Source organism: Sinocyclocheilus grahami, unplaced genomic scaffold, assembly GCF_001515645.1.
Source record: "Sinocyclocheilus grahami isolate Dianchi unplaced genomic scaffold, SAMN03320097.WGS_v1.1 scaffold161.1, whole genome shotgun sequence".
Taxonomy (NCBI): Eukaryota; Metazoa; Chordata; class Actinopteri; order Cypriniformes; family Cyprinidae; genus Sinocyclocheilus; species Sinocyclocheilus grahami.
The window spans coordinates 773,045-825,505 of record NW_015505340.1 but is presented as its reverse complement, the minus strand read 5'-3'; the positions used below and the strand labels follow the sequence as shown (position 1 = coordinate 825,505).

The 52,461-nt window shown below is 37.8% G+C and overlaps 3 protein-coding genes across 3 annotated transcripts; 2 read left to right on the top strand and 1 right to left on the bottom strand.

Moving 5' to 3' along the window:
* Nucleotides 1–6,340: 6,340 nt before the first annotated feature.
* On the bottom strand, nt 6,341–9,429 carry LOC107592923 (oligodendrocyte-myelin glycoprotein). The gene is made up of 2 exons (XM_016282505.1): nt 9,045–9,429; nt 6,341–7,807 (listed from the first exon to the last, which is right to left on the bottom strand). Exons 1-2 carry the CDS (start codon nt 9,050–9,052, stop codon nt 6,628–6,630), a joined length of 1,188 nt encoding a protein of 395 aa, XP_016137991.1. The 5' UTR covers nt 9,053–9,429; the 3' UTR covers nt 6,341–6,627.
* Nucleotides 9,430–11,482: 2,053 nt separating this feature from the next.
* Nucleotides 11,483–33,768, top strand: LOC107592959 (neurofibromin-like). The gene is made up of 27 exons (XM_016282547.1): nt 11,483–11,487; nt 12,917–12,977; nt 13,790–14,130; nt 14,475–14,677; nt 15,328–15,521; nt 15,727–15,867; nt 17,155–17,367; nt 17,462–17,465; nt 17,522–17,713; nt 18,507–18,721; nt 18,920–18,981; nt 19,090–19,231; nt 20,266–20,367; nt 20,596–20,736; nt 20,890–21,016; nt 22,132–22,263; nt 22,361–22,496; nt 22,610–22,776; nt 22,867–22,989; nt 23,118–23,236; nt 23,447–23,547; nt 24,928–25,070; nt 25,400–25,446; nt 27,483–27,699; nt 28,127–28,204; nt 28,693–28,746; nt 31,075–33,768. The coding sequence occupies exons 1-27, from the start codon at nt 11,483–11,485 to the stop codon at nt 31,215–31,217; spliced, it is 3,603 nt and encodes a 1,200-aa protein (XP_016138033.1). The 3' UTR covers nt 31,218–33,768.
* A 1,117-nt stretch (nt 33,769–34,885) lies between these two features.
* LOC107592918 (A-kinase anchor protein 1, mitochondrial-like) lies at nt 34,886–48,001 on the top strand. Its single transcript, XM_016282500.1, has 11 exons — nt 34,886–35,104; nt 39,379–40,937; nt 44,430–44,563; nt 44,798–44,924; nt 45,003–45,130; nt 45,305–45,482; nt 45,560–45,710; nt 45,909–45,976; nt 46,060–46,133; nt 46,225–46,290; nt 46,609–48,001. Exons 2-11 carry the CDS (start codon nt 39,404–39,406, stop codon nt 46,669–46,671), a joined length of 2,523 nt encoding a protein of 840 aa, XP_016137986.1. The 5' UTR covers nt 34,886–35,104; nt 39,379–39,403; the 3' UTR covers nt 46,672–48,001.
* Nucleotides 48,002–52,461: the final 4,460 nt, after the last annotated feature.

The following is a 52,461-nucleotide window of genomic DNA, read 5'->3' as shown; positions in this document are numbered from 1 at the left end:
AACTTCAAAAGGCTATGATTTCATTAAATAAACATGAGTGCTGCAGGTTCAAAGTCCGGCTGTGCTGTGCTGCTTTGTGTTCTGCTGTTACCGGGGAAACAGTTATATTTCTACCAAACGCTCCACCTACTGGCAGAGAATGAATGAGCATTTTCAATAAAACTGTTGTTTTGTTCAGAGTTCAGACCAATGCAAAAATTGACCCATGTTTTTACCCTGCAAACACGCAGAGCTTTAAATGTGAACTGGTGGATCGATAAGAAGACAATGCATTATAAAAATCTAAACAGTATAGGGGTGTTCGATATATATGGTCTGCGATAATATCATAATTGTTGTTTTAACGATGTGCGATTTGATATCATCGAGTATATCGCGAAAAGCAAACAAAACACCTACAGAGTGCGCGCATACATTACGTGATGAAGTCTAGCAGGTTAGACAAGTGTGCATGCGCATTTATAGTGCTTTTTTCACTGCATTAATCAGTCTATTAAAATGCATTTAGAGTTATCACATAATTCAAGATATGGGGCAGAAAATGTATATATTTATATAATTTCATGTAGTTAATATCACACGAAGAGTGCCGTTTTTTTCTTCAAAAGTCAGCATGATTACAAATGTGATTTTGATTTTATACAACAGTTCAATAAACATGAAGTTAATATTAAGAGACTTGCGTTTTAGACACCATATTTCCTGTTTTTGCTCTATTTCTCCTACAAAAATCATTCCAAACACAGCCACAGCACTGTTTTGCGTCTCTGAGCAACACGATGGTGTTTTGTTCCTGATGAACAATGAATCAACCGTGTAAATGATTCGGTTCAGTTGCAATGACTCGCTTATTAACAGTGACTTGCTGCCACCTACTGGCAGTTTTAATTTCACATTTAAGGTACCTTTTCATTTTTTAAATAATTTCAAACATCAGTTTTCAATGTTTTATGTTTAAAATATCAAAACATTATTTATGCATTTGTAACTGCAGGTTAAAGTATTCTATGTCCCTCAGAGCTGCATTAAACGGTGTGTAAATGCATCTAAATGCCACTTCAGATACAGCTTCTGTGTTTCCTCTGCATTGCAAAGATACATTTTGTTGATACTGATTTCATTTGCTTGGTAACAGCCCAAATGCAAGAATTTGACTCAAAAGATGGTGCACACTTTTCAAAAAAATGGCTTAGTTAAAAATGCCCATAAAACTTATTGGAAATTATTAATTTATATCACTGCTGTGAACTGACCACACAGAATATGAAGAATATAACAAAAATTCAGGAGTCAGCTGTTAGCACAATTAGAGATAAGATATCAGCAAAATAACACACTCTATAGCAAAATATTGTCTAATTATCGTTATCAATAAAAATCCCAGAAAATTATCGAGATATAATTTTTTGTCAATATCGCACACCCCTAATTTGTCATTTAATTGAGAATTTATTGATAATTGTTTAAATTAATATAATAATTAATACTTTTGACTCATCCATTTTCTTAAAAATGGTTTAAAGGCTGAAATGTAAAGTAAATGTTTTGTTTTTGTGAAAACTTGTATCTGAACTGTAAATTATGCTTTTTACAGTAATTTTACAGTTTAATATGGTATTATAGACATTGCCCTACCCCACTCATATGGTATTAATTTTGTTTGTGCAGGTCTTAAAAAGGTCTTAAATTTGAGCTTAAAAATCCTGCAGAAACCCTGTGTAATAAATAAAGAACACGGTAGCATAGACAAATTATTATTAGGCTGAGCTACTGTAAGTTTTTTATGACTGCCGTATTCGCAAATATTTTCCAAGCAAATTAAGTGCACGTTTTTATCATGTGTAAAATGACTGATTAACATGGCGGATAAAAGCAGTTCGTTTTTTTTCACCAAAAATATACTATAGGTCTACTATTTACAGAACTCGGGTGATTTTTCAAACTTGATGGGCTGTTGTGGTTGGCCAGTTCCAAATCGCATTTTTGGCACACTGCCTTTGTCTTGTCCTCACTCAATTTAAAGTGCTCCCACACAGCTGAGGTCTTTGGCTTTTTTGTCTTCTCTTCCAGATGAAAAGAATCATGACGTTCACTCATGGGCGATTCATATTCAAGTGTAGGGCTGGGCAAAAAAAAAAAGATTTTCCGATTAATCATTTTTTAATCTTTATTTTTAAAGGAATAATCACATCTGTTTTCTTTTTCATTTTAACATTAAACCTCTGTTGTGCAGCACTTTGTTTGCCAAAAAAAAAATAGGGTTTAATTTTCATTTGATTAGGATAAATTAAATTAATGTTTTTTGCCTTTATCTGATTACCAGAAAAATTAAGAACATTTTATAGGCCCCTATTATTGTTTAAAAATGGACCCTATACAAAGAAAAGAATAGGTTTAAAATACAGGCATGTGGTTCTTAATTTCTTTTTATTAATTCACCATTTGTAAACTGATGTTTACTGTTCATTTTTTAGAAATATCAATAGCATTTGTATTAAAACTATATTCACTGAATGTAATCAAAAAAATCGAGAATCGAATCGAGAGCTTGTGAATCGAAATCGAATCGAATCGGGACATCTGAATCGACACCCAGCCCTATTCAAGTGCGAATGAGAACCGTTTCGCGGAGGATGCCAGGTGTTGAAAAAAGAATATTCGAATCTCAAAATTGAAAATCGAATGCCAATCCACCAAACGAATATTCGAATAATCTAATATTCTGGTCCAGCCCTACTTTTTAATAGGGGTCCGATATTCAGTATCGGTATCGCTCCGATACTGGCATTTTCTGCAGGATCGGGTCTCGGTCAGACGAGGCCGATCCAAATCCGATACTGTGCGTATACTATTCTGTTATTGTTAAGCGCCACAAACACATAATAAAGCACCATAAAGTTTCCGTGCACTATATTTCACTATATTTTAAGTGTTCTGAATCCGTTCCACAGTTTAATGTGAGGTACATGTGAATATTTAAGTCAAGTTCACGTAAACTCTTGTCTCCGCTGCAGCTGTCTGTCATCCTCCATTCAGAATTCAAACTGCGCGTTAGGGCTGTGAAATATATCGAAATATCGCAAATGTACATATCGCAATATGCATATCGCTATGGTTTGCAATATTTGGGGCCATGAACAAAAGACAAAGAGAAAATCATTCACTGCTCTTACCTAAATAACTTTTGTAGCTTAAATAAGAATCAGTGCATATTGAATTCGTAGAGTAAATACTAAGCAGTGTTGTGTTTTTCCTTTTTATTATTCAGTTCCTAAACTCATGTTAAAATGATTACACTAATGTTAAAATGACATTTTTATGTAATGCTAGAGTAAAACACTACCGTTCACTTTCAGAAGTTGTTGTAGGGGTGCTTTCTTCTCACAAAATTAATGAGTTATTGCATATCGCATTTTTCTTCAATATCGCACAGCCCTACTGCGCGTCATGTTTGGTTACGACAGTCAACCAAAGGTTGCAGGTTTTGCTTAAAAGGACTTTATCTTGCTGGAGTTTCGTGCTGTTTCTAAATCGTGTTACTTTCTACCTGGTGTCTGTTAGATCACAACACTGTTGTAGCACTATGATCTTCACAAGCACCATGAAGAAAAGGCTCAATAAACTATCACACAGATATAATACACTACGCATCAATATCTCTTCCCTTTGTGCTTTGAAATTTTCTATGGGGAGTGCTGCACACTGTGACTCCGTGTTGCTTCAAGTGCATTCTGCGCATGGGATGCGCATAAGCGCTTTGTGCTGTTCTGTATTTGGAGCCTTTCGTATAATAATATATTTGTGCAATGAAAGATTATTAATAGCCTTACTTGTTAGTCTCATCTGTCATATAGTGCTGACTCATTACTGTGCTATAAATTTAAAAGAAATTACCTTTAATTTGACAGTATATTTATTTATATATAAATATATTACTTGTTTTTCATTAATGAATTTTACAACAATACAGAGCAATGTGTATCATTTTACTAGATTTAGTCCTACACATATTCACTTTTATTTGTTCCCCACTAAATGTTTTTTTCCCGTTAATTTTTGATTTTATAAAATTGTTGTGCACTCATGTTGTGCACTCATGAATTTTTTTTCTTTATAATGAAGTTGTCTGTGTTTAGTATTGTGTGTAACACACAACAGAGTGATGATCATGTCAACACACATTGAGGTATATAAATTCAACACTGATTTAAAACAAACTGCGCTGGTATCGGATCGGTATCGGCAGATACTCAGAATTTTTGGCATCGGATCGGGATCGGTTCTGGAAAAAGTGGTATCGAGCCAGCCCTACTTTTTAAGGTACAATTACTTAAAGGGGTCATAGGATGCCCATTTTCAACAAGTTGATATGATTCTTTAGGTGTCATAATGAAAAGTCTGTAACATAGTTTGGTTATAATTTCTCAATGGTAGTGTAAAATACACCTTTTTTACCCTGTCAAAAACGGCTCTTTTCAAATCAAGCCGTTTTTGTAGCATTTTCCTTTAAATGTTAATGAGCTCTGCTGACCCTGCCCCTCTCTTCCGAGCTGCTCTCAGAGAGACTGTTTACTTTGTTTACTTTAGCCGCATTCATCGTGAAACTTGCTAATTAGCACATTATTAGGAAAGGCGATTTGCAAAGATTCATTACAAAACATTACACTCACTTCTTCTGTAGATGAGGTTGGATCATGAATGATTCGCGCGAACATAGACACATTTATGAAGATCGGTGGTGCATTCCCTTCAGAAACAATGTAATCCACTGCGAGTTCAGCGGCTCAGATGTCGGGAGTAAATGACGACTGCTATGTTCATTGTTACATCCATTTACATTTAGTCATTTAGCAGACGCTTTTATCCAAAGTGACTTACAAATGAGGACAATAAAAGCAGTCAAAACGAACAAAAGAGCAACCTCCAACAACAGAACACCTCAATCGCTTAGGAGTCATTCTTGTCTACATCTGCTCCAGCGGTGAAACAATGGCGGACTGATGACCGCTCACTCAGGGCGGCTCTAAGATAAGGCGCCATTGCTGAAACGCCACTGTCAATCAAACTATCGTGGGAGGGGCCGGTCTGTGTGACGTCACACAGACAGGCATCTGAGATCGGCTCGATTTGAGAAAGGGGAAAACATTTAACCAGATTTTTTTTTTAAAAACCACTGGGTGGATTTTTATCATTATAGGGTGGTTGTGTACACACACTGCCAACACACATTTCAGTTCAAACAACTTGTAAAAGTGCATGTAGCATCCTATGACCCCTTTAAGGTATAAAGGTTTACATCAGCTTTAAGAGGTATCGGGTAGTCATAGGTTGAAAGTTTAAATAATTGAAAGTTTGCAAATCAGTTGAATGATCATACTCGTACAATTTTTAGCAAAGGTTAACACAGTGTCATGTTGTTCTTTGGTTGTTCATTAATTCTGTTAAAATACAAAACTGATGGCTCAGTTTTTTCATCTCTCTCATTGTGGTTACATTTACCCATTAACTTGGATAATATTGGAAGACATTAGGTCAAGAAGTCTGCTAAGCAGTCAGTGATCATAATATACAATATATTTGTAGACACATTGTTTAAAAGCAGCATAACAAAGAATGGTGCTTTATAACGTCTTTAGTGAGCAAGCCAAAGGAGAGAGTGGCAAATAAAAGCCAATAAGATGTAGAGGTAGATGAGAAAGTTCCAAGACTAATCCCCTCTTCCTTGGACTGGCACATATTTAAATAAACTGCTGGGGAAACATTTGAACTTGTCACCAAATACATCAAGGATATTATTGACTTTTTAAAGCAAGCTCTGCTGTATTTTCAAAGAGTGCTGGTGCCGACTGTTTTCTGTTACCACCAGCTTTGTGTGTATTTCCCGCTGTTTTTGTTGTAAGCAGAAGGAAACCCCTCTTTATGGAGAGCTGGCATTCATTTGATCAATTTACCATCCTGTGCAGGAATGTAAAATGGCTGGCCAAGCTTGATGATTCCCATATAGCAAAGAGCGGTACCATGGGATTGCTCTGACATCTGGGGAAACCAGTATATATGTGTGTATGTATATATTTATATTTGTTTTCAGAGACTATCAGCTCTGCTTTGCTGTTTTTAAGTATTTGGCATTTTCCAGTCTCGCTGCATGGCCTGTTGACTTTATTTTATGTAGTTGTAGTAAAACACCATGGGTTTTCCAATTGTATTCTTATTTCAGCAGTTAAAGTCATGTCTGTACTCATAGAACACATCAGCTTTACACTGTAAGTGTTTAGTTTAATACATAATATAAACAATGAAATGCACAAATCTCTGTCAATGCTCAAGCATAACACTGGAAAGAACATTCAATTTTCCACATTAAGAAACTGCTAATTGTGGTGTACTTGTATACGTGTCTAGATGTTGATATGTGTAGCCATACAGTACTCAGTCACATTATGTTGAAGATGGTAAGTTTATTGGAAGCAGGCAGAGATTGCATATGTTGAAAAATTCTCAAGAAGGTAGACAGAACAATGTGAAAATAGAAACCTAAGAGGTAAGTCTCTCGTTTTGCATTCTTTGTGGATTTTTTGTTTTCAGGCTCAAGACAGCAGGTCTAGTTCAAGAGATTGTTATGCAGAATCACCAAGTACTGAAGATGACAACTGTACATAAAAGGCTCAAAATGGTGGTTTCAAAGCTGCATATGTGGATTTGATGGCTTGTGCTGCGAGCTCTGCCTGGAAGGACCTTCTTGGTGCTGCGTGTTCGAATTGTTGTGCTTGACTGTGTGGACAGGCTATGTGGAGTTGATGTGAGAAATCCCCCACCCATAATCAGTACCTGCTCGCCTGGCTCAGAGGTATTAACAGCGCTTGGAAATTGACCCACGTTCAACTGGGCTGACTTGGACAGGTACCCAGATGTAACTGCCTGCATTGGTGCTCGGTGGCCAGGATGACGAGCGTCGGCACCCAGCGGCAGCTCTGTGAATGCGGCTGAGTGCCAGGTTCTCCTAGTGGCCAGGTGAGCTTCTCCACATGTGGGTCTGGTGTAGCATGGACAGCCCAAGATTTTTGCAGGGGTCTGTTGCATCCAAGTCAGCAGATGGTTTATATTCTCCTCTTCCTCACAAGCCCAAGGGTTGTCTCCAAGTGTGAGGAGCTGCAGTCCATCCAGTCGACCGAAGACACCATCGCTCAACGAGGTAAAGTGATTAGCATGCAGGTAGAATATCGACAGTTTGGGAAGGCGATCCAGTGAGCCAGGCAAGATCTGCAGCAAGTAGTTGTGAGAGAGGTCCACCATCTCCAAATTGTGGGGCATGTTCGTTGGGACAGTCCAGAATGTGTTATGACTAAGGTTGAGAGCTTGGAGATTGGACAACGTATTGTTAATGAAGACCACACGTTCCAGCAAGTTGAGTGACAAGTCCAGTTTCTGAAGGTTCCAGTGGTAGGCCGTATTGTTCTTCTCCAATTGACGGATGTAGTTTCCAGAGGCACGTATATCCCAAAGCGCTCTTGGCAGACCAACAGGAAGATGGTGCAGATGGTTATAGGAGATGTCCAGAGTTCTTAAGTGGTCAAAATGGTTGAGGAGTCCATCGAGATCTTGGAGTCGGTTATGCGACAAGTTGAGGAAATGAATGTTGTGCTGCAGGCTGTCAGGAAGTATAGCTAACCCTCGTGCAGAGCAGTCCACCACTCTATGGCCTCTGCTACAGGTGCACATTGGCGGGCAAATGGCCAGCACACGCACCCCGAACAGAAGAAGGAGCAACAGGTTAGTCGGCATGGAGGCAGGTGTGGTGTGGGCTTTCCTGTAAAAAGGAAAACTTGTCATAAACTTGTTCTTTAGATTTTGCTTTTATCCAAGGGAAATTTATTAGCATCCAAGCTATTTAGATACACCAAAGCTTTATCATGGAGATTAGTAGAAGGATAGACTCCCAGTAGGAGTTGGCACTCTGCCCTTCTACTAATGACTGTATAAAACAAGTCAGTTCATCTTCCAGGGAATTTTTACAAATCTTAAACATGATTATCATTTACCATTTTGCAGTGTATCTTACTAAGTATTAGTGTACACTAAGTATTGTTCTTATGTTTCTGTCAACCTTGTCTTTATAGCTAGGTCTTATAAAGTTTCTCAGAGAGATGTAGCAATCATTTGAACTCTTTAGAAGAAAGACCACCCTTACCTCACCCCTCACCCCACCCCACTTTTGGAGGACATACCCATTACACCTTATTTTTTGGGAAATAAGCAGCCGTTTCAAAAACTCTTGCCTTAATGTCTCCCTTTATTTTGGTGATTCTTCCCACACTCCTGATTCACACAGTATATCGCATCAACAAGGTACGGACAGCATGACACAAGGACATTTTCATTTATTGAGCATTGTCTCTCCATTGCACGGTTAACAACAGGTCTCACTGTTACCACCCATACTGAGCCGCTCAGTTCTCTCTCTCAGTGGCTCTGTGCTAATAGTTTGAGCCTCTGCCAGGAGCTACCCTGCCATACTGCAGCAGTGAGATGTTAGCATTTAGCCTTGGTAGCAGTGGCTACATCCTGAACCCCCACCCTCATTTGTGGGGCAGTTGGGGACAGCTTTGCACAGTACCTTTGTGCTTGTGCACATCATATCACACTCGGTTCTAGAAAGTTTCATGTGTGCTGGGTTGCCACGTCAGTATGCAGGAAATATTAAATATGATATTAAAGCCAAATCATTAGTATTACCTCAGTAAATCAATTAGTAAGTCCATTAGAGCAATCTGAAGTTCAGTGTTTGCAGGAACAGTCTAAAACCTAATGTTTGCCTTAGGAAAAAGTGTGCGCACATGCCAGAAATGTATATAAGGGAAAGTATCTTCTGCTCTGATTGAGGTGTCCCTGTTTTTATAATAAAAAAAAAAACGAGTAAAAACGCTCTACTGCAGACTCGCTGGGATCTAACATCTCTCTGGATTTTATGATTGAGCATATTTAATAAACCTATTTGTGTGAGTTAAACGCTCCTTATTCTTGTCTGAATGCCATGTATTGCTTACCTTTCCATTACTTTGTGAACATGTCGTTGTCCGTTCTGACCTCTCTTTTCCTGTTCCCCCTTTTTCTAGAGCAGCAGAAAGTGATTTAGGTTGCTTTGTGTTTTATATGTTTTCCCAGTCTTGTGTGACAGCAGGGTCCACGTTTTGTCTTCACTGTCTTCTCTTCTGTCCGTGTTTGCTCTTGCTCTCGCTCCCCTTCTTCTACCCACCCCCTCCTTTTCCTCTCATTGGCAGCTGAGAGTTACTTTGGTTTAGAGCCTCTCTTAGCCGTTTCCCTGCCTTTCCGTTCTGCCAGGCATGGTTATCCGGAGCGTTTGCACCCCTGGATAGCCTCCGCTGCTGCTGGCTGCCTGCTTACAGCACTTGCATCAGGGATGTCTGTGAGAGGAGGTCGAGAGAGAAAGGAGGGACCAATGGAGGGAGATGAATGATCATCGGATGGTGGGGAAGGGGGAGGTGGCAAATTGCAGCACAGAGTCGACCCATGCTGCTGATGATTTGGGGGCGGGGGGTGGATGCTGACTTCACTGTTTTATATTCCGGATCTGCACACGCCAACGAATCATCTCCCTGATTTTTCTCTCTCAATCTCTCTCATACTCACACATTTTGTTCTCCTGTAGCATGTCATGATCTGTGTACATGCTATATTTAAATATCCCATTACTGAGACAGCCCAGTGCTTTGATGAATGAACCCCGGCTCCATTTCGACGGTAACGTTTGGTGCTGAATTAATATGTGTGTGACGCAGCTAAATGCAGAAGACAGGGCGACGTGGTTTAAAGTGCCTCTACGGCCATGTCCTCATTTAGGTGACAGCTGTTTTTGTTGTTGTGCTCTAGATTGAGGTTTTTAAATTTCATTCCTGAAGATTTTAGTATTGGTCTTTGAGTAAATTCTCAGATTAATTTAATTCATCTTGTTGATGTATCCCCTTTAGTTTAGTTAGTTTAGAGTATTTTGTATGAAATTTACTCTGTTTGATGTATTAATATTTCAACTCTTTATATGTATGTAACTATACATCTATACATATAAATATGGGATGGTTTGTGTTACTGTGGTCTGTCATGTTCCATTAGGCTCCCACCTCTTTTCCCCTTGTGTTCTCAATGTGCAAGTGCACAAAACCAATGAGGTGTGAATGTAGCCGTGGAGCGAAGCAGCATAGCAACACCAATCAAATGTGTGAACACCTGCATAGCAGCACAGTGAAGTTTTGTGAGGGTTTGAGCTATTCAGTCAGAAAGCCTGCAGCAGTGAATAGTACCAAGTAGAACTGGATGTTGTCAGGAAATTAAAACCTTATAACTAGTGGTTGACCGATATATCGTCAAGGCCGATATTTGGCATTTTTCAAATATCGGCATTGGCCGATACGTTTTTCTGTTTGGTCGATGTGTTCAAGGCGGGACTTTTATTTTGACGGCGCTGAGAACGGCAGCCGCAGTGCCCGAGCGCACACTGCTCACATTCTCCCTCTTGTTCGCCGTCGTCATTCAGTTCTGTCTAATATGGGTATAAGTCTATCTAATAATCAGATACAACTGTTAAACAAATGAATTAAAATGTATACAAATAAAGTATTATTACGATTGCTTTAATATTATTAGTAATAGAAAGGCAAACATTATAATACTTTCTCATTTGCCGTCAGCATTCAGCAAACATGCATTTATATCTAATGACTAATGACTAATGAACATTTAATTTCACAAACCTTGCAGACTTAGTCAGATCTAGTTGAGATCTTGTGAAGTGTGCATTCGTATCCTGCATGATCGCGTGTTCTTTGGGTGACGGTCGATTCGTGCAAATTGAAAGCAGACAGGAGGAGAGTTCAGCTTCACTGGAGACGAGTAATCGACAAACTTTAAACTAGTGATTTCAAATTATGCTGTGCTTTATGCAGTTGCCCACTGTCATATTCATGTCATTTTCATTGCGTGCTGTATGTAAAATGAGTGTTACCTTGGCTTTATTTGAAAAAAAAAGAAATGATTCACACAAACTTCCCAGAATACCGAGTGCCCTGTTGGTTACCATGTTTACTTCCTTTTTAATTAGATTTTTAATAAAAATTAATTTATTTGTGAAAAATGCTTTGTCTTCTAAAGTATAAGTATGTTTATTTTACACAATTATTTTTAATCCATTTTCAAATGATTTAAAATTTCTTAAATATAAATTAAAATAAAAAAAATTATATCGGCTTTATATCAGCCATCAGCCACCCTGCTTTCCAAGATATCGGTATCGGCTGATATTGGTCGACCACTAATCATAACCCTAACAAAAAAGGACTATAGCTTTACCAATGTATGGTGTCTGAATTGGATGATGATAATAATAATGTTGTTGTTGGCGTCCCACAAACTAGTAGTTTAAAGGTAATGGCATTCATGTAACCACCGAACTCTGGATCAATCTCAACGGATGAAGTGAGTTTTGTTGAAAATATATCAAAAGGCAGAAAATAGTCTTGTGGTCTGTTTCCCAATTTGACTCAGCTATGACATTTCCTCTCTCACTTCTGCTGCAGGTGGTGTACAGGCCCTGCATTAATCATTCTGCTGAAGACACACAGTATACTACTTGTACTAACTTCATACCTTTCTCAGTAGTAGTACTTCAGTTTTCTGATCCCTAGGCAGAGCGGGTTAGGGTTGGAAACCGAGAACCGGCTGTATAATGATTTTCATGATGTTTGTTTCAGTTAAAGGTTCTTGAATCGCTTAATTTTTCTCTCAATGCTGACTAAATATAATTTTAATGTAGTCTGACAGTGTTTAAACAGCATCTTTCCACTGAAGTTTGTGAATCATTAATTTTGGAGTGTAAATGTATAATAAGTGTCTGTTGTTTCACTAGTCGTAGTATTTACATTTTCTTTTTGGGATAAAGCAGCTTTGATTAGAGATTATATTAACAGTTAATTAATATTAAGGCTACATATTAGCATGCAGTCCTGCAACTCGCATTTACCCTTTTTGTTTTATAGCTGAAGGAAGAAGGACACAAGACCGTGTTGTTGCAACACTTTGTATTTTTAGAGTGAGCTGCAATTGGGTCTGTTCGTCTGACAGTTCCTCTCAGTTTGAAGCTCAGACATGCTCCCAGTGGCAATGCAGTAATTCATTCACAAACTGGGTATTGTGGTTACATTCCCTCTTTCTCATAAACACATTTAAGTGCATAAGAATAAAGACTGGACATTCTGTGGCTTTTATGCCTGAGCTAGCCATACGTTAGCTTGTAGACGTTGCTTTTTAAAGGACTAATATGACAAAAGCATTGACATTTTAGTTATTAGCTTCGAAGCAGCTATATGCTGGTGCACTTAAACTAACCTTAAGCAGATGTGCAATTTTAAAATTATACAGGCTCTGTCTTCTGTGAAAATTGACCAAAAAGTGGGGTGTCCAAACTTGTTCCTGGAGGGCCACTGTCCTGTAGAATTTAGCTCCAACCCTAAGTAAACACACCTGAAGCAGTTGATCAAGGTCTTCAGACTCACTAGGAACTTCCAGGAAAGTGTGTTGGAGCCACTGGACATTCTGTGGCTTTTATGCCTGAGCTAGCCATACGTTAGCTTGTAGACGTTGCTTTTTAAAGTACTAATATGACAAAAGCATTGACATTTTAGTTATTAGCTTCGAAGCAGCTATATGCTGGTGCACTTAAACTAACCTTAAGCAGATATGCAATTTTAAAATTATACAGGCTCTATCTTCTGTGAAAATTGACCAAAAAGTGGGGTGTCCAAATTTGTTCCTGGAGGGCCACTGTCCTGTAGAATTTAGCTCCAACCCTAAGTAAACACACCTGAAGCAGTTGATCAAGGTCTTCAGACTCACTAGGAACTTCCAGGAAAGTGTGCTGGAGCTATGCCCTGAAACTGGCGCACAAGGACACAAAGGTGTCGATCAAGGTAAGAGCTTATGGATATGTGCAAAACTCAACCCAAGTGTTATTTTGAGCTCAGTTTAGGTACCAATATTTTCTACATTAGTCGGTTTCTTAACTTGAATGCTGGACTTTATTAGTAGGGATGCTCCCATATTAAAGCCTATAGGAATTTTCATGTCATTCTATACTTTTCTAAATAAATGTATATAGTAAATAAAATAAATAATACGGAGCCTTGCACATGACTTTTGGACAAAAATATATTTATCTTGACCAAGAATTAAGAATTTATTACCACAAATTAAGTTTTATTAATTCAATCTCCCTTTTTAGTTAAATAGTGGCCACAAATTAGGAATTTGTTCCCAAGTTGTATTAATTAGTGGCTAGGTTGTACTAAGTTAATATTTAATATTTTGTTAAAATGAGGGAACAAATTCTTAATTTGTTTTCACGATAGAGATACACGCATGCGCGCACACACAAAAACACACACACGTGTATATATATAATTTTTTATTTATATTTTTTCCCACATGTCTTATGCGAGGCTCTGTAAAATAATGTAATAATAAAAATAAATAAATATAAAAAATAGAAATATATACATTTAAAAATCATTATCTTTCAATGATACAAATTAATTTAGGCATCACAACATTGAATTGTACAATATAAAAATGGATATTCATTTTGAGATTTGCTAAAGATTTAACAGTGTTTTAAATTAGTAGTCTTTTTAAATATTAACTTTTATTATATGGTACTATAACCCAGAGTGTAAATCCCAGAGTTTTAGACTTTTTTTTTTCTTTTTTGGCCCATTCAACCTAGGTGGGATCAACAGCTGTTCAGGTGACCTCTGCTGAGCGAACGCGTGTACTGGGACAGCCCGTTTTCCTGAATGACATATACTATGCTTCAGAGATCGAGGAGATATGCCTGGTGGATGAGAACCAGTTCACATTGACCATCGCTAACCAGGGCACCCCTCTCACGTTCATGCACCAGGAGTGCGAAGCCATCGTTCAGTCCATCATCCACATCCGCACACGCTGGGAGCTCTCCCAACCGGACTCCATTCCCCAGCACACCAAGATCAGGCCTAAAGATGTTCCTGGCACCCTGCTCAACATCGCCCTCCTCAACCTGGGAAGCTCTGACCCCAGTCTGAGGTGAGAATCATTGCACTTTGCCTGGCATCTTGGAGGATTGTGTTTTAGGCCATGCTCAGGCTGTTTTTCAGCCTAACAACTTGATAGATTTGGGTGAATGGCCCAATGCGTCCCGCTGTTGTTGTTATGACAATGAGCCTTTTCTTTGCAGGATTCTGTCTTTGTTTTGGTGAACTGATTAGAACTGCTAATACTGCTCCTTTGTGTCTTTAGTTCAACACAGTTAGAACCAGGCAGAACCTGTCATGTAAAAATGAAATATCTCTTCAATTTCTGATGTATTTGTTGAAGTAAATTAGTGCTTCTGAAAATGACTTGCTCTTAACTAAAATCTCCTTCAACAGGTCAGCTGCGTACAATCTCCTTTGTGCCTTAACCTGCACCTTCAACCTGAAGATTGAAGGCCAACTCCTGGAAACATCTGGCTTGTGCATTCCAGCCAACAACACCCTTTTTATTGTGTCCATTAGCAAAACGCTAGCAGCTAACGAGCCCCACCTCACTCTGGAGTTCCTGGAAGAGTGCATCTCTGGCTTCAGCAAGTCAAGTCAGTTTCACATGCAAACAAACAATCATCATTCTCCACATATGTGCTATTGTTCAAGGTTGTTGTCAGTAGGATTTTTTTTTAATTATTTTAAAAGAAATGTATACTTTTATGTAGCAAGGATGCATTAAATTGATTTAAATTGACCGTGAAAACTTTTATAATGTTCTTTTGAACTTTGTTCATCAAAGAATCCTGAATTTTTTTTATCACTGTTTCTACAAAAACATTAAGCAGCACAACTTTGGTAATAATAAAAAATGTTTCTTGAGCACCAAATCAGCATATCAGATTGATTTCTTAAGGATCGTGTGACACTCGATACTGGAGTAATGATGATGAAAATTCAGCTTTGTCATCACCGGAATAAATTACATTTTAAAATGCTAAAATAGAAAACAGTTATTTTACAGTATAATAAATTAATATTTCACAATATTAATTAATAAGGCAATAAATGAGGCCTTGGTGAGCATGAGTCTTCTTTCAAAAACAATAAAAAAATATAAATCTTACTGACCCCAAACTTTTGAACAGTAGTGTAATACAAAATAAGTGTTGTTGTTTTTTCAGTAAGATAATGGTCATTGCAAAGCACCATTTTTGTGTCATTTGTTACAAAAATGTGTCTCTCTTGTTGGGTGCTTTAGGTATTGAGCTGAAGCATCTGTGCCTGGAGTATATGACTCCTTGGCTGCGTAATTTGGTGCGCTTTTGTAAACACAATGACGATGCCAAACGGCAGCGTGTCACGGCTATCCTGGACAAACTCATTACTATGACCATCAATGAGAAGCAGATGTACCCCTCCATACAGGCGAAGATATGGGGCAGCTTGGGTCAGGTAGGCCTTTCAAACTATTGTAGAGTTTCTCCCAATTTCATTGAAGGAATTTGATTTTGTGAGCTTATTCCATCCAAAAAGTTTCAAACAGGCATTACAATGACAAATGCCTTCAAACTCCCCTTCATATTTCTATAGTAATTCGTGCCATGTCCTTAGAAACTCAAAGTCAGCACTTACAGAATGCACCATTTTACGTTTATAGATCACAGACCTGCTTGATGTGGTGTTGGATAGCTTCATAAAGACTAGTGCTACTGGGGGTTTGGGATCCATCAAGGCTGAAGTGATGGCTGACACAGCTGTAGCTCTGGCTTCAGGAAACGTCAAGCTGGTGTCCAGCAAGGTAAGCACTTACTGGTCACCATATTATAGGAATTTATGTTTTTAATATATTATTTAATATGATGCTGTTCTTAAGATAACAGTAACAGAGCATCTCAGTTAGGTTGTACAAAAATATTAAATCTTGTTGCATTGCTGACGTGCATTGAATGATTTAGAGCATGGAAAATGCAACAGAACCAAAACCAAAAAACCTTTTTGCTTTTTGTAATAACAGAATATGCAGTAATTTTGTAAGCGCAGATGCTATTGCAGCTAATTGCTACTTTTAATTAGTTGTGATATTTTAAAGTTTTAACATTTTAAAGTTTAATTCTTTTGCATTTTTATATATATAAAAAAAAAATTATAGTTTTTTTTTGTTTATATTAAAATATTTTATTTATTTATAAATAATTTTGAATCCCAAGATGATCACAAGAAATTTATAATTTCATCCAATTTATCTCAGTTGAAACGTATACCTCTTATTTAATATCATAGAATATTAAATTATAATATTACAGTGTTAATATATTCAATTATCCATCAAACCAGTTTTATTTCTTGTTAACATGTCTGTAAATGTCCTATAGGTGTTTTAGGTTAAATTATAGCCATTTCATTGGAACAGATTTGGCGAAATTTAGCGATACATTACTTGCTCACCATAGGCCAGTGAATGGGTGCCGTCAGAATGAGAGTCCAAACAGCTGATAAAATCACAATAATCCACGAGTAATCCACATGACTCCGGTCCATCAATTAACGCTGTGTGAAGGGAAAAGCTGCGTGTTTGTAACAAATTCATCATTAAGATGTTTTAACCATTGTTTCCAGGCTAAAATGCTAGTCCTCTATCCATAATATTGCTTTTATAATATTGTTATCTCCATATAAAAATGTAGCAATGTTTTAACAAGTAAATAATTTTTTTAAAACTCATGCTTAAGGACTGCTTATGCCAAATATGATATATCTACATGATATCAAAGTTACACCTAAGATACACCTGCATTTTTAACCATTTAAAACCTGAATAATAAATAAATAAACAAAAATATGTATTGTCCATAATATCTATACATAAAAAATCTGTACTGTATCTGTAAATCTGTAAAAGGGGCATTTTTGTGCAAATTTTTTTTTGATTGAATGAATATGCTTTATACATGTATGTGCTACATGGGAATGTGCTCCTTACATTGTTATGCAGCAGTGCTGATTTATTGTTTGCTAGACATTAGGTTGTTTTGACGTGAGATGATCTGTCTGATTTTCTGCTGTTCTGGTTTTTGTTTCTACAGAGGAGACTAAACAGGTGCTGCGTCTGAGTCTGACTGAGTTCTCCCTGCCCAAGTTCTACCTGCTGTTCGGCATCAGTAAAGTCAAATCTGCGGCGGTCATCGCCTTCCGCTCCAGCTACAGAGACCGCTCGTTCTCCCCCGGCTCTTATGAGAGAGAGACCTTTGCTCTGTCTTCCCTGGAAACGGTTACAGAGGCTCTTTTGGAGATCATGGAGGTTAGTTACCTGCATTATGTATTATGAAAGTGAGCCGAATAGCCACAGTGTTCATTTTAAAGTATTGGTAATCTTTTATTTTATGTCTCTCCAGCACTGTGCTGATCTTTTTAAAGAATCATTGATGTGTTCCATAACTACTTATGTCTTGAAGTCTTTTATGCCCGTTACATGCTCATGCTTTCCTTCAACAACTCTCTGGATGTGGCCGCTCATCTGCCCTACCTGTTCCATGTCGTCACCCTGCTGGTGGCCACCGGCCCGCTGTCACTCCGAGCGTCAACGCATGGCCTCGTTATCAACATCATTCACTCGCTCTGCACCTGCTCACAGCTCAACTTCAGCGGTGAGAAATAACTCACAGAAACTTTAAAGGAATTGTTGACCTAAAAATGAAAATTTGCTGAAAATGTAGTCATCCTCAGGCCATCCAAGATTATGTTATGCTGTTTCTTCATTGGAACAGATTTGGCGAAATTTAGCGATACATTACTTGCTCACCATAGGCCAGTGAATGGGTGCCGTCAGAATGAGAGTCCAAACAGCTGATAAAATCACAATAATCCACGAGTAATCCACATGACTCCGGTCCATCAATTAACGCTGTGTGAAGGGAAAAGCTGCGTGTTTGTAACAAATTCATCATTAAGATGTTTTAACCATTGTTTCCAGGCTAAAATGCTAGTCCTCTATCCATAATATTGCTTTTATAATATTGTTATCTCCATATAAAAATGTAGCAATGTTTTAACAAGTAAATAATTTTTTAAAAACTCATGCTTAAGGACTGCTTATGCCAAATATGATATATCTACATGATATCAAAGTTACACCTAAGATACACCTGCATTTTTAACCATTTAAAACCTGAATAATAAATAAATAAACAAAAATATGTATTGTCCATAATATCTATACATAAAAAATCTGTACTGTATCTGTAAATCTGTAAAAGGGGCATTTTTGTGCAAATTTTTTTTTGATTGAATGAATATGCTTTATACATGTATGTGCTACATGGGAATGTGCTCCTTACATTGTTATGCAGCAGTGCTGATTTATTGTTTGCTAGACATTAGGTTGTTTTGACGTGAGATGATCTGTCTGATTTTCTGCTGTTCTGGTTTTTGTTTCTACAGAGGAGACTAAACAGGTGCTGCGTCTGAGTCTGACTGAGTTCTCCCTGCCCAAGTTCTACCTGCTGTTCGGCATCAGTAAAGTCAAATCTGCGGCGGTCATCGCCTTCCGCTCCAGCTACAGAGACCGCTCGTTCTCCCCCGGCTCTTATGAGAGAGAGACCTTTGCTCTGTCTTCCCTGGAAACGGTTACAGAGGCTCTTTTGGAGATCATGGAGGTTAGTTACCTGCATTATGTATTATGAAAGTGAGCCGAATAGCCACAGTGTTCATTTTAAAGTATTGGTGATCTTTTATTTTATGTCTCTCCAGCACTGTGCTGATCTTTTTAAAGAATCATTGATGTGTTCCATAACTACTTATGTCTTGAAGTCTTTTATGTACATGTTATTTAACCAATTACTGTTTTTCCCCAGGCCTGTATGAGGGACATTCCCGGATGCAAATGGTTGGATCAGTGGACTGAATTGGCACAAAAGTGTGTTGAAAACATTACATTTCATAAGAGTTTTGTGAAGCAGTTACAACTGAAAATCACAGTGCATTCACATGTAAATAATTAATTGTACTTTCTTGTCTTGGATAGGTTTGCATTCCAGTATAACCCATCTCTTCAACCTCGGGCGCTGGTGGTGTTCGGTTGCATCAGTAAACGTGTGACTCATGGACAGCTCAAACAGATCATTCGTATTCTCAGTAAAGCCAGTCCTCTGCTCAGCATTGATCGGGTTAGCTCTGTCTGTTTTTCTCTCTCAGACTACCTAATTTTAGTTTTGATTTTAGTTGCCTGGAATTGTTTTTTTTTGGAGTGTTGATATAATGTGGTCTTCTCTGACATTTTTGATAACGTTCATTAAATACCATAGCTGTGCACCATTTAGAACACAATAAGAGTCCAGTTCAATTTTTTTATTTAATTTGAGGTTGTCAGCAGGAAGCAGAATTCTTTAAATTAATTGAGGTAGAATTAAAGTTCATATACATTTTTGTTTTTTGAGTTATTGCCCAGGACAATCTTATCATATACCAAGCACATGGAGGTATGTCCACACTCCACACACATTAAATGCTATTATTAATCAATGTTTAAAATGCCACCTATAAAAATTAGCATGTAATTTATGTATATTTAATAAATTAGGTCACATTAATACGTTACATTTGAAAATAAGTGAAAAGTAATACTGTAATTGTTAAATAATATTTAAAAATATTTTTCAAATAATTTTTTGTTATATTAGTATTTCACAATATTACTGTTTTGTTGTGTTTTTGATCAACTAAATGCAATGCTGGCGAGACTTCTTTTAGAAACTTAAAAAAAACAGACCAACCTCTAACTTTTGAATTGTAGTGTATTATGTAGTCTATAAATTAAAATGCCCATGTATTTTATAAAATTATCTAAAAACATTCTGTTTGGACACCTTTAAATCTATTTTGATAACTGTGGAAATGTATACAATATTGAGCAAAGTTTAGAGAAATGCATTTAATCGGTTAATGGGAAAGTCAAAAGGCAGTTCTTAAAAAAATTGCCTAATGTTTAAATACATCAAGATTATGGACATCCTTTGTAGTATTGTGACTATATTTTGCCTGGAAATTTTAAATATTTGGGTCGCGTGCAGTGTGTTTGTGTGATTCAGGTCTGTGCAGAATGCAGTGCAGTGCTAGTCTAACTGCTGTAGTGTCATTCGCTCAGACTATTTGCTGGCGTCATGCTCCGCCGCTCTGTCTGATTAATGCTGTTCCTGCACAGGGGCTGGAGAGCTGCTTAAAGGGGCCGGATAATTACAACAGCCAGGTTCTCATTGAGGCCACCGTCATCGCTCTCACAAAACTACAGCCTCTCCTCGATCAGGTGCAGTCATGTTGTATGCTGGATTCAGTTATTAAAACATCAGCAGTTAGTACCTCTGATGTAACACTACTGTCAAATTGTTTTCGTTTACTTCTCTGTGTATACGTGTATGAGATATTTTAGGTAAACCTGTTTGAAAACATCTTTGCAATTCAGTTTGGTGGTGGTGCAGAAATTACACACTTGACTTATTAATAGCTTTGTATGTGCGTGTCTAATGATCTGCAGGACTCTCCCATGCATAAAGCTCTGTTCTGGGTGGCTGTGGCTGTACTTCAGTTGGATGAAGTGAATCTTTATTCTGCTGGTACCGCCCTTCTGGAGCAGAACCTGCACACACTGGACAGCCTCCGGGTGTTTAATGATAAGGTGCACGACTAAAATCCACATTTAGACAACCACAGACTCAAAACATGTTTTGATACTCTTGATATTATTATTATTAGTGATAGCTAAAATATCAAGGTAGAATGTAAAACTCTAAGCAGTTATCTTCATAAAAACATTTTCACCCCTTTATAGAGTCCTGAGGAGGTCTTCATGGAGATCCGGAAGCCTCTGGAATGGCATTGTAAACAAATGGACCATTTTGTGGGACTCAACTTTGCCTCCAACTTTAACTTTGCATTAGTGGGGCACTTACTCAAAGGTAATGATGAAAAGATCAGTCGATCACACTATAGGATAAATATTTGCATTCAGAATATCTACTGGCTGCTTTGTACAAATAAATAATAAATTTAAAAAATCAGGGTCAACATGCATTTTATTGTTGTTTATTTTGACTTAAAACTAATCTGGCTCACTGTTTCTGATGGAGGATGATAATAAATAAATAATTACAATAATAAAATCGGTTTCAACGTTTATTTTATTTCATTTCATTTCATATCATTTTATGTCATAATCTTACTTAAATATTTGACTCAAAACTAATCTGGGCCAATGTTTCAGCTGGATAATAATAAATCAGGTTCAAAATGCAAATTTTATTTTGTTTTCTTTTTTTTTATATGTCATAATCTGACTTAAATTTCTGACTCAACTAATCTGGACCAGTGTTTTCAGAGACTGTTTCTGATGGAGGATGATAATAAATAAATAATTACAATAATAAAATCGGTTTCAACGTTTATTTATTTTATTTCATTTCATATCATTTTATGTCATAATCTTACTTAAATATTTGACTCAAAACTAATCTGGGCCAATGTTTCAGCTGGATAATAATAAATCAGGTTCAAAATGCAAATTTTATTTTGTTTTCTTTTTTTTTATATGTCATAATCTGACTTAAATTTCTGACTCAACTAATCTGGACCAGTGTTTTCAGAGGGTTATTAATAATAATAATAATCAAGTAAATCAATAAATAAAATATCCATGTTGAACCTGATTTATTAATAATAAGAGTAATAATAATAATAATAATAATTCACTATTCTAGGTTGACAAATTTATGTATTACTGTTGTATAAACAGACGTATTGAGCGGTTAAAAATATTTACATTTACATTTAGTCATTTAGCAGATGCTTTTATCCATAGCGACTTACAAATGAGGACAATAGAAGCAATCAAACCAACAAAAGAGCAATGATATGAAAGTGCCGTGACGAGTCCCGGTTAGCTTAACGCAGTGCACATAGCAAGGCTTTTTTTTAAATAAAAAGAAAAGAGAACACTAGTAAATAATTGTTCACATTGAGCATTTGCTGGTTATCAGTGTGTCTGGTTCCTCATATTTGTCTTTTCTTCTTGTAGGATACAGGCATCCCTCTTCCACCACTGTGGCGAGGACAGTCCGTATTCTTCATACGCTCCTGGGCCTTGTGGGAAAACACCGCAGCTGTGACAAGTTTGAGGTGAACACGCAGAGTGTGGCCTATCTGGCAGGTAAGTTAAAGTCAGCACAACCTTAAGCAAACAGTCATAAAGTAGATTTGTATTTAAATTCAGATGGAAATATCTAAAGTGTATGTTTGTGTTGCAGCTTTGCTCACAGTATCTGAGGAGGTGAGGAGCCGCTGCAGCCTAAAGCACAGGAAGTCATTGCTGCTCTCAGACGTTACCATGGAGAACTTTCCCATGGATGCATACTCCGTGTACGACACAGAGCCTGGATGCAGGTGAGAATTTTTCATTAAACAAGTTTGAATTTCCTGTTTTTTTTGTATTTCCAACCACACGGTATTGATTTTTTTTTTTTGCTTGTTGATTCTCACACTCTTTTATGTGTCAGGCTGCTGCGTGAAAACCAGCCCTGGGCTTCTCCAAAAGTGTCAGAGCGCAGTCTTGCACCTCCGTACTCTGCCATGGGGCAGACCAGCCTTCGCCCACGCAAATCCATGAGTGTAGACATGGGCCAGCCGTCGCAGGCCAATGCGAAGAAACTTCTGGGTATAAGCGGTCTGATGACTTCATTCTTTCAAAGTGGCTCTTAAACATGCTGTAGCTTTACTTTAACCTTATACTTAAGTGATTTTATTTTTATTCTAGGTACTAGAAAGAGTTTTGATCACCTAATTTCGGACTCAAAAGCCCCGAAGAGACCAGACATGGAGTCGGGCATCACCACGCCTCCAAAGATGAGACGGGTTTCTGAAAATGACTATGAGATAGGTGAGTTTTTCTACACTTATGAATCAAATGTGTTATGCTGCAGGCCAGTACTAATCTATGTGCAATAAATGAAAATTAGACTTAGAAATGAGAGCGGTTGAATCGCCAACACCTCTTCTTTATTCCAGAAACTCAGAGAATAGCCAACTCCCATTTACGCAAAGTTTCTGTGTCTGAGTCCAATGTCCTCCTGGACGAGAACGTTCTCACAGACCCGAAGATCCAGACGCTGCTCCTCACTGTACTGGTGTGTGCTCCACACCACTTTCCTTAGCACTTGAACCTGCAGGAGGAATTACCTTTGAAATAGTTTTTATGTATTATTTATGTTGCAATTTCTTTATGTATAGCACAAAAATGTTAAATAAAAGATGATTCATTTTCTTTCTCCAACTATGACGGTTTTTATACTGTATGTACCGTTGTATAGCAAAGTATTGTTTTTTTTTGATTGCAGGCAACACTGGTGAAGTACACTACAGATGAGTTTCATCAGCGGATCCTGTACGAGTATTTGGCTGAGGCCAGTGTGGTGTTCCCCAAGGTCTTTCCAGTAGTGTGAGTGTCTACAACATTACATACCAACAGTCAGTCAAAATCCTTTAGTCTCCCATAGTTTCTCATGCTAAAAATATTTCATGAGATTCAGGTTTAAATGTTGACCTGAATGGAAAGATTCTGAAATGAGGTGTTAACATTATTTTTTTTTTGTTGGTAAAATTATCCAACAGGATTGAATGTTTAAAATAGTTAAGGGGTTCACCCCAAAATGAAATTCTGTCGTCATTAACTCACACTCATGTCATTCTAAATCCATAAGAGATTTGTCATCTTCGAAACACAAATGAAGATATTTTGAATGAAATCTGAGAGATTTCTGTCCCTCCACTAAAAGTCTGTTCACCCAAAACGCTGATGCTTCAAAAATATTCATTCCAAAACGTTTGCAAAATGTTTAATCCAAGTCTTCTGAAGAGACACGATCACTTTATATGATGAGTGGGTTTAATTTAGGCTTTTATTCACATATAAACACGGATTGGCGAACATTAACAGAACCATAGTTGCCTGACACACGAGAACAAGCCTCACTGGTTCTTGTGGAAGCTCAGACGTGTCGGTGTGACATGTGAGAATGAACCTCATTGGTTATCGTGTCAAGCAAGCATGCTTGAGCTTCTGTGACCAAATTTGAATGCTGTAAGTGTTAGCTGATCAATGTTTATATCTGAATAAAAGCCTAAAATAAATATATAAAGCAATCGTGTCTTGAAAACAATTGTGCTGCTTAATATTTTTTAGAAACCATTTTGTTTAGGATTATTTCATGAATAAAAAGTTCAAAACAACACCATTTGACATTTGGAAATCTTTTGTAACACTACAAATGACTGTCACCTTTGATGAATTGAATGCGTCCTTGCTGAATAAAACTATTCATTTCTTTAAATAATCTTACTGAGCCCAAACCTTTGAATGGTGGTGCATGTTTGTGCGTAATTGAAGTGTTTTTGCATACACTAGATATGGAAACAATGTCACGCCCCTGTTTTTATTAATTCCTAAGATTCATTCTTGATGAAATATAAGGAAAGTGTCATTACTGTAATGTACAGCTACAGATTCATACTACTCCCTAATCACTAATCATCATAGTGACGCATACCTATTGAGTGTATTTGGCCAGAGTAATACATATTAAGCCACATTTTCAAACAGTAATCCACTAGCAAATAGAGTTCCATGAGAAAATATTTGAAGATTGTGGTGTTTTGTACTACACCTACCTACCAACAAGCTTTTCAGATCCACTTAGATAATCTATACACTAATTTGTTTTTGCAACATGTATGAAAATGATCTTTTGTTTGTTGTATATTTAGTTGTGGCCTTGTAGTTTGACATTAATTTTGCTGGTGTCATTTTTATCCATTAAAGCCACAACCTGCTGGACTCCAAGTTAAGCACCGTCCTTTCCATGTGCCAGGACCCCAACCTCCTGAACCCCGTCCACGGCATCATTCAGAATGTGGTCTATCATGAGGAGTCTCCTCCTCAATACCAGCCATCCTGCTTGCAGAGTAAAGCCAATCTCTCCAGTCATTTCTTAACAGATTTCTTGGCAGATGCTTTCTTAATTGTCTAAAAATAAAATTTTTAAAGTGGTGCTGTCAACTTATCGTATTAATTTAGTGCTACTATTTTTTTATTTAAAAAAAGAGCTCTTTTTTGCATATATTGATAAGATGTTAGTTATTATTAAATTGATTATGCATATAATTAAAATTTTTCATCGATTGCGTTACTTCGACTTCGGATGTCTTACTGATTTCCTTTTTTTCTGTTGACTCTCCATCTCTCTCTTGCTCTGTCATCCGTCTCTGCTGTCACCTCTCTCTCCGTCTCACAGGTTTCGGTTTCAACGGCCTTTGGAGGTTTGCCGGGCCCTTCTCAAAGGTATGATTAGCTGCTCCCATAAACACTTTTCATTGTCCAACACAGTGCAGTGAATAAATTGTGTGCTGCGGTCTCTCTGCAGCTTCCTAGATTTATTGACCAGAACGGCTTCCCCAAACATCTCCCACACTCATCCTGTGTCTCTGCCCTGCTTCTCTCCCACAGTTCTGCTGTGTGTTTTAAATAGGTGTAAATGACAGGGATGTACTGCCTATGCATCCCTTGCTGAAGGAACTATTTTACTACTTTTATATCTCAGCAATAATGATTTGTTTCTTCCTGCCTTGTCGGACCAGTATTTCAGGTTTTTACTTGCCCTGCCAATATTTTTTATCAGATTTAAATTATTTTATTAATTACTTTTAAATTCTATTTTAACTGTATCTTTTTCAAAAATATTCTAATTTAATTATATTCTTATGAAATACATGTTGGGGGGAAAAAAATGTCTTTAGTTTTCTTCACAAAAAAGTTTTGTCACACCACTACAACAATTTCTATAATACATCTTATGTAATAAAAACCTGAAGTTTCTTGGTGAAGCCAGTTGAAATATTGGCAGGGCATGTAAAAATACTTGATTCACCACAACATGTCAGGTTTTATTATATAAAATGAATGATCTAAATAGAAATTATTGTATTATTATTTATTATTACTGTTATTTTTTAGAACAAATTTTATACGTGCTGGGAAAATTTGTTTTCATTTAAGTTTTCAAAAACTTAAATTTGCTAACTTTTTTTGCAAAAAAAAAAAAAAAAATATATATATATATATATATATATATAAGGGGTATAATCATTACTGCTTATTTTGACCACAGCAAATCCTTAAGATCTAGGTTATTCCAGTCATTGCTATGGAAGAAAAAATAATGACAAATGTCTTAAAAATGAATAAAAATAACTTGTTGAATTGACCTGAAAAAATTATGCATTGCATTAACAGTATTTTTATTTTAATGCCTTGTATTTTCAGGGCTTGCATTTTTAGGGGCTGAAATTAAGCATATTTGTGAATAATTAGATTAAAAAAATTTCACACACATTTTCATAATTAAAAATTCAATAATCCATAATCATTTCCCGGAGTTTACTTTCAAAATATTCAGTCTGTTTAAAAATACAATGTATATTATTCGACAAGGCAATTTTCAGTCCATTTCACTTTACAAAGTCGCTTCCACAAATTCAGTGGTTCAAATTTGGCAGAATATTCATCATTGCATATCCGGAAACTGCAGGAATAGCAGTAGAGTGCCGATGCATGATCTCCATCTGCTGTTAGTCGCTCACCGGCATGTAGAGCAAGTCATTCATTCACAAAAACTGATTTGCAGAAATGGAGCAAGCGGCAAGTAGAAGTTATGATTATTAGGGCCAGTATGTATATGTGGAAAAGCTGATTAATACATAAAAGCTGTTTACACATTTAATTCAACATCTTCGTTGTTACGCCTTTCCCTGTGTAGGTGTGCACTGAATTTATTTAATACACGAGTTTCACAATTTGAGTTGAATTACTGAAATGAACTTATTCCACGACATTCTAATTTATTGAGATGCACCTGTACATGTAACCAGCTTTCTTTACCGCAAAGGAGATTATAATGCTGTTTTACCCGACGCTGATGGTTACAGCATCTTCATCAGGTGGTGCAAGTGGCTGTTGATGCTTTGGTCTTCATCAACAGCCGCTTGCACCAACTGCTGGTGAGCGACTAACAGCAGATGGAGATCATGCATCCGTACTCTACTGCTATTCGAAAGTGAAAAATTAAAGAGATGTGACGTGTAGCCAAGTATGGTGTCCCATACTTGGAATTTGTGCTCTGAATTTAACCCATCCAAGTGCACACACACACACCCTGAACAAGTAGCATGCACGGGGGCGGCCTTTAATTGTGATGTTAAAGTGCCCTTTCGGTCCGATCTAGGTGCCCCCGGACCGAGATTTCTGCAATTCAACATGCCGAATGTGTTAAATAAAGCTAAATCATTAATAATAGCTGCTGCTTTTATTCTCTCCAACAGCAAACCCAAATTCCAGACTATGCCGAGCTCGTGGTTAAATTCCTAGATGCTTTGATCGACACTTACCTTCCTGGTATTGAAGAAGAAGGAGGGGAGGAGTCACTGCGCACGCCCACCTCTCCGTATCCACCCACGGTTCAGAGCCAGCTCAGCATCACGGCCAACCTCAACCTGTCCAACTCCATGACATCTCTCGCCACCTCACAGCACTCACCAGGTCAGTGCTCACTTCCTGCATCATACACACACACACACGTAGACGCAAATTAGTTATTAGTCACTCACTTAACTTCACACGTCACATTTTTCCTAAGCTACTCACACTTGCTCACGTAAATGTGATTACGTGAGTAATTATAATGCTAACACATATAATGTCATTGCGACATACTCTAGCGGGAAAAAAATAACGCCGCATTTGCGGTTGTCAGTGCTTTTCTGTCTGCTTTCATATCTCGAGACCTCTAAAAGTGTCACCAGTTCACAGTTTCATGGACTTCGCTAGATGTGCAAGATTTAGACTAGACCGTACAGGGCTTTGACAGTGGTTGTGTGTGCATTTGACACCTTTGCTTTGCGTTTGTATCTTCATTAACTTCACTGCATTCTGTCTCCTTTTCATTGGGAATGTGCTGTCGGTTCAGAGGGCCCTATAGTTTATAGACGGTCCCCAACTCTCTCCCATCCACGAACCACAGAGGAGGTGCCACCGAAAACAGCTGGTACAAACCTAAACTATAGAGCTGTGTTGGGCAATTAATGTCCAGTTCTATAGTTTGCGAACTGTGGTAACTTATTTAAGTGCCTATTTCTTGTCTTTACTTTTTTTCAGTGGTAGCAGTGTGATACTATTCAGTTTAAATTGGCCATTAAAGGGTCTATATTCATAACGGAGGTATTTCTATATGCATATATGTGTAACAAGTCATTAGGTGATCCAGCAAGCACTTAAGTGAATGTCTAAATCACGTTCCTTCTCATTAATTTCTCCTTTGGATATCAGTTTAAGCTGCATTTTGAGCTAATACCAACTACTGCTTAGCTTCACTGTTCAGCAGAACTCTGTTAGATATATCTGTAAGCTGCCATTTTTATTATGATTTCCTGTTTCTTTCATTCATCTGTCCTTCCTGTCCTCTTTTGAGTTGTGAATGTGTCACTCATGTCTTTGTCTTTTTTTTTTGTTCTTTTCTACTCTGTCTGTGTGAAGCCTGTCTGCCTTGCTCTAAGTCGGCCGTATTCCCACCTCACCTCGTCCTCCCAGGTACTCATCGACCTCCGTTGTGTGGAAATAGCAGTTGTTGCCATTGGCAGAGTGTTTGAATTGTAAATCTGCTGCTGGAGTCGGTAGTAGATGCTACTGTCGTATCAAAGCAAGAGGGGCTACTTTAACAGGAAGTGTGAAGAGAGATCACAAGGGCCTGGTTACAAACACTTACAAACGCAGCTGAGGACTGAACATTTTCAGTTTTAAATGCGTTGATTAAGGCTTTTTACGCTTGAAATTGTGAGGCCATTGTAATTTTTAACCCTTAGTAATGCTGTTACTTACCTCTCTTAATTTGTCATTTTAAAAAAAAATTTAATGTATATTTTTAAATTATAATTAATAGGTTTATTTATATATATAGATATATGATATATATATATATGTAGATATATATATATATGTATATATGTATATGTATATATATGTATATATATATATATATATGTATATATGTAGATATATATATATATGTATATATGTATATATATATATATATATATATATATGTATATGTATATATATGTATATATATATATATATACATAGATATACATACATACACACACAGTGCTGGGTATGAATGAATGACCAAACTTGTTTGTCACTTATTCATTGTTATTAAAAACATGAAGTGCATTAAACATTACGTCAACGTTTCCCAAACTGGGATTTATGAAGGAACTGCAGGGGGTTCATGAGATTAATGAAAAGCGAATAAATTAAATCATAAAAATGCTCAATTAAAATAAATATTTAAAAAATATCAACAATCAAAATAAAACACTTAATAAAAATATTAAATAGTATACCTGTTTACCTGCATTTCATGTGACCATGTGAATAATATGTAATCATGTAATTAATAAAGTAATTTTAGTCTGATTACGAGTATTTTAAAATGTAATGTAATCTAATTACAAGTACTTAATTTTTGGAACCTGATTACGTAATCCATATTATATGTAATCGGCTACTACCCAGCACTGTTTATATATATATATATATATATACAGTATCTCACAGAAGTGAGTACACCCCTCACATTTTTGTGAATATTTTATATATTTTCATGTGACATCACTGAAGAAATGTCACTTTGCTACAATGTAAAGTAGTGAGTGTACAGCTTGTGTAACAGTGTAAATTTGCTGTCCCGTCAAAATAACTCAACACACAGCCATTAATGTCTAAACCGCTGGCCACAAAAGTGAGTACACCCCTAAGTGAAAATGTCCAAATTGGGCCCAAAGTGTCTGTTTTGTGTGGCCACCATTATTTTCCAGCACTGCCTTAACCCTCCATTACATTGTAGCAAAGTGTCATTTCTTCAGTGTTGTCACATGAAAAGATATAATAAAATATTTACAAAAATGTGAGGGGTGTACTCACTTCTGTGAGATACTGTATATATATATATATATATATATATATATGACAAAATTAATATTTATTATATATAATCTTTATTTTTGTATGATAAAAATCATACAATTATAAATTATATGTTAATTTTATTTTAAAATTTTATAATATATTTTTATATTAAATATGTAACATTTTTGACTTCATATAGATATTATTAATTTATTTTTGTTTATGTATTATCTATAATTTTAAGTGTTATTTTTTATATAAATGCAATTAATAATTTTTTATTAATAATGCATATATAATGTAATTAGTATATATATATTTTTTTACATTTTTAATTTTATATTTAATTTGATACATACTAAGGCAGTTTATGATTGGGTGTCTGTTGCTAAATAACTTTATATTTTTTACAGAACCACATTGTTTCTTTGTTGTATATTTTGGCACCACAGTTTAGATTTAGCACCCAGCTAAAGGCATCATAACCCAAAGTTTGAAGCAGCGTTGCTTTAAAAATTACAAGTGTGAAATCTTATAAAAGACATTAATCCAGTGTCCTTCGGTTTATTATAGTGAGGAAATTTGAACCTAGGAGAATAGTAATGCTGATATATACCTTCTAATAATTTACACAAGACCAACAGGCACATTTTAAAAGCACATGTATGTCTCATATCATGAATGTTCACAGGATCCCTGCATGAGACTTTCTCCTCTGTTATAATGTAGTGCACTGAGACACCTACTGTGCAATATTTGTATTTACAGCCAGACTCTATGTTAAAGCATCCGTTTGTGAAACCTTACCAAATGCTTTAGTTAATGTTTGAAAATATTTTTTACATTTGCTGAATGTAAATTCAGATTAAAATGTGATTGGGAAGGTAATTTATTGAATGTAAGGTTTTAAGTAAGTAATAGGTGTTACATCACATCTCTATCCTGCAGGAATTGACAAGGAGAACGTTGAGATTTCTCCCACCTCGAGTCTCTCCACCAGTGGGCGAACGCGACACGGGTCAGCCAGCCAGGTGCAGAAGCAGCGCAGTGCAGGCAGCTTCAAACGGCCAAGCATCAAAAAGATCGTCTGAGAAGATTTGAAGCATTTCTACCTACTCCGTGGCCATCGTTCTTCTCCACGAATCCTTTTTGCTTTCCGTCGTCCAGTTAACAAGGTTCCTGCATTGAAGAACCGCTTAAGTGTTTGTTTTTTAATACCAGTTGAAGCTTGCCACACACTTGCCTAAATGAACTACTTCAGGAGAATGCACTGAACTCTCCGTGTTGCACTCAACATCGAAAATGTCTTGGGACTGACCACATTGAAATGCTAAATCTGACCATGTTGAGGCGTCCACTCTTCGATTTTGCACAAACTTGAGATTATGTCCTCATCGATTTCTGAAAGAAACACATGAATGAGAAACTGATCTGATCAGCCACTACAACAAACAGATGACCAACCCTGTGGAGACTCGCAGGATCTTTATCCTGCCCTGGTATCCGTCCTTTTTCCATTTAGTCCCGGACCTGCTTCGGGATGGACGCGCGGCCTGTTCTGTTCTGATATCCACAGGCTTGAAATCTTGATCACGATCCAAGATTATCTGTGTACTATACTATTGACGATAATAACGATCACATGTTTTGGGTTCTTATTTTATCCATTGTGTGCCTTTGTCAGGGTTTTCAGCTGTGTATAGTTTGTAAAATAGGAAGGGAAAACAGGTACTAATTATGAAAACGTGTTGCGGCTTTAACATTTACCATATTGTCCATTCGTCGCTACAGTGTAAACAGTACCATGTGACCATCAAATATGAGAATATCATATTGCAGCATCTAAATATTTATTCTTAAAATGTAGATAATCCTTCCGGAGATCACATGAAGGTTTGCTTTGGGATCGTTATCATCAGTCGTCGCAAAAATTATTCTAGAAGAGCAGCGGATGAGTATGTATCCGTATGTAGTTTTTTTTTTTTTTGGTCCCAAAATGCACAAATCAAACATGTCAAATTGGCATTAATATTCATGTTTTAGCATTGTCTCACTGTGGTGCAATATGTTTTTTTTAATTTGTTTCGTTGAACACTATGTGTGTATACAAGTTACACACGATTAAACTGTGTGTTCAGGAAATATCTGCACACTTTTACCTTTCCCTGTTCCCATCTCACTAACAGCTCTCAAATACGGAACAGGAATCCCATCACAAGCTGACATAGTAACACTGCACCAAAGACAAGTTTGCAATATTGTGAGGGGAAACTGTTGTGAACTCCATTTTGTATATTTTTATGTCTGTCTTGTCTATGTTGTATGCCTTAACTAATTATTTCTTCCATACAGTTCTCACTAACTTTGTAACCATGTTTTTGGTGTTTCATTTCATTTTCTCACTCGCCGCCTGACCAGTGAATTGCAAAATTAACCACAATTGTGCCATTTAAGTTTGAATTAACATGCCATTATCAGGGCTTCAGTGTATTAAACGTACAATGGCCGTCAAAACTGAAGTGGGCGATTTTTGTGTGCAATATGTTCTCTGCATTACTTTTTTTTGTTTTTTTGTTATTACTTAGATCGGCAAATCTACAAGGCGAAAACGGTAGTGTACCTAGTAACAGACTCAAAGTACATGATGTGTTTGCTCTCTTTGAAATGCTTATTAAAGGGAAACTTGTATTACTAAAGAAGGGTACCTGCCAAATGTTTTGAGGATGGGATATTTATGCATAATTTTATGTTTCTGAAAAGATTGCATTGAAATACACATGAGCACCAGATGTTTCACACTTAAAATTGGGACCAAATCGATGTCATTCTTCCATTTCATTTGTAGATTTATTTTACATTTCCGATGGTTTTACCACATACTATCCAGCAGATCCAAAAATGTACTTTCATACTGACTTTTGGTCATTTTTTAAGTATTTACTGTGAAATATCATCCCAACAGCAGATTTCAGATGACTGTTTTATGATCAAAAATGAAACCTGAAATGTTTATTCCTGCTCTATATGTCGTAATGACGAATTTCACATCAGTCCATGTCAAATTTACAGTTTTTAATATAAATTGAAAATATAAAGGAACATAAATGACCCAATCAAGTGTTTGAAGTGTAAGATTTGTCTTTTTTTTTTTTGCATCCATTACGCTAACCAGAATATAACTCCTTTTTCTTGAATCTTATATGTTGTTGCATTGCTACTACCAATCTAGAACTGACCTAATCCAATGTCAAAACTTTAAGACAATAATGAAGGCACAGTCTTGACTGCCATGATGGCGAATAGGACACATGACATGCCCCTAAGCCTTTTAAATTGAGTATGTAATTATTAGTCTTATATACTCATCATAAACAGACTAAAAAAGTGGTTTATTTTATATAATTCAAGATGTGTGTTTGTCTGATGCATTTGCCACATTTTTAATTGCATTGGTCATCTGTAAACAATGTATCTGTCACCTGTAAATATGTTTGTGTAAAATTGGAAGGTATATAAATACAAGTGTAAATATATGATATTGTATTACTTGCTTTTTTGTAAAGCGGTTAGTTGCTGTACATGTATAACATGGCAATTTAATTATACCAGTGTTCGTAATAAAAGTTTCCCTCAACCCTGTTACCATGCTGTCTAACATGTGGAATCCATTTTTACTATACCGTTTTGTCAGGGTTTTACTAAATAAAAAAGAAATGTTAAAATACCAAAATGATACCTGTATCAGATGTTTATCACCTCAGAAACCCCCAAACAACCGGTGTAAAAAAAAATTGTTTTATAGTTAATAACTTAACTATATCCTCCCTTCAAGGGCAATGCAATGAAATCTAGATGCTTGGAGATACTTAAAATCTCATCAACTCTAACAACTCCATTTAAAGTGATTACATTTCCACAAGCTCTGATTCATCATGGTAAATAAGCCAACAATGGTTAAGAGCTTGCTTTTGCAATATTTCTGTTCATCCTGAATATATGGAAGAACAAAAGTACAATGCAACTGCAACATCTCTGTTAAAACCAACTTTGTTAACCAAATAAATATATCAAATACCAAAAAGACACTTTTGAGGTTCAAAATCACCCTTTGGGAGGGCCCAAGTCTTTGATTTGGCAATCTGTTAACTATGAATTGTAAAAGTGTCATTTCACAAGCTAAATAATCCATATAGATGACTTAAAAATGCATAAAGGAGACTGACACGTTTGAACATATTTATATGCTTTTATATTAATATGTTTTAAAATAAATACTGTGTACTGTGATAGTTCAGCATTTCAGGCACAGTTTTTAATTTTTTTTTTTATATAAGTTTACTTAAATGTTCCATATAGTCTCAATTAAAACGAGGTCATAAAAGCTGCATGTATAATTATACAAAAATAATGTTTAAAATCGTTTTAGATAAATGCTTGCATATCATATAACAAATAGATCATTACTGTGATCTTTTCAAATGTGGCAAACCTCCATTGTTCTTTTTTTCCAGGCTTTATCATTTCCAGGGGCAAAGTTCAAAGTTTAGCAGCCAACTGCAATGTCAATAAATCAAATAAGTGCTGCTCTCTTTTGCTTTAACTGAAACCATATTTTGAGCTACAATTTCTCTAATTTATGTTGAGTCTTTCTGTCACAATTACTAATTATTTCCTTTTACATTATAAATGTATGAGCAGCCTCGTGGAGTCCAACCACTGTGACCTCGCGATGATTGCATACATTAACACTGAGAGCGGAGTTATCGCGAGATTTGATCAGCTGATGCGTCTCTGTTTTTAGAGTGTGCGTTAGGACGGTCAACACGTGGGGAGGAGATTCAAGAGACATATATATATATATATATATATATATACACACACATATACACGAAGAGGGGGGACACGTTGGGATTGTGCTGGGCCTTGAACACGTAACATTAATATTATACGGTGGCGGTGCGAGGGACGCATAAACACAGTGAGTATAAGCCGTGTGTTCGGGTTTTTACCTCATATATGCTGATAGTTGAAGCATAAATAGCGCGGAGAGGGAGCCCATTTTAGCCGCCTCTCTCATTAGTCCTGCTGTCGGCCTTTGCTTAACATCCAAGCTGATTTTAACCATCTCACATGCAACCTTCTCATCTTCAAAAATGATTTCCACCTTCATTGGTGCGACAGCGGATGTCTGACATTGCGTCAACGCTATCCAGAGCGCCCGAAACGCTTTAGCTAACGTATATCGGCTAACGGTGTCGCCAAATCTGAGTTCAACTCGAACGGATAGGTAACAGGTCTTGCACATTAATTATTGTCGTCAAATTAAGCAACTGCAGGGAAATCGATAATTATTAGCTAATAGACCAGATGGCATGTTGCAAAAATCATCATGACCATGTTATGGCACATAGTAACGTTAGCTAGTTTTTAAGCTGATCAGTAGCTGGTTGGCCAGGTTACATATTCCACGAACTATCTTGAGCATTTTAAGATGGTGTGACCAGCTGCTAGGTGATTTGTTGCCGGTCCTACCAGCGAATTACCAACTTGGACCAGCTATAAACCATTATAATCTGGACTTTCCACTAGGGAACTGTCGTTTCCATATTTTCAGGCCCAATTCATAATGCTACTTGGCGCTATTATAATTTGATCGTGGTCATTTTGGAGTATGACAGAGGGAACATATGTTCTTTGCGCGTTGAAGTCACCTCTCACACCTTCATTCAGCTGAATTATGAACCGAGCCACATGGACTCGCAGTGTCTGTGAACTCATGAATAATTCAGAGACGCTGTGAAGGAGGAGGACTTGGTGGAGGGTTACCCCGGTGAACTCGTTTTAAAGTCGAGACACTTGAAGCGGTCAGTACTTCAGACTGAATAACGTTACCTGCATGGGGTTGCAATTCATTCAGCGGCCTAACGTTACCACGCGCACTGTAGGTCAATATCACCTCTCCAACTGGTTATTTACGTTTTTTCTTTATTGAATCACCTCGGTTTTGTGTGTCGTTTCATTGCTGGCGTAAACTGTGGAAGCTTCTGCTTATATTTCTCTCATTTCGCCTATTCGTTCTTATAACAGCAATGAACAGTTAGCCTAACTGCTAACACGCGCAGCATTCAATGCAAGCTCGCAGACATCTGGCTGCAAGGTGTCTATTTAGTCTCGTGCACGAATATGTCGTGTTATATCTTTGACTTCGGCGCAGGTCACTTTCGGGGCTCTCCGGTGTATCTCCAGCAGCAGCCGGTGCACCTAACCAGCTCCTGACGCGCTGGAGTGTTCACGGGCTCGCTTTTGTATTCTGAATGCAGCAGCACCAGTAAGCCGCTTACTTGAGATCAATGGGTTCGTATGTTACGTGTTGCGCGAATGACTGGCTACGGTGCCCTCTCCGTTATCTCTACACCTCCCCAAGGTCGAACGGCCAGCGTGCAGCACGCGCTCGGTTCTTTTTCAGTGGGCCGCTCGCGCACGCGCTCAGGCCATGATATGACAGCGAGCGTTAACTCGGCGAGCATTTATTTAACCTCGGCCTGAAGGTGAACACGGGACTGAAACTGGTTTAGGAGGACTTTACTGTGCAGAAACTACAGTATGTGACTACATTCTGTGAACATGCCTGCTTGAAACGTGCTCTCGAGACTGAGAGAGTTAACAGACAGTGTAGTATTAATATTATGGCTATTGCATTGTGTGAACAACCCTCCATCGCTAGTACTACTACAATTTCTTTGAGTTGAGAAAATGAAAAGCTACTAATGTCTGAAATATAGAAATTGTGTATGGTGAATTGGGAAATCGTTTATGTTGCACTTTAAATAATCGTTTATGTAAAACTTTTTTTTTTGTCAAAAAGAAAATGCTGTATGAGATATATTTTCTAATATACGTTTTTAAAGAGGTTTGCTGATTTTATAACCCTGTCATCAAAAGTTAGGTCGTTTCTAAATGCAGTCTAAGACCCTCAACTCACCTCCTAAACTTAAGAATGATGCTGTTGCTTGGTAGGGACTAGATATTTTGGGTTCAGATTTAGGTTTGTTGTCATTTATAAACTGTATTTTTCCATCAAATTTGTTTGTTCATTTTGAACTTGAGGAATGCTGTCAACACTACGATCTGAGGAATTGACTAATTTTCCTGCTATGCTGTACAAAGACTTCAAAAGATCTATTATAGGGAATATTACAACTTTCATACGGTTGGCGTCGTGTTTGACATTCATCCTGCTAATGATACCTTTACAGTAATTGATGCTTCAGATGCTATTAGCATGGTACTTACTGACACCCCCCTCCCATAATTAGAAATTGCCAAATTTTTGATATTCTTCCTGCTGCGTTGCTGCTGTCTAGGATGACAACTTTTAAAAGCTACAGCTTAGTTATAAAAACTTAGATATATTCTCAGCGGTCTATCAGCGCTCAATGTCAAAATGATTGAGATGGCCAATAAAATCAGACAAGGTGGGATTTACTGTTCACAGAAGTCTAACATGATGCTTTTGTTTTAAAGATGAAAAACTGTGAAGATGTAAGTAGCTTATTTAATATTTGACAACTGTTTTACAATAGAAATATTCAACAACTGACAGTAATATCCATTGATGCAAACTATTCAACATTTTTGCTATATTAAATTGAAAATATAGGCTTTCATTTGTGTGATGTAATTCATAACTGAATGTGATGAGACAAGAAATTTTAACAGAGCCATTTACAACATGAGTGAATGAGTGCATTTTTTAAATATGCAAATAGTACAGATTGATTACAGTAAATTCTAGTTTTTTTGCTGTTCTTTTCTTTAAGGCTCTTAAAATCCTTTAAAAAAAATAATAATAATAATTGGTCACCCCAATATCATATAGCTTTGTACTTAACTATATTTTGTTCCTGAATTATTCGCGTATTTCAAAAAATGTTTCCACGTTAAGATCCAACTTTGGTTTCTTTCTCGTAGTATATTTGTCATTCTGTATGCTACGTGCTCAAGTAGTCACTATTTATTGACCGTGAGAGGCGGTTAGCATGTCTTCTGAAACGCTCTCTGGAAGCTGAAGAGAAATGGAAACCCCTTTATCTTTGGTTACTATGTACAGGAGTAAATGGGTGGGGTTTGTATGTGATGTGTTCCTCCTCCTCTGGAGACTGGGATATGCTGTCCCCATGATGGAAATGCATGCATGAATGTCCTTTTTTAACTCTGAAAGGATGCCCCTTCTGGCCAATAGCAGTGAGGTAGACATTGCACGTAGCTCTCAGTACCCTCTGAGGTTAAATGTCAGCCATGTGATATTGTCCCTGAAGTTTCTGCATGGCTGCCCAGAACTCCCTCTCTCACTGTAAAGGAGCCAGACCAAAAGTGCAGCAAACAAAGCAATATGTTATATGTAATTTCTTTATTTTTTGTTAAAGATTCACAGGTTTTGATTAACTGCTTCTTTTTAGTCTTTGTCTTTGAAGGATGCAGTTAATTTTTTTATTACATACTATGTAGTCATCAGTATATAATAATTCCATGGAAGATGTTTTAGTGCCCATGCATCTTATGTAACCATGAGCTAGTTGTTTTCTAGATGTAACACAGACTTGTGAGCAAGACAAAGGAATGAATGCTGAATGAATGCAGTGTGTAATTTCCCAAGATGATGAGTCACCCATTCTTTCACTTCTTCCCAAAGGCAACACATCTTAAACCAGATATAAAACCTTTTATTACACTGCTCTCTGGAATACTTTCTGATTGTCCTATCTGTGGTCGAATATGTTTTCAACTAATTTCCAGCAAAAAATGCTGTACAAGATTAATGTCTCTTATATCACTCTGGTCTCTTCTTACAAAAATAAAATAATAATAATAAATAAAAAATCAACTCTCCTCAATATTTCATATCCATTTATTCATTTAAAAAAGGTAGCCGTGTTGTAAGTGGGATAATGTACAGCAATTCAATTGTTATTGGAAAATATGTAGGAAGGTTTGCAATTTTGGGCAGTTTTCATTAAATAAAAAAAAAGGGTAATAGTATTACAAATAGGCCAAATTCATCTTTAATTCAGTAGTGGTTGGGTACTAAATGCTGATATATAATTATGGTAACAAGACTGAATGATTGAGCTTAATGTCTATGTCAGGTTTATTGTTTGTCCTTTTATAGTGCAACATTTCTCCATAATTTCCTTTGTTTTATCTTGCTTTGACATTATTTGTCTTATCATTGTTCCTTGTGTTGATCTGCAGGTGTAGCTGCTAGGGTCCAGAGGAGATGCCACTGAGGTTCCGGTCCTTTGTTCCGTATACGCTTCCTGGAGTGCTGGCGCTCATAGGCTGGTGGTGGTACATCTCCCGCAAGAAAGAGCGAATCACCAGCCACGACAGTGAGGAGGGGTCAGTTATGGGCTTGCGAACCTCCTCTGGTGAGGGCAGCAATGGGATGGTCGACAAGAGCTGCCCTGCGGCAAGCAGCACACGCCGCAGAACCAGCCGAGACGGAGTCAAGGCCAAAGAGCACAAACCTGTTGAGCAGGAAGTTCTAGAGGAGATTCACACACCGGTGCTAAAAGCCACTGCGGGAGAGGCTCTCGGCACCCCTCCAGTTGTGTTGGCCAGTGGACAGCTAAGCGCTCCTCAGAGCGGTACAAAATCAGTCCCTCTACAAAGCCAACCAGAGACAACAACTCCTGTGTCATCTTCAACCCCAACAAAAACAGTGGACGAGAGCACTCATCACAAAGGACCAGAGGCTGCCATTGGCAGCAAACCTTCAAGCCAGTTACCGTCAGATATAGCGAGCACTGGTTCAGTCAAGAAGCAGGTCGAAAACCAACCACTAACTAAGCAGCGTCCTGCAGAGCTAGTCAAAGCAGTGCGACCTGAACCTGAGGGAGAGGTGGCCGCTGAAACCTCGGCACCAACTTGCAATCAGAATTTGCCGGCTGACATTTCAAAAGATGACCTGGCCTCCGCCACATCATCAGCAGAGGGCGAGGCTGTGTTGCTGGAGACCTGCAGCCCAAAAACACAGCTGACTCTGATCTCGTTCCCCAACTCCACCAGCACACCCCTTTCAGAAAGCTCCATCGAGGCTCAGCACCATGAAAACGGAGACCTGGGCTTGCCGGCCGAGACCAGTCCAGACATGCAGGAGCTCCAGCGTCTCGCAGCAGGGCTGATCACGGAGGTCATCTCGGCAGCCACCCAGGAGGTCATGGCGGTCAGCAGCTGTGAGTCCCGGTACAGCAAGGGCTCTAAAGCAGCTGACAACAGCACGCCCTCTGTAAATGGTAAGGAAGTGGAGTCGTATGTACCTCCAGAGAGCATGGAAAGCACAGAGTCACGGGCGGTGCAGATAGCCAAAGACATCGTCAACGGTTGTCTGGTGCCTTCGCTCTGGAAAATGCCGGAGAATGAGAAGGAAAGAGGCTCATTGACTGTGTCGTCTGGGGAACAGTTGGAGTCCACGCCGGTTCTGGCCAAGCTGCAGGCTGAGGAAGCTCTGGTGGAAGACTCAGGATGTAGCACGTGCCAGTCAGAGGATGGCATCAGCAGCGAGGATCTCCATAGCACAGGGTTGTCCTTGAATGTGTCTGAAAGTAAAGAGGACCTCATTCAAATTTCAGGGACTTGTAGGGCCTCAGAGGGTCAAGGAGATGGACTGCAGGAGAGTCTTGGTCTAATAGCCTCTCAGGAGTCCCCACTTACTGCAGAAAACGTGGCTACGGTTTGCGAGGCAGCACGGTTGAATGGAACAGTCTTTAGGAATGGTACTGCTAATGATGTAGAAGCTGACCAATCAGGAGGTGAGTTACAGTTCTTAAGAATTTAACACTAGGGCTTAAAAGGATTGATCACCCAACAATGAAAATTGTAATTTTTTTTCACTCTGAGGTCATTCATAACCAATTTCACTTTCTTTCTTCTGTGGAACCCAAAAGATATACAGTGCCTCGCACACCTGAATCAGTCATAGGTGTGTTGGATAAATACAAAATAAACGAATAGAATATAAATTCCTCACACTACTACAGTTGCGTAACAACAGCGAGCAACTTTTCAGTCAATCAACATTCCTCACGCTTTCTTCTGTGGAATAAAAGATATTTAAAAAAATTTATTTGTTTTTTTGTCCATACAGTTAAAAGTTAATGGATTAGATTACTTCCAGAATAAGAATTTCCTGATAGTTTACTCACCCCCATGTCATCCAAGATGTTCATGTCTTTCTTTCTTCAGGTGCAAAGAAATTAAGGTTTTTGAGGAAAACATTCCAGGGTTTTTCTCCATATAATGGACTTAAATGGTGACCAACAGGTTGAAGGTCCAAATTGCAGTTTCAATGCAGCTTCAAAAGGCTCTACACGATCCCAGCCGAGTATCATGTGTTTTGTGTTTCGCAGGAGAAATACAATCAAACAGGTTTAGAATTATATGAGTCACAGTAAAGGGTGACGGAATTTTCATTGTAGTGTGATCTGTGAATACTACTGAATTCAGTTCATTTGAATGGTTTCAGAGCGTCTTACAGTATTGCACACTTCACATGAACTCCATCTCGGTAGGATGTTTGATTGCGGTCCACTTAAAAGTGTGAGATGCAGTATTCTTATCATGCATTATGGAGAAAAAAAAAAAGGTTTGCTTTTTCACCATGTAATTCACACGTTGCATTGTGCCAAATGTTTGCTTGTTGCTAGCGTAAAGGACATTTCTGCTAAAGTTTTCCCCCAAAATGAAGGCGCAAAGGACCGGCATTGTTTACTAACATACTTGCTGTTTTCAGTTGGCTTTGTTTTTGTTTAAATCCAACCAGTGTCAGTCCTCTTCTTGACATTTGGAAAGATGTAGTAGAACAGAAAAGCTTAAGTCAAGGGTACCTCTCAAACTGTGAATAGACTCTTTGGAAACCTCAGATGCCCAAATTCCCAAACAGCGTATGTTACATGAGCACAACCGCATGTGCATGGCTGTTTTTACCGCTCCCTACTACAGCAACTTCCTTACATGGATATCAGTGCCATCTTGCTTTTTTAACTCCCCTGCTTACGAGCAGGTGTTGGAAACGGCCAGTTTTAAGTCTGTTATTAGTTAGTCAGCAGGTGTTTTCACAAGAACGTGGCGATACTTGCGCATTGACCATTTACAGTATTTTTTACAGGCTGATTATTTCTCTATTGATTTGATAACCGGAAGCACCCGTGTGGGGAGTGTGCGTGATTTTCTGAAACCTTGTGAGGTGTCGTCACACCAGCTGCTGCCATCTCCATATTGTGACCTGAGAAAGGTGTGGAGACTGGCGGCAGCTAGTGTCTTAGCCCATCCTCACTTGAATGAAAGGAGAAAATGTAACATAACTTTGATGCTTCCGCCCTTGTAGAGGTCGACCGATATGGGTTTTTCACTGGCCGGTGCCGATATTTAGAAATCAGGGCAGCCGATTGCCGAGATATGATGCCGATTTTTTTTTGGCCAATATGTTTTGCTGATTTTCTTTTTTTTGTGAGTTGGAGTAAATGATTATTGCAGGGTACAAGATAGTAATAGCAGTAGTAGCCTAATTCAGAGTAATAACACATGGCTCAAAACTTAAGCACCTTCTCAAAACAGTTCTGAAGCATGCTTTTTGTTTGTTTGATGACAGACACCAGTGTTTCCCACAGACTTGCAAATGCAAATTCATTCTCCGCCAGCAGGAGGCGCTGTTGGAGCGGGAGATATTGCGGTAACGGCTGTAATGAAATAAGCACTGCGCTCACAAACACTACTTTATCAGGAAAGACAAAATGACACCGAAGCTTTTCTGAAGACGGTTGGTTCTTTTCAAAGATGCATTCATATAAAAACACCAGCGCTGCATTTTAATTTTGAAACGTGCAGTGATCAGTTTGTTCAATTAAGCAATAACTCGATGTATGGGAAACACTGGACACTGCTATAAGTCAAATGGCCAAGTGATAACAAAAATAAGAGTTTACACATATTGCACAGCCTGCTGCTCATAATTGCTTAAGAATGCACTGGCCACGAGCGATGACATCGTGGATGCTATTGTCGGACCTACACACACATTTCACAAGGAAAATTAATGTGCACGTTATAATCAGCCCAAAAGTTTCGTCTGAATTGCATGTGTTTCTACTTTCACAAGCACTTATGAATATGATAACTTTCCGGCATCAATTCTAGTAGGGTAAAACGTAATTAGGCTTTCAAAACCGTCTGTTTTGCCCTGCCATCATTAGTTGAAGCTGTGTGTGAACAGGAAGCGGCTGCAGAGTGTGAGTTGCTCCGTCTCTCACGCAGCCAGAGAGAGATTCCCGGGGTTCCACAACAACGCTTAGCTGGCCACAGATGCGCCTGCCTATAAATCGGCCTAATTTGCAGCACAATCGGCCAATGCTGATTAATTAAAAAATGCCAAAAATTGGCCGATTAATCGGTTGACCTCTACTCCCTTGTTGGCTAAAACCAAGTAAGTTGGTAATTATTGACACTGTCAAGTAGCAGCAAAAGAGTCAGTAAACAGAAGAGCAATTTGTCATAAGCTTACTGCTATAATGGTATGAGTCAAGAACAATGGTGGCAGTGCTTCACGTCCAGAGGGAAGAGGCTGGTTGTTTTGTTTGTCGATGGTCCTTCTCAGCTGTATTAGTTGTTTGTTATTGTTACCCCATGGTTGCTTAGCAAACAGTGATTATCTGGCTAAGCAGGCATTTGCGTTTGAATGCATGTTAAAGACATTCAGTTTAGAACCCCTGAAAGTCATCGATATAAGTTGCAGTGATGGTGTGTGTGGAATGGATGCCCTTTTTTCCCCCAACTATGCTAATTATAGTATTAACGATATCCAGAACATCTTAGGATTAGTTGCAGGTGATTATTGATTATTATTATGTTGGCAGACTTTTTTTTATTTTTATATTTACTATATTTTACCTTTTTAGGTGTATGTTTGTGTCTGTCTATCTATCTATATAATATGCAATACTATATACAATATTTTTTACCATATGCAGATCATCTCGGGATTAGTTGCAGGTAATATTTATTTATTCAGTTGACAGACCTTTTTTATTTAAATGAATTAATTTATTATATTTGACATTTTATGTATATATGAATATTTTATAACAAATATAATTTTATTACGTTTATTTTAATCTTGAGGCATATTATTATTGAAAATAGATGGTCGAATGTTTTTTTTGTCAATTTTACAAACATTTGTTGAAGTCAATGAAATGATTTTGTATGTTTATAAATTGGCAAATGTGACACCCCTCTCCCCCCAACAGGATCAGATGTGAATAGCATGGATTCAGTGGACAGCTGTTCAACCTTGGGGGCAGGAGACAGCCAGCTGAGTGGCAGCCAGACCTGTCAATCACAGAGCTCTGAGCTTATTGTGTGGGAGATTGAGGTGCCAAAGGTACGATTCCCTTAAACTCCTCTGATTCTGCTTCACCTTTAGTGCTGCTGCGATCAATCAAAGGTTTTTCTTAAAGTATTTTAGCAGTTTTTAAGGAAAACTCTTTGCATGTTTGCTAACAGCTCTTTATCTGAATGTCAAAACAGAAACTTTAGTCTGTGCTAGCTTTCTTACCTTGTGTATGAATTCATTAAAACCTGCTTTGATATCTGTGGTTGTCCTCTTGTTTTGCAGCATCTAGTGGGACGGCTAATTGGCAAACAAGGAAGATACGTGAGCTTTTTGAAGCAAAGCTCCGGTGCTAAGATCTACATTTCAACCCTGCCTTATACTCAAGAGTTTCAGATCTGCCATATAGAGGGTAAGTGAGTTTCTATGAAAGGCCACAAACTATGGCCTTCTTGAATTGATTGTTTTTGTTGTTTTGTTTGTTTCTTAGGAACCCAGCAGCAGGTAGATAAGGCACTGGCCTTGATTGGGAAGAAGTTCAAAGACTTGGACCTGACCAACTTGTACGCCCCACCTCACCCACCGCTAACGCTGCCCTCTCTGCCCATGACTTCCTGGGTAAGATTGGCCCCTTCCTCCTGTTCCTGCAGACTACATAGACAGCTAGCATCTAAGGCAGCATTCTGACTGTCATGCACCCTCAGGGATCTTTTTATTTTTGTCAAACATGAACCCAGAGTCCAACATTTTTGGCATTCTAATATAGTGCTTCATTGGATCTGTCTGTTACAGCTTTTGTTGCCCAATGGGGTGACAGTCGAGGTGATTGTGGTGAACATTGTATCAGCCGGTCACCTGTTTGTCCAGCAGCACACTCACCCTACGTATCACGCCCTGCGCAGTCTGGACCAACAGATGTTCCTGTGCTATTCACAGCCTGGGACGCCCCCCTTGCCATCGCCTGTTGAAGGTAAGAGAGCCCCCTTTTTCTCTTTTCGCATTCTTCTTTCTGCAGAAAATAACTAATTTTCTCCATCTCTTTTCCAGTTGGAGTGATTTGTGCGGCCCCAGCTGTAGATGGAGCCTGGTGGCGAGCGCAGGTCATCTCCTTCTACAAAGATTCATCCGAAGTGGAAATTCGATATGTTGATTATGGTGGCTATGACCGAGTCAAGATTGACACCCTTCGACAGATCAGGTTATTCCTGTTTTTTAAATTAATTTGTATTCATTAGTAAAAGTTTCCATACTGTTCTGTAAAGTTCTTTATATTTAAAAAGCAGACATGCTACTCGTGATAAATATGTTTTCAAATATATACAGAAATATATAATTTTTATATCTGTTGTTCTTATCATAGTCTTGTGCTGTGGACTCACTGATCTTTGATTTTCAGGTCAGACTTCGTGACATTACCGTTCCAAGGAACAGAAGTGTTATTGGACAACATTGCCCCACTTCCAGGTTTGCCTTTATTTTAACATTTAAGTTAAATTTTCCATCACCTCACTCCAGCTGGATCTCACTGTTGTTGACGTGTTCATTAGGAGAAGATCGGTTCTCCGCGGAGGCCAATTCTGCACTGGAAGAGATGACGAGAGGAGTTCCATTGCTGGCACAAGTGAGTCTTTAAATCATTCATTAATGGATGACATTTATGTTGATGATGTTTATAGCCAGCAGATAATTTAATGGGCTATTTTGATATATAGGTCACCAACTACGACAATAATACAGGACTTCCTTTAGTACACATGTGGAACATGGTGGGAGAGGAGGTAAAATTCATTTATTATTGTTGTATTTTTCTGTACATTCATAATTTGTTTTCCTCAAGCATTTTATTTTAAGAAATGTTTAATTCAGAACTTAATATTCTGACATTTTAAAGCTTGTTCACTCCAAGGACGTTAACTATAACAATAAAGTAAGTATATAGATATGGTTTTACAAATCATTCTAAATTTAAAGGAATAGCAGAGTCCACACCACAACTAGAACAGTAACAATATCATCTTGGCCATCTTGCTTCATTTTCATGTCTTTGATAACATGAAACATGAATAACATGATGATACATGGTTCCTTTTTTGTAGCTGGTCCTGCTCAACCGCACTTTGGCAGAGCGAGGTTATGGCACTTGGGTGGACAGTTTCTGATCCTCCAGAGCTCCCTCGCCCTCCTCTCCTCATTCACCTCGTGGTCCACCTGCCCCTTAATTATCACCACGCATCATGAATATCTGCAGGTTCTGTCCTCCTCACCCCATCGTGTCCTCCCCACCTTCTACCTGAAGTGCGCATTACTGGCTCTGGGAGTTTCTTTTTTGGTTTGTTGTCCTCTCCATGCTGCCTTTTTCTATTTTCTTTTTTTCTTTTCTATCCCCTTGCATAAGAAATCAATACTGTATGAAAGCAAAAAATGAAGAGTCAAGTGTCAATGGCCGATCAACCAATAAGGACTGAAGTTTTCTTGACTCTATGCTCTTGTAAATTTTAAATATAACTAAATAAAGGTTAATCATGTTTTCCGTCCGATCAGACTCCTTCCAGCACAAAAAACAACTGTGGATTATCATGCCGTGGGTGAAAAATCTGTAGTAATAATAAAAGTACATTTCAGAAGATAACTATGGTGAAGTTAAGACTCAACGATGTTGCTGCTGACCGTAATCTTGGGTCATGAGACATCATATTTGCATTTACACTATCATGGCTTCATCCCAGTGTTTCACTGTTGGGTGGGTTTCGGAAAGCTGATCTGTAGATATGGGTACAGTTCGGCAAGGAATAAATGACCACCACTCCATCTCGATGTCTGTCTGCACAACAGTGTGGTCTTGGAGGGTGATACGCAGCCCATCTCATGACCTCCCTCTTCACCACAGTCTGGATCGGTAGGACTCCAACAGCCTTCGGCGTCAATAGGCCTGTCGCCAAGAGTCACTTCATTTACTTCACCAATTACGAAGTCTTTTAATCCAGGAGACGTCTGTGCCCTCCTGACCTCTGGGCCATTATAGGAAAGACTATGCTGAGTCTTCAGCCCTAGAGCGACACTAGAGTTCGAATGGTGCTGCTAAAAAGGGTGTTCTTTACGCTGAATACTGACCTGTGGGGACACTAAATAAATGACTACAAAAACCAGAACAGTACTGTGTGAGGGGGACAGCAGGGAACTTCCATTCTGGGTGGATGAACTGCATTCAATGGGTCTGTGTGTTTTTGTATGCATGTAGTTTTGCTCGAAAGCACGTCAATTCACATGTCGCATTATCATTTGTGTAATGGGCCGCTTGCTTTTGTCTCACTCAAGATCCATCTCGCAATAACGTCACGTCTAGTGGACCCATTGCCATTAATGTCTCTTTGCATTCTGTAAATAACTTGGTACACTGTGTCCAATCCCAGCAACCCACCCAATTGGCTATTAGAAGAAGCTGTCGGTACACCTACCTGTCTTGGAGAAGATAAAAAGCTTTAAGCCTTATCCATTGCTCTTGTTTTATGTTGGTTTTACATGGGATGAAATTAGGTCTGCTTTATTACTGTATAATTTGTTAAAGTATAATGGCACAGAGATTAATATTCCCTTTTTGTATCTTGTCATTGATCATGCTCTTTCAGTCATTTAATGGCCTTTTGGCCAAGGCTTGACCCTTTTTCTGCTGCTTATTGCTAATCTAATGTTGGACTCCAGAATGTCTAAGATCGTCCTCGCGCGAGACGTTTCCAGGCTTGTTTGATTGTTGGCTCTATGGTCGTTAGCCTCGAAATGTCTTGATAAACTTTCCACCGTGTGAACAATAAATAAAAGCTCCCTTTTACTACATATATTTGGCTTCACCAGAAAAATTCAGGATAAAAACAGAAAATATAGTTTTTTACACTTATTTTGAAACCATAATACACACTGCTCGTTGTACGCGAGCTGACGGCGTCGGAAAGGACCGTCAGGTTTAGTCTGTGAGGGCATTGCACGGTTTTCCGCTAGTATGCTACGAGGTTTTTCTGCAATATTTCTTTCACAAGCTCTTGTTTCTGTACGGTCCTGCGTTCATCTCAGGTATGAGCTTTTCATTTCTTATCTTTCTGTTTTTGAGGAGAATTATTAGTCATATTCCTTCAGGAATTGATGTAGTTGACCTGTGTGAACGTGCGCGGCCCTTTATAGGTCTGCCTGCGTTACAGCAGGTGAATAAATAAGGAACCACACCGACCTCCGAGCCGAAACGTTTCATTGTTCTTTAATAAGTGTTTTACTTTTTTATTTTATTTATTGATCAAGTCCAATTATTCTTTGCATACGCTCATATCTTGACTGACATGGCCTCCTACCACAAGTTCAAATGTGTCCACCTGTATGTTCCTACCTGCTCTCCTATAATGAAAAATAACGCTACTTTAGATTTGGTGTGTGTGTGTGTGTGTGTGTGTATATATATATATATATATAAAATGTCTAACTGTACTTTTGTAAAAACACTGAAGCGAGTGTAGGAAACAAAAGGGAATATTTTTTTTCCACTCCCACCTTCCAAAGTCTGCTCATTTGTTCTCTGTTGGTAGGAATGGTTTGAAACGTTTGCTTAGCTAGATAATTAATCATTTGATTATTTAAATGTGTAAGAAGTCCTGCATAGACATGTACAGGTCAGTTTATGCCAGACTCATTACAAGGTTTGATTCTTTGTTTGTACAGATCTATTGAAAAAAAAAGAGAATAAAGTTATTAAAAACATTTCATGTCGTATTTTAATTTTTAAATCACGGTGACTTGTAATATTCTGTATCAATCAAACGTTTAAAGTGTTCTCTAAAGGTAAAGTCTTATGGTTGAATATCTAATTCAAAGCAACATTTGTCCTTCAGGGATAGTATAAATATACCTAGAGGTTTTGTATTCATATTTTAATCAATTATCGATACACTCCTGTTAAAGTAATACTTTTATTCAGAAAGGCTGTATTAAATCGATCAAGTGACAAAGACTTTTACATTGTTATAAAAAATCCTGCTGTTCTTTTGAACTTTCTATTCATAAAAGAATCCTAAAAAAGAAAAGAAAAACAGAGCATTGTTAAATGTTTCTTGAGCACCAAATTAACATTAGAATGATTTCTGAGGAATCATATGACACCGAAGAAAATTCAGCGTTGCATCACAAGAATGAATTGTTTTAAAATATATTTAAATAGAAAAGAGTTTTTATGTTGCAATATTTCACAGTATTAGTAATTTTTGTAGTTTTGTTCAAATAAATGCAGCCTTGGTGAGTAAGGGGCTTCTTTCATAAACATAAATGCAAATTTCTACTTTATTGTAATACTTGTAGTTCTTAATCTCTAGAGGGAGTTAAAGACCATTTTATGATCACATTTCCTCTCTCCCAGGCTGAGTTCATACATTTGAGCTCTGTAATCCCAGCAATGACATTTCCAAGAACAAGGATATTCTCTCAGATGTTCCAGTGTACACGCTTCTAAATGAGAGACTACTTTGATCCATCCTAATTCTGCAGCTTTACTTGACGAATGCCTTTTCTATTTGCTAGAAAGCCAAAGTGGAATCATTTAGTTAACCCATGTCTTGAATCAATTGTATCTTTTTTTAAACCAGTGAAATTAGCATATTGTGGGCTTTTGTCCAGAATGATTTGGTATTTTCTTTTTTATGGCGTACAAAATGCCACTGGCAAATCCCTGATGGGGTTTCAAATGAAAACTCTTTCTGGTCTGTTCAGTATAGGTAAGGTGACATTGTAATATCAGAGGGTACATGTAGCTCTGTTTTGTGCTGCAAAATCACAATTCATTTTTGCTTAAATACTGTTGACTTAATTTATTGGCTAATTGGTTTGAGTTTAAATCTTTGGTTGTAAAGTGACATAAAAAAATGTCTATCATCATATCTATCTGATCTATAGGTGACACCACATTTCTGGTTTTTCATGCTGATGCAGAACACCAAGTTAAGCACATGTCTAGACTTAATGACAATATAGTTATTCTCCCAATGCTGTAATTCTATTCAATTTGGTTTTGGCCAATCATAACTCTTCCTGCAAGTGCAACCAGTAAAAAATGGAAACATACTGGCTTGTTTGGGGTTTAAACTTGAAAAGCCACCGAGTATGTTTATTGTAACTCACTGGTGGCAGCTCTGTCATTTAAACGCATTATAAAATTGGCAGATGATGCCACAATAAATTATCTGATGAGAAACAAGGTAGTGGATCTGGCAATAAGGTGCAAGGTATTGCCATTCAAATTCTCGAAACATGAAGACTATTCATCAAAATATACACTGGCTGAATAAATCATGTTGTAATTGACGTAACAGTGAGTTAGTTAAACATACAGGTGTTACCATACATCTCAACTCAAGATACAAATCATAGTCATTCTTTTTTGAATGACAAGTCTTTCATTTATGTTGGGTTAAACAAGATTCCTCATTATCCCAATATAAACCGCCATATATTGAAAGACAATTTCCCGAAGGCAATATGTTTAATAATAAAAAAAAAGACTTTTTCTGCCTATCTAGCCCAAGCCAATCATTACCTAGTCAAACATTTATTGTTATCGCTTCAAACAGTGTTGGGGAAAGTTACTTTACAAAGTAATGCATTACAATATTGTGTTACTCCCTAAAAAAAAGTAACTAATTACGATACTTAGTTACTTTTTACGGTCAGCAGCAAAAGATATGGTTTAATAAAATGGGATTAGATACATTTGTGTTATTGCAGGTTTGCGTCATATTCTGAGTTTGCATTTCACAGTTTTAATTCATTTTGATGAATACTAAATCTGTTTTTTGTGAGTGGGATGAATTAATGCACATTCACATTTAGTCTAGAACTACAGTAGCATCATGTTCACACAGTGCACACAACTCCTCTGCACTTCTGATTTCTCCCAGTATGGGGACAGGAGAACTGTCAGTCAAGAAATGGGAAAACAAAGTAACTGGCATTACTTTTTTGAAAAAGTAATGCGTTACTTTACTAGTAATCTGATTACGTAACTCGCATTACTTGTAATGAGTTACCCCCATGTTACGCCCCGTCTAGGGGTAGAGCGCAACATGAAAAAACCCAAGCGTGAACAATCAACTTATTTTTCCAATATTTATTTGGGAGTTCACTTTTAGGAGCCGACGGTGCCAAAATAATAAACAAAACGTTCTTAATATAAGACCCTCTAAATTACCTATCCGAAGTAAAGAAACTAAAATAAAATACAATTCTCTAACCTAACTACCTAATCCAAAAACACAGATCCAAACATTACAAAACAAAAGATGGCGTCTGACTCCTTACTTTTCCAATAACTATGTACAATATTCACCACAAATATTTACAAAGAAACATCAACTTCAGAGGGAGAATCCAGAATCAAAATCGTACAACAGGCAAGGGTCGGGTAAACCAGATTACCGTTACACAAAACAATGAATATCCAAACAATCTCTCTCAGCATACAAATGGGGAGGGAAAACAGCACAAGCACTGCACCAACAAACAGCATGTTCACAAAATGGCAACCGCAACCACAACCGCAACCGCAACCGCAACCACACCCACCCCCCCTTGAAGGAAATGCTGTCATCTCCTTTAAGGGGGAGAAGACCAATCAGAGTACGACATCAATGAGTCTGCAGGAACCAATCAGCAGCAACCTGGGTAGACACACACACAAAGCAGCAGAACAAAACACAACAAAACTATAGGGTCGTAACACCCAACACTGGAAACCAGCTACCATGTTCTAAAACACAGCTACCTGGGTCTTTTTGCAGGTTGATATTAAAGCAGCACTATGTAACTTTTGGCGCTCTAGCGGTTAATAAACAGAACTGCACACATCCTGCGGAAGAACATTCCAACCGGAGCTACTTCTCTAAGTTTATGTCTATGGCGATTCACGCAGGTATGTGTTACTC

What these genes read in the sequence shown, in the direction of transcription:
- LOC107592959 (XM_016282547.1), top strand. An exon ending in AGTGGGGCACTTACTCAAAG is followed by an intron (nt 21,017 to 22,131) that starts GTAATGATGAAA and finishes TTCTTCTTGTAG; the next exon opens with GATACAGGCATCCCTCTTCC. An exon ending in GAAACTTCTGGGTATAAGCG is followed by an intron (nt 22,777 to 22,866) that starts GTCTGATGACTT and finishes TTTTTATTCTAG; the next exon opens with GTACTAGAAAGAGTTTTGAT.
- LOC107592918 (XM_016282500.1), top strand. Translation starts at nt 39,404, where the DNA reads ATGCCACTGAGGTTCCGGTCCTTTGTTCCGTATACGCTTCCTGGAGTG. An exon ending in CTCTGCCCATGACTTCCTGG is followed by an intron (nt 45,131 to 45,304) that starts GTAAGATTGGCC and finishes TGTCTGTTACAG; the next exon opens with CTTTTGTTGCCCAATGGGGT. An exon ending in GAGTTCCATTGCTGGCACAA is followed by an intron (nt 46,134 to 46,224) that starts GTGAGTCTTTAA and finishes TTTGATATATAG; the next exon opens with GTCACCAACTACGACAATAA.